Here is a 72,089-nt window from a genome sequence, read left to right as displayed (position 1 = left end):
ACTCACAGTTATTAACAACCATGCCTAGAATAAAAACAGAAACAAACCAAGCAAACAATGAGAACAGGAACAGAACCACAGAAATGGAGATCACATGGAGGGTTAGCAACAGGGGAGTGGGAGGAAGAGAAGTGGGGAAAAGGTACAGAGAATAAGTAGCATAGACATAGGTAGAAAATAGGGGGAGGGCAAGAACAGTATGGGAAATGTAGAAGCTAAAGAACTTATGACGCATGTACATGAACTAAAGGGGGGGAATGTGGGTGGGAGAGAGTGTGCAGGGTGAAGGGGAATGAAGGGGGGAAATGGGACAACTGTAATAGCATAATGAATAAAATATATATTTTTAAAAAATGATATTGAAAGAGAAGAAAAATCTTGCTATTATTCCAAGAGCAGTTGTTCTCAACATTAAAGGAAGAGATTGATTCAGCATCTTTATTCAGTATAGCAGATCTGAAAAATTTTAACTGCAGCAACAGAAGTTAACAGATGAACTGGGGGTATTTTAAATGACATTAAAATTTTCATTTTCAATTTTAGGTCCTTTACAGCCCTGCCCTACTTAAACAAGGAAGGAAAGAAGGAAGGATGGAAGGAAGGAAGGGAGGGAGGGAGGGAGGGAGGGAGGGAGGGAGGGAGGGAGGGAGGGAGGAAGGAAGAAAAAATCAACCCGAGATATCTCAGCAATTCTAAGTAAGCCTACTCCTCCCATTGTGGAAGGGAGAGAAAGAGAGAAGGTAGCTTTTATATTTTTAATAATTAATATGCACTTCCTTGTTGTAATAGAATTACTTTTTTTTTCAAAATAAAAGAGCAGAATTTCCCCTGCCATTTAATCCAAAACCACGGCCCATTGTAAAGGGTGCAATGAAAGATCAAGCCTGCAGCCTTGGCAGTAATTTGGAACAATTTTTATATCAGATACAGATGTCAACACTAGGGCAGAGATTCACCTACGATTCCTGTAATCCATTGTTTGCCTGCAAATATAAAGCAGTAACACAATAGGCATTCAATGCAATCAGTGACATAGCAGTTTTGTGGTCTAAATGCTTTCAAATTAAATTCTTATAATAAAGCAAGTCTGACCCCCCAAAAATACAAAGTTAAAATTGGATGGAGACTATTATTATTTATTTCATACACCTTTAACTGAAATTTTTCGAAGCAAAAAATGTGGTAAGATATTTAATATCATAAATAACATAAATATTTCATCATTGTAAATGTAAACAGAACTCAACAGCAGCATTAAAAACCATTATTCCTCCCAAATGGGGGGCGGGGTGCATCTTATAGTCTGAAAATAAGTTATTTACTTTAGGTTCTGTAGGTATATGTAATTCATAATTAAGTCCACATGTGATTAGATCACTGCTAGTCTAAATTCAGAAACGAATGACTTCCAAGGCGAATTCCACCACCCGAGCACTTCCTCATCTGGTATCATTCACACTGACATGCAGGGCTGGGGTCGTCTACATGGGAGCTCCACAGGTTCCTGGCGTAGACATAAGAACACCGTACTTCACATGTGAAAGAGACTTCGTAGAGATTTCTCCAGATCTGGGACCCACCTTAAAATGTTATGTGCCAATAAAGTAAGTTGTGAATCTGAAACCATTCTAAGGTGTCGATAATAATAAACACATTCTGACTAGCCATGTTAGTGGGGAAAGTAAATAATTTTTCTATTCTCTCCAGAGAAAACAGTAACCCTATTTTATAAATATTAACATAAGAAGTTGTCAGAAAGTATGCAGCCAAAAAATGTAAGTAAATAAGAATTAAAGATATTAGGCAGTTAACTAATAAAATTTTATTTTTCTATATTTTGTGATGTTATTTTTCTATATTTTGCTTTATTAAATTTGTAAATTATGACTTTTTTGCCCTGACTGGCATAGCTCGGTTGGTTGAGGGTCATCCCACACAGTGAAAGGTCGCCAGTTCAATTCCTAGTTAGGAGAAATGACTGGGTTTCGGAGTCAGTCCCTGTTGGGGTTGAGTGAGAGGCAACTGATCAATATTTCTCTCACACATGTTCCTTTCTCTCTCTTTCTCTCTCCCTCCCCCTCATTCTAAAAATAAATAAATACAATTTTTTTAATTGTGATTTTTTTCTAATATATTTATTTTGCTACCTAGTTTTGTATTCATAACTTTTTATTTATTTTACCAAGGAGGGTCCACAAATCTGGATTAGTTTCTACCCACTTGAAGGCTCATTAAAGATACTAAATATGGAAAATTAGAAGTTGTAGCCTGATATAACTGATTCTCTCAATCATTCCCACATAAACCTATTTAGGTACCATCTCAGAGAAACTGCTCTTGACCATCCCCTAAAGAATTAACCATGCCTTCTTCCAGATACTGTATTTAATCCTAATACAATCAACTGCAAAAGTGACATTTCACACTATCTGAGATTCAACAATGCCCCCCAATACCTGAAATGGGCTTTACCTGTGGCATTTCAAACTTAAAAAGAGCCCTGAGTGGTGTGGCTCAGTGGACTGAGTGCTTACCTGAGAACCATAGGGCCACTGGTTCAATTCTCAGCCAGGGCACATGCCTGGGTTGCAGACCAGGCCCCTGGTAGGGGGCACACAAGAGGCAACCACACACTGATGTTCTCTCTCTTCCTCACTCCCTTCCCTTCTCTCAAAAAATAAATAAATAAAATCCCTAAAAAAAATTAAACTAAGAGTAACACAAAGGAGTGAAAAACATGCATGTAACTGAACATGAAAATCTTTTCTCTCCAGTTTCTTTTTGAACTAAGTAAAATGTAAATATCAGAACTGCCATTTAAAAGAAGAAACAATTTTATTAAGGCTAACAGGACTTTTTACACATAAAATTATACAAAGTATTTATTGATAAAATGATAAAGAATGTTCTGAGTGATCATAACATAACTTACTCATGCTTAAATAATCTGACCTATAAATGCTCAAAAACAACAGCCATGTCATAAAGGCACATTCTTCAGATTCATTAGCAACTAGACACTACTATTTACTCTTTGGAAAAAACTCTCCCCTTGAAATAATCCAGAAAGAAAAACCCCTGGAATAGCTCTCAATCAGACTTCATGAAAAAAGCAATAAACTCACTAAGAGTAACAGCAAAAAGCAGCTTTAAAGCTGAGCTCCGGGCATTGTCCTGCAAACCTAAAGGTCAGGGCACACGCCTGGGATGCAGGCCACACGCCTCCCAAATGTGTTTATTATTTGCATTAATTTATCAGTTTAATACCCACATTAAAACATCAGGAAGATAACTAAGAAACAAGAAATTGAGTTACATATCTCATTTTATAAAATCCCCCTTTATAGACTAGTAATTCCTGCTCATCTTGGAGAAAAATAGTATTTTCCTGCTAAGTCATTAGTGTTTTTCAACTTAATACTGTCACTGTAACCATATTTATTGACAAATAATTGAAAATTATATTCTACCATTACTTTTCACATGACTTAATTTTTAAATTTCATTTATTAACAAAGAGTTCCATTCTAAATTTTAACATAAAAGATACTATTTTCCTCTTTTGAAATAAAACAAGGTTGATGGCAATGGAAGCAAGCACCTTAACTATGCCAAAGGACACAAATTATTTGGAAGAATCTTTAGTATCAACTGTTTACTTGGTATTAATATAAAAAGTCCAAGAACCTTTCATGCTTATTATTCTTAGTACTGCAACATTGCTGGGGACACAGGGAAATACCACTTTCATTCACTGCAGCTGGAATACAATTTACCTTGACAGGTAGAATACATGTGCCAGGATATGCCAATAATCCTTGAAAGGGTAAACAAAAAGGTATCTACAAAACTATGAAATACAGATCCAATAAATAGGTGTCCTAAAATATTCTGTGCAGAGAGTGCTATTCATATCTCCCCAGAAATCTTCGGAAGGGGAAAATTAGAGCAGAATAAAAAGAATCAATAATACCTCCACCTACTATAGTAAAAACACTTGAAAATGTCACGGATTTGTTTAAGGGGGAAAAAAAAAACCCCTGTGTGTAATATATACTAGGCACTATACTAGGTAGTAGAGGACATTTTTAAAAATAATGCTGCATCATCAAAGAGGTCACATACTCCAATGATGAAGAAAGGCCTTAAAAACTGACCAGTAAAGTATCTTTTGATAAGGACCACAGAGGACACTGAAATGGTATCTTAACAACCTGGGAAGAGGCCACAGGTTAGGGAAAGAGTTGGCTCCAGAACTAAAGAAATGAAGGTAGGGAAGAGAAGGGCAGTCCAACCAGAGTGACAGGAACAGCATTTACAAAGGCGGAGAGATGTGGGAGAAAAAGACATGCAAATAAAATGGCTGAGCTCTGTGAGGGAGGAAAAGGCAGGAGGGCAGGTGCAGATGAGGCTGGAGCGGTGAGCAAACACCTATGGTAGAGGCTCCCCATGCCCTGGGATTTTGCCAACCACTTCCAGCCCCATTCCAGTATCTACCTGAAAAGCCCAAGGGAACTGCAGGAAGAAAGGAGGCCCAAACCAAGCAAGGCAGGTCCCCAAATCCATCCAACAAACACAGCCCCTTCCAAGAAATACAGAGGCACACATCTGTAAAATTTCTGCTGTTCTGAATATATGAACATGCTAGATAAACCTTATAAACTTTTATAAATACCAAATGTGACTATTTCACATCTACATCTAAAGAAGTTTACATATAATGCAACATCAACAATCTTGAAAATATATATTAAAAATAAATAGTAATCTTGAACCTTCACCAGCTACTGTACTTAAAACTAATGAGTTAAAAAGCAATTATTGAGGAGCATATCCACGTCACATGCTAGTTTCCAATTTTTAGATTCTTGAAGGCACAAACCACGTCTTACTTTTCTCTAAAGTCCATCTTTCTCTTCCCACCACTAGCAGCTAATACTTCACTTCATACACAGGAGATGACCAGTAAGTATTTACTGTATTGTACATTAACACCATATACTTGTAAGACAGCTAAATACAATAAGGAATGTGGAAAGAGCTTATATACTAGGCTTGGGAATTTCGTGAGCAAGTGTTTGTACAGGACTCTCTGGTTTATGAAAATTTCCATAATCATCCTCTCATTCAGTTCTCACAGCGACCCAATGGAATATGCATTCCTTTCCCCAGCAGACAGAGGAAACAAAGGTTAAGAATTTCAGTGATATGCCTAAGATCACATGGTTGTAACAGACCAAAAACTCTGAAACCCAGGTCATCCCACTCATAGGCCACTATTCTTTCTAAGACAACCTTCAACAAAAAATATATCTATGTATTGAGGGCATATTTAGCAAACAACACACTAACATGCCGGGAAATAAAACAGTGAACAAACCTTGTGAAACTTACCATCAGGGAAGGGGGGGTGGAAACATCTTAAATAATAATTATAAATAATTACATGTATGCAAAGACAATCAGGTCACCTAACCTCCTTCAGGGTTGCTAATGAAAAAAATACGCATTGCCACGTGTTAAAGATGGTAAAGGCAGACCTTATTCAGGAACAATGAGATAGCTACCGGGACCACTGCAATGGCATTTTACAGTGAGGGGGAGAGAGATTGGGGCCAACTCCAAATACAGCATGAAAAAGTGGGAATTTATAGCCAAGGAGCAGGGTAAGGGGGTGAGTGATGAAAAATTACTAAGAGGAAACACTGAGGGTAAGAGAGGTTCTGGCTAAAGTGACCTGTGACCTAACAGAATTACGGCTGGAGACAGACCGGGGTAATCAGACATCAACCCCTGAGGGAATAATGGTGTAGGAAGAGGGAGTTGATCGGATATGGAGGGTGGGAGTAGTCAATACAACTATTGACTTAACAGGGTTCTTGCTAAAACTAGGCTTTACAAGGAAGTGCACAAACAGGCTTAAAAAAAAAAGGCCCAAGAGCCTGACTAAAGTTCGGTCAAGCAAAGAATTTTGTCAGGGCCTCACAAGTCTCAAAGACAGAAGTAGTGTTATATTGAAATCCAAGAATTTTTCTCTTTTATCTTATTTCAAATCATTTAACTCAATGTGCAGGCATTCATCCATTTACTAATGCCTAAAGTTCCTCAAACTTGGAGGTGCTTTTCATGTAGGGATTTTATTAAAATGCACTTTAATTCAAAGACCGAGGACTGAAATCTTGCCTTTCTAATATGCTTGGGTTGTGGTCCAGGACCTCGGCTAGGGGCATGCAAGAGGCAACCACTTGATGTTTCTCTCAGACATTGATGTTTCTCTCCTTCTCTTTCCCTCTCCCAATAAATAAATAAATAAATAAATAAACAAACAGATAGATAGATAGATAGATAGATAGATAGATAAAAAGGTTTTTTAAAGGGTATATATATCTAAACCAATAGTTATCACAAGACAATACAGTCCCAAAACCTTACAAATATGTTCCTACTTGGGCAAAAGCTAAAATCAATACAGTTCAATTTTGGCAATTTTGGTCCCCAAATGTCCAGCCACTTAGAATTACACCTGTTGATATAGTTTGGCTCTAACTATAATTTTTAAAAAAATGTATTTCAATTCTTAAGAACCTGCCACTTCCCAAATTAAAAACTGACAAGGATAACAAAGGATCATTAAACTGTTACGGAGTCTGGCTGATAAAACCCTTTTGGGAGTCCTTAACAAGAGGGTGGAGAGACCTGGCTGGTGTGGCTCAGTAGACTGAGTGCCAGCCTAGGAACCAGAATGTCACCAGTGTGATTCCCAGTTGGGGCACAGGCCTGGGTTGCAGGCCAGGTCCCCAGTGGGGGGCGTGCGAGAGGCAGCCAATGCTTCCCTCACATGTTGATGTTTCTTTCCCTTTCTTCCTCCCTTCCCCTCTCTAAAAAAAATAAATAAATAATTTTTTTTTAAAAAAAGAATGGAGACACAGCATCAGCCCTCAAAATGATGTTGCGCTCTGGTTAAGAGGCTTCAGTTTTGACAAATTAGTTTGTTGTTCACTGACTCAAAAGTGCAATATTTATGAATTAAAAATAAGAGTGCCAGCTGAGTATTTGTCTGGGTGTGGGGATAAATTAGGGACATTGAAATCAGGCATATGGGGGTGAAAAATCATACCCACACAGAGTTTTTAAACAAAGCTATTTCAGTGGTTAAATCTAAGGCTGTGCAGGGTGCTGGCGAACAAACAGATTCTCTTAAAGAGTGGGAAGGTCATGCAGGGACTCTCTGTGTGGAACGTGATCTGGGCACCAAGGTATCAGAAAAGTTACTATTGAAGACTTTTACCTATACTACCTCTACTTAATTATTCCATGTTTACACTGAATACTGAGGAAGTATTTAAGTTAAGCCATTATCTCTTTCTATAAAGAAAAACACAAAAAATACTCTTTCTAATACCCAATACAACTATTGAACTATTCTCATCAAATTTCATCTTGGGAACAACGAAAGGAATTAAGCAGAAAGATAAAACAATAGCAGCAATAAAAAATTCATCCTCTCATTACAAATAATAACAATAAGGCTACTTGGCTGTGTGTACTTAGACTATTACCCAAATAACATTTGCTTACCTTCCAAACCCTGCTTTTTTTTGTTTCAAAATCCTCAGAAACTCAAAGTAGCACTAATACACATGATAATAAACCCACAGAAATCGGCTATGATTTAAGTAATCAGAAATTATGAATGTTTATAAAAAATAGTAAGAACTACTAGCAATAATCACACTGTTGAGATACTGATAAAGAACTAGATATCACGGGTGCAAATAATTACAATTTACTGAGCTAGGCCTTTTACATTCAGCCTCTCTAATCCTCCCAGTATCTCTGAGGCACTGGTCCTAAATACAGGAATAAAAGGAAAAAATTAGATTACTGTCACGCTAATACCATACACACTGTAGTCACTGGCGCTTCATCCCTAACATGGCTGAAGCAAGGCCCACACATGCTCAGGAGAATAGCAGTGGTTGCTGTTCTAGGACCATAGGGAGGGTAGCCAGGTAGGGTTAGGAAAATGGCTGTACAGAGAAGTCTGAGCAAGTAAGGGCATTGAGGATTCTAACAGCCAGGTGTCTCACTGACAAAAGTAAAAACATGTAAAGGGAGAAGGCTACAATGATCCCTGTGCTACGGGCTCAGAATTGCAGTTATTGGTATAAACACATTCAATACACATGGACAGATTATATGTGGGTATATAATTTCTAGCACTAATAAGTCCAATAAATTCTTTCTAGTCCAGTAAGATAATCCTTGGTCAACAGCCATTCAAAATGATGTTGCAGAAGTGTATCTATTGCCATAAAAATTTTACAAGTGAAAAACCTAGTCTATATACAATAGGGATCCATTTGTTTATTTTTAAATATATACAAACAAAAATGGAACAGAACAGACAAGAAAGCTGTATCAAAAAACACTAATAATCATCTCTGAATGTGATTATGAGTGATTTTTTAATTTTCATTTTCTTATCAGTATTTTGTGATTTCTCCAATATGTGTATTATTTTTACACTTAAAAATGGAACTAAAGCCCTGGCTGGTGTAGCTCAGTGGATTGAGCACAGGCCTGCAAACCAAACAATTATGGTTCGATTCCCAGTCAGGGCACATGCCTGGGTTGCAGGCCAGGTCCCAGCAGGGGACGCACATGAGGCAACCATACACTGACGTTTCTCTCCCTCTTTCCTTCCCTTCCCCTCTAAAGATAAATAAAATCTTTTAAAAAATGGAACTAAAAATTAATTTTAGAGTATTATTTAAATTTAAAGGTTTCTATTTTCTCTTCTACCATTATATTCTTGGTCCCAGCAGTACGAGATATTAAAGACTTCTCTTACTGTAAAAACAAGATCTGAAAATGTTTTAATACAATTTTATCAATTATAAATAAGGTAGTATGAGGCAAGATCTCTGGATTTAGATTGGCAGGGTTCAAATCCCATTTACATTACTGACTGGCAACATAATTTTGGGCATATTATTTCACCTCTCTTTGCCAGTTTCTTCATCTGTAAAATGGGGCAGCTGTTATCCTAGGCACATAGTACTTAGCTAGCTATTATTATTACTGTTATTATCATGATCACCATCATCTTCTTCCTCTTCTTTTACAGGTAAAGATGCTAAAGCACTACAATCATATGCCAGAAAACCGAATGGTGGGAAGAGATGGTCAACAGCCATTCAAAATGATGTTGCAGAAGTGTATCTATTGCCATAAAAATTTTACAAGTGAAAAACCTAGTCTATATACAATAGGGATCCATTTGTTTATTTTTAAATATATACAAACAAATATATACAGGGTGCAGGTAGTGAAACAGAGACGGAGGAAGCAGAGCAGAGTGGTAGGAGAGAGAGACAGAAAGACGAGAGACAGTCAGACAGCGAAATGCTGGATCTCCTTTCCTAAATTGCTATTCTTTTGAAAAGACAGATGGAAGTTACTCACATGTAGCCTAATGCTCAATAAACATTTCCTTCCTTTCTTCCTCAATCCTCTGTTTTTTCCCATACAGAACAGAACTGCTTTATATTCACTCACATCCCTAAACCACCTTCCCTGCAGACTTGCATTTTAAAGTTAACTATTATTTGTTTTAACTCTGTTGTAAGTCAAATGTCTCTGTGGAATTCCATCAATCAGAAGAGCCTTACAATTTAAAAATGCTAGAAACACAGGGAACACTCAGCACCCTTTTTGAATCACTGTTAAGAACTCACTTTGGCCCTGGCTGGTTTGGCTCAGTAGATTAAGTGCCAGCCCGGGAACTGAGGGGTCGCTGGTTTGATCCCTGGTTGGGGTGCATGTCTGGGTTGCAGGCCAAATGCAACAAACAGATCAATGTATCTCCCACACATCATGTTTATTTCTCCCTCCCTTCCCAACTCTCTAGAATAAATAAATAAATAAATAAATAAATAAATAAATAAATAAATAATTTAAGAACCTCACTCTAATCAAAATTTCCCTATATTTCACATGCATAAAATATCAGGAAATAAAAAACACTAAGCCAAAAGACTTGTGTTCTGATTCTATCCAGGCCAATAATTAGACTAGTAACCTGAAATCGGTAATTTTGCCACTTTAGGGGAAAAAACAAACAAAAAAACAGGTGAGGAAGCGATGTGACTGACAGATCCCGTCTAGCTTCGTAATTCAATAGCCTCTTCAGCAACCTGAAAATGGAGAATTCACAGGCAATTTTTCATGCCTCCATGTTTCCCCCTGACTGCAAACTCCCTTTCGTCTTCCCCTTTTAGAGAACTCCTGATATACCTTCCATTAACGCCCATTACTTCTTTCTTGAAACCTTCTCCCCAGGGCAAATACAGCAAATCCCTCCATATTCTTTGGACCCATGACTACATCTATTACAGATGGCTGTTTATAAACTGTCTACTATCTCTGGAGTCCCACATTTTGCACAATGCCTAGAACACAGCAGGTGCTGAGGCTGTGTTTAAAAATTTGAGTCTTCAACCCTGACTGGTGTGGCTCAGTTGGTTGGGCGTTGTCCTGCAAATCACCAAGTTGCTCTTTCAATTCCCAGCCCATGTCTGGGCACATGTCTGGGTTGTGGGTTCAGTTCCCGGTGAGGCACAGACAAGAGGCAACTGATGGATGTTTCTCTCCTTGTCTTTCTCCCTCCCTTGCCCTCTCTCTAAAAATAAACAAAAATAGAAATAAAAGTTTGAGTCTACAAAGTTAAATTAGGTTCCTCTGAAGTTTCCCTATGCACCATCTGGAAGTTTACAGCTTAACTGGAAGATACAATGAAGCCAGTTTGCAGCACAACCAAAGCCTTGCCCCAGTTGGATCCACGTATGCGGTGCAAATTTATTCTGATCGTTTGTGCAAAAGCTACACAAAGGAATCACTGCAGCAGATTATCTGGACACCCTCTAGGGATTACCTATTACCTTACCTCCCTATCCAAACAAACCTCTTCACCCTGCTGTACATTATCCTAGGGCACTTAAGACCTCCTACCATACTATATAATTTACTGATGTTCAGTGTTTATGGTTGCTTAATGTAAGCTTAACCAATGCAGGAATTTTTATCCATTTTGTTCAAAAATGATAGCCAATGCCTATACCAGTGCCTGGCACAACAAATGATTTTTTTAACTAAAATTCTTTCCTCTGTCTCAAAGCTGTCACGAGTTATGAGTCATCACCTTTACAGCCTTATCTTGCATTGCCCTTATTTCCTTGGATCCACCCATTTACGTAGAAGCTTCCGAGAACTGGAGGAAAATATGTGTTATTTCATTCCTAAATTACAACTCTTATTTTCTCTGCTCACCTGTTGGTACAGAAATACTATCCTGGAAACTATACCAAGTAACAAACAGATGAAATAACTGCAACTTTTTTCTTTACATTTCTGATAATTATTTCTATCTACAAAGTTTTCACTACAGATTTTGAACTAATGGTGGACAAAAATCAAAATAAAAAATGTTGGATTACTTTTTTGGCACATAGGCTAAAGATGTTGAGAATACATTAGCTGTTACATGTGACCTGACTAAAAAATTATGCCCCAAACAGCTCAAACCTTCTAATGTGATATGTATATAATATATACACATAACATATATATGCTATATATAATATATATTAGTTATGGCAAAATCTTTGTTAGGTAGCTAACATGCTTAGAAGAAATGAATGTACCCATTGTTATTTCTGTAACTATTAAATATTGAGCCATGCAAAAACAAGATACTATTGTATTTGTATTCAGAAAAATACTACCAAAACCTTGTCTATCCCCTAGTTTCCTCCAAATATGGTCCTTCCCTGCTTCATCCAATTTAGCGATGCGTTCCAAGAAACACAAGTCCAGCAGTGACAGTCATGGACATCATCTGCTTTACTATTTTGAAGACAGCTTTTAAGTTCTTGAAGAAACCAAATATAAGCAATGTGATAGACTCAAGATGAGAAGCTTCAAGCTGGGATGCCTAGATATGTTGATTCAAACTAAAATAGAAAACAAAGATTTTCATGAAGTCACCCAGTCCTCTCATCTATCACCACCTAACAAACTCGACTTCTAGGATGAGCTTTAAAAAAAGGCTTCGCAACCTCAAATGACAAAAGCCAGACTCCCTATCATGTTAGAAATAATAGCAAGTCTGTCTGCAGGTTAGCCTCCTCAGGGATCTCTCAGTTTTGCTTAAACACCCTAAAAGGAATTAATATTCTAGCTATGAGCATTTGAAAGTAAGGGTTAAGTTCTCAGGATTCAGGTGCCAAGGTGATGACAAAAAAAAAAAAAAAGTGAGGTGGGAACGAAGAACATCAGAACAGAAAACAATCATTAAATACTATTTTCTCTACAATAGTAAAGGAGTGTGTATGGAGTGGGTTTCAATCTACAGAGTTTTTATTAGCTTTCTAACCACAGATTAAATATAATCACAACAAAGCCTTCAAAAGTCTTAACTCCGCAGGGTTCAAGGTCCTGTTTTCTGAGGATGTAAGGCTCCTCTGCTGTCTCCATACCCCCATCTTGCCATCCCATCTTTCTGCTCATATCCCAACCCCCAACACGTCTGTAACAAACGATAAGTAAGGGAAATGACAAACAGCACTAAACCTGACCTGACTTTCTCATTTACAAATGATTTGGAAAACAATTCCCCAGTGGACCTAATCAACCCAGCGCACACTACCAAGGCCCCCACTCGGGGGTTGTCTGAAAAGATAAAGCCCCCATTCTTCGGGGAAGCAAGGAGCGGCTCCAGACTCCAAGACCCCAGGCTGTCACCGGGGGATCTCTACGCATAAACAGCCTCGTTAAGTGGCTTACATTCACAGGACTTTTCACCCCAACTGCTCACTCCTAAAGCCCAAGGGGGTAGGGAATACAACGCTCCATCGTCTGTGCTTGGGACCCAGGGAAAAAAGCAATGGGCAGGAGACTGAGACAGGCAACCGGGTACACGTCGGATATGGGTCTTGCGGACAGTGGGAGGTTATTTATTCAGAGAGGGCAAATAAACCCAAAAGCAGCGCGGAGGGAGAGGTTGGGGTGATGGATAAACGCAAGCTCCGGTACCAGAGTGTCTCGGGGGCTTGGGGTCCAGGGAGACAGAACCTGGCTGGAGGGATCCACGCGTGCTGTGCTCGAAGAGGGACTGGGGAGGCGGCAGTAGGGCCAGTAAGGCAGTGCGAGCGCTCGGGGGAGGTTGCGGGAGGCCCGCTCTCGAGAACGCCCAGACCGGGCAGCACGGGGCCAGGTGGGCCGGGCCCTCGGCCCAGGTCGCCTGAACAAAGCCGGCGCTCGGGGAGCCTGGCTACTCACAACAAGAAGCTCATGTCGGCAGCGGCGTGGGCTGTGCGCTCCTGCGGTGGCGAGGCCTGCGGAGTTGGCGTTAGCCAGGGAAGAAGAGAAGGGAGAGAAAGACGAGGAGGTGGGGGAGTGCCGCAGAGGTGGCTCTGGGTCCGCAACTTGCTCGGCTTCGCTCGTTCCAATGGCAGAGGGGCGGAAGTGGGAAGCGCACGGCTCGAACCTCTCGAGGGGAGGGGAAGGAAAAGGAGGCGGGGAAAGCGCCGCCAGCCCGTCCCTGGAGAACTGCCACCGCGGTGCAACCCTCGGTCTCCTCCTCCCGAGCCCCCAACGTCCCCCCGCCCCGAGAACTCTCGCGAGAGCCACGAGCGCCCACTCTGGCCCACGGGCCGTGGCTCGGGGTTCTACAGTACCGGCCACCTTTGCAGCCTCGGGACACAGCCCGAGAGTACGCTAAAGCCGCCAGGCGGATCGAGGCCTGGCCACACTGGTCAGGAAGGAAGTGGACTTCAACTCCGGGATATGAGAGTACTGCAGTGAGGGATCGAACTGCGACCAGAATTTGCCCAGCAAACAATGATGGAAGGTTATGGAGTGTATCTGCTACTACATAAAACCAAAAGGAAATGTCCTCTCCTTAGAACGGCTAGAAGAAAGTAAAGGATCTAAATGGCTTTTCAAGATCCCTGTTGTTTTATAGGCATATTTTAAAACCCTGAACTAGGAGAGGATCAGAGTCTGAACTCCATCACTGTCTGAACAGGCAAGCTAGGCTGTCAACAGCTGCTAGGAAAATGGGAAAACTGCTGTGGTGACATATTCCATGTGTGCGGATGTGACATTTCTTAATAGATTATACAGACCTACCCTGGTCGCCTGAACTATGTGAAATGCAGGTTCCTGTATAACGGGAACTGAAACGTCTCTAGATTCCAAAAGGAGTGGTGCATCAGAGTGCCCAGTGGTTATGATGGACTTGGGACACGTAAATGCTTAATCAGCACTGCCACTAATGACCAGCCTTTCTGGGATGAGCACTTTGTGATAGAATAACAGATACAAGTGCTACAGGTTAAGAAAGAGCTTAAAGTGTCTGTAAAACCAACAGGTTATGGCCTCGGGTGGGTGTCATTTGATAAAGCTGGACACGTAGACAGAGGGAAGCCTAGAAAAGACATTTGAATTTTATTCTGAAAACACTGAAAAGATAGAGTTTTGATACTGTGCCAAGCCCACGGAGAGACCTGAATAGAGGTATGAATGTAGGAGACCTCAGTAAGTAAATAGCATTTGAAGCCATAAGATGGGCTTCCAAATTGGAACTTTTACGTCAGCTAAGAACAGACTTAGCGAAGTGTCACCTTTGTGCATCTGTGTTTCTTCTTTCTTTACTTCTCTTCCCAGATAGCTCGGGTTTCTGATCATCATTTACCACGACTCGGTTTTATTTATATTCTCCTTTTCCCTCAAGGTGAGGGATTCTACAACCTTAAACAAAATGATTCATTATACCTTTTTATCGGATGAGTTAATCATTTCCCATTTGTTAATATGTTCCCCTTCCAGAAACAGTAACACCAGTTAAAGCCAAATTTCCAAACTGTACATGAGGGAAAACTTTCTTCTCACAGAGTAGTTTCATTTCAAAATGAAGTAGAAATGATTGAATTTTAGAATATCACCATTTCTGCAACTCTTAATAGATTAATGGATCTGGGCATTCATCACCAATGGCTGCTAGTATCACAAGAAAGAGAAGCATACTTTTTGTGCATCCTGATAGAAGAATATATCACCTGTAAAAATATCTTGCCAACCAAATTGAACCTAAATTTGGACAAGCCTCCAGATGGAATTTACCAAATTACAGGAAGTAGGGAACAGAAGAATATGCTGAAGAACATGTGAAATGACTCCACCTGAATGCAATCAACAAAATCGAAACTGTGGCGAAACTATGCAGGACCTAATTACTTCAACAAATGAATTGCAGGGTAAAAATAGAGCTGAAGGAGAAATCTCTAGGTTGAAAGAAACATGGGAGACTTATCAACCAATTACAATGTGTGTGCTCATTTGCATCCTGGTTCAAAAAAGAAATCTGGGCAAGAACGATAACAAATGTTCATGTCACTTGTAGACAACTGAAAAATGTGGACACTGGATATTTGATGATTCTATACACTGATTGGTAGTTGTGGTAATGATGTTGAGGTTATGGGGTTTGTAAAGAGTTTTTTAGAAACACGAATTGAGCCCTGACTAGTATGACTCGGCTGGGCATCCTTCCGCGAAGTGAAGGATCAGCAGTGCGGTTCCCAATCAGGGCACATGCCCGGGATGCAAGTTTGGTTCCCTGTCGGGTGCATACAAGAGGCGCCCAATTGATGTTTCTCACATCAATGTTTCTCTTCCTCCCTCCATTCACCTCTAAGTAAGTAAATAAATAAATAGAAATATGAATTGAATTACTTACAGATGAAATAATATGCCTGGGATTTGCTTCAGAATAATTGGAAGGGAGAAGCAGGAATACAGATGACATAAGATTGGCCATAAGTTGAACATTGTTGAAGCCACATGATAAGTACATGAGAATCATTATACTGTGCTGTCCACTTTTGTTGAATTTTGAAATTTTCCACAATAAAAACAAAAGCAAACAAATAGCCAGTCTCCTCTTCAAAAGTCCTAGCAGAAGTGTTGCTAATGATGGGAATTGAAAATTTGCTGATACATAACATGATTTTTTTTCGTCTAGAGAGTTCTTCCCTTGCCCTCACAATTAGCCAGCTTTTTCTCCCTACATATAAAGATATCCTTGTACTTATAAAACTAAAAGCAAATGCTACTAATGCCAATGAGATAAATGTTGAATTCAAATCTGTAGCTAACTCAGCCTCAGTATTGAGCATCTGTTCTCTCCTGATTCAGAAACATGATCTGACTCTGAAAGAAAAAACACCTGAACAACAAATGCTAGAAAAAAGTATGCCAGAGCAACAAATCCTTAGTGACCGGATAAAATGCACTGTTGTTCATGAGTGTTTCAGTTATGTAATATGTAGATTGATGTACTTATCCCATCCAATTAATTTGTTACATAAGATTATTTTTATAGCTACCATTTACTGAATATTTCTGATGGGGCAATCACTCTGCTAAGCTTTTCATATATTTTATCTCTATTTTATTTATTCCTTACACTGTCCCATGAGTTATATTAAGTGTTATTTCTCCCTTTTTATAGTTGAGGAAACTAATGCTGAAAGGTTATATATTTAATTTGTTGAAGATCACATAGCTATAATACAACCTGAATTCGGTCAAGTCCATTTCTTTTTTCCCCCTTCCCAGGATGACCTAAGTTAGAATGAATATATTCTAAACGAATTTTGGCATGTTACACAATCCCACTTAACACAGCTACCAATTCAACCTGACCCTCATCAATGCTCTTTAGATTTTAATTCTGTATCTTACTTCATTAAGGACAAACCAACATATGGTTATAAATGTTTCTCAATGACGTTATTCTGACACAGTAAGAAAGAAGTATATAAAAAAAAGGTTGGTTCATGCGGCTTGTTTCTCAGTACATTCATTTATCACTAAGAGCCATAACACATCAACACAAAGCTTACTTAACATGTTACAAGGGAAGAAGGAATCTTCCAGTGGTCCCAAGTGGCACCCAATACCCGCCCCTTCAAACTGTTCATTCTTTTGAAAGCCATGTAATGGAATGCTACATTTAAGGGAATGACAAGGTGAAAATTGTTCATTTATTCATTCAGCAAGTATTATCTACCACGAGCCTCTGCGAGCAAAAACCAATGGTTTTTATCTCTGCCCCCATAAATCCTATAGGTCATTGGGAAATATAGGCAATTGAACAAAGGAAAGTCAAAGTAAAAACTGTATCAGTGTCAACATCCGTGAGTGTACCTTACAGGAACCTCACTGATTTTTGCGGTCAGAGAATTGGATCCTGTGGGTTCAGACGTGAACAGTATGTATTTACTCCTTGCATTGAAATTCCTGTCATATTTGTAAACATCATAATTTAATAAAATGTCTACTTCCCCAATCATCACTGCTAACCCACTCTTGATGTTCTGAAGCACAACACAGTGATCTTTGTTTGTGAGAAGCCAGTGTTTTAGAACTTCTCAGAAGGTGCTATTTACAGTATAATTTTGAGGCTCTTAGTCCACAGGACAAAAATCAAAATATTTCTCACATGGACTTTGCACTTGTTCAGTAAACATTAAATTTCTTGACTTATAAAGTTTACCATTGTCCATAATTATTTGTGTTTCCCCCAAAACTTAAACCGTGTAGCCACGTTTCCTGTCAGCTGCACAGGGAGGAGGAGGAGGCAGAGTTGCTTTTGAACCTATTCAAAGCTGCTTTTCTCAAATTGATAGGACATTGCCAAGGTCGGCAAGCCTAAAATTAACTCCACCAGCTGTGTTTTGGTTTGCTCCATATAGCACACGGGCTCAGGGGGCTTAATCTGCTGGGCTTGCTTGCTGCTTCAATCTGCTGTGCTCTTAAAAGTTTGTTTGCCTGGAGTGCATGTGTGCATAAAGACGTGGTAACTAAGCAGCTTGAAAGTATACGGGGACTAAATAAATAAGTCTCTCCATGAATCTCAAAAAAGCCTAGCAACAATGTGGGGGAGGGGACAGGGAGGAGTCACAGTCACTCAGTGTGTCGGATGAGCTGCTTAACTTTTAACCTTGCTGAAGCTTCCCACATGCTGCTGATGTGCTATCAAAGACCAAGAGAAGGGGATGTAGTTTCAAGGACTCTACGTTTTTAGCCTCACCCTCTCCTGGAGGTCCTTTAGCATGAAGGACCATATATAGACATGAAGAGTGTCCCAACTGGCTGCACCTTAAAAATATCCCAAGAATCAGCAGCTGCTACTTTCACCCATACAAATTTATAGTTGACTCAATTAAACAGTGCCTCTTCTCAAGAGCTGTAGCCCTTGAGCTGTGCCCTAAGTACTTAACACTGCTTCCCCAATTCCCTCCTCCCTTCCCTTCCTCAGAGTAACCTAACGCAGAACGGATGAAATGAAAGGGATCAGGTTTGAGCAGTTCAGGGTTTGCATCAATGTAAGTCATGAAATGTGGAAGTCAGATCTTCCAATATTGTCTTGAATCTCTGCCTATATGACTACTGGACTCCAGGGACCCCCAGCAGTCCCTGGTCTTGGCCATTTATTCTCTCTTGCTCCTGGCCATTACCACACCCCTTTCTTGGCATCTCTCTCATGTTTTCCACAGTTGTCATAGTCACAACCATAGCAACCTGGGCAGCCACAATCCTCTTATAGCTGGGGACAGGAGATACAGCATTACACAGTTTAATTCCCCTGCACTGCACCAACTGGAATCTGGTTCCAGACAGTCAAACCATTTGTTTTTCTTCCAGAGAACTATTCCAACCCTCCCAAAATATCACTGTCCTTAAGGTCTGCGTGGCATCAGGGCGACCAGGGGGCATTACAGAGAAGACCAAAGTAATCAATCTTACACCTTGAAATTTGACCAAGTATCTCCAAATCCCTTTTTTATAGGCTGTACTCTATGCAGTCATTCCACACCAGTCATTCCATTGGAGTACAGGATAAAGGGGTTTAGGAAGATAAAACCATTGTGTGCATGAAGATCTCCTACCCAAAATGGACCTTTCAAAGGGAGTGATCTTGTAATGCACTCCTTATAAGGGATCTGAGAACTTCCTGGAGCCCCCCAGGATAAAGGGCCCAAATTCGGTCAGTCATTAACATTTATTACAGACCTACCACAAACCAGTTATCGTGCTAAGAGTGAGGATACAAAAGAAATGTACAACATCATGACCCTCCAGGAGCTTGTTTCTAGTGGCAAAGACTGACATAGGAACAAGTAATTACAGTACAAAATGATCCGTCGTCTAATAGATTATATGCAAAGGGCTATAGGAGCTAAGCTGGAGAAAGAATGTCACTTAAATTGAGGAGGAATGTAAGGACAAAGAGAGTCTTAACAAAAAATGTGTCTTAAAGGGTTATTAGGCTTTCACCAAGTGAGGAAATGAGGATGGAGGAGTAAGAGACATAGAGAAGGCATTGCAGAAAGTTGGTAAAGGCATAAAAGGCCAGAGGCATAAAAAATAATACATATATACACAAAGGAAATGTTCATTGCTGACACCATTTATACCTTTGTATGAACTCTCATTCATTCACTCAACAAATATTTGTGAAGCACTAACTATATGCCAGTTATTTATGTAAGCACTGGGGATGTACAATAAGGTTCAAAACAGACAAAGTCACTGACCCCAAGCAGTTTACATTCTAGTAGGAAGAAGATATCCTGAGTTTAAGTCAGTGTTTAAATGCTCTAGTTGTACATTCATTTTAAGTATCCCTAATTACAGCATGAAATCTCAAGCCTGTTAAAGGAATATGTTAAAAAAAATAGAAGTATCAGGAACCAAGTAGGGAAGAAATTCTGGAATTCCGGCATAAAGACAAAAAGGTCTTCTGACCACCAGACAGAAAATAGTTCCAATGCTCATTTGAACTCTACTTCAGCTGACACCACAGACTCACAAATTCAATCCTATCAGAGGTTCTGTGAATATTTAAAGTACAGCCTTTAGCCATAAACTCAATAACTACATGGCCAAATGGCAGGTACAAAACTGGAGCAGGTATATGTGTAGGTGAAGAAATTAAGATGGACCCACACTCTGTTGCTAGGAAGAAAGCCTTCCTCTTCTCCCCTGCATTTTCCCTCCCTCTGGCAGCCCCCAGGGACCCGCATCATCTATCAGTGTCACTGTCACAGGGCTGTTAGCTTGCAATTTCCATAAATCTTGCCTGGATCATCAAAAAACTTCATGGGGAGTGCGGGTGGGGGAGGTGGCTACACAGCCTGGCTCCAAAGGCCTGTTCCTCCCAGGAGACCTCGGTGGTTTTTCTGGACAGGACTGAAAGCAGCTCTTTGTTCCCTGGGACACTCCAGGGCCAACTGTGGCTGCCTGTCCTGCCACGGCTCTTACAGTGCTTGTATTATCATGAAAGCATATGAGTATCTAAGCCAGTGCTGGAAACAGACCACAGAATCTTCAGGAAATGAGGGCAACTAATATTTATTTTCTAGTGTGTCATTTTCTGCCAGTAATCTTGCAAGACTCTTTGTATCTCATATAATTCTCACCACAACCCTACCGAGGCAGATGTTACTGTCCCAGTCCTGATGGGACAGTATTAAATCGCATCTAATGTAACACTGGTAAAGTCCTGATGGGACAGTCCTGATGAGACAGTATTAAATCGCATCTAATGTAACACTGGTAAAGTCAAAATTTGAACTCAGATCTAATTCATGTAGAATCACACACAACCCAGGGTTTTATAGTATGGAACAGTTGGGATTTTCAGTGATACACAAACCCAGCATTATATAATATTCAATCACATACCAGGAAAGCTACTTCCTTTTCCATTCACTTTCATTTCTTCTGATTGTATCAAGGAGAAAGTCTTAGCTTGATGCCAGTATGTCTTTAACACCTGTGTAGCACTTAGTTTCCCTTTTTAAGAGAGAGCACAGGCTTTGGACTCAGAGACTTCAGCAGGCAACAATATCTAGCTAGAACTTAATATCATTCTGTTCTTACTGACCTTATATGTTCTTCTACTACGTAAGGGATGTAATACTGGTTTTCTTTTATAATAGTGATATAAAGTAGAGCCTATTGGTTAAGCTCAAGATCGCTAGCATCATACTTTCCAGACTCAGCTACTCACTAGCTGTATGATCTTGGGTGAGTTAACCCTCAGTTACCTCGCTTGTAAAATAGGTTTAATGGCACATGTGAATTCAGGGAGAAACCGCATGTCAAGCACCTAGAACACTATTTAAAATATAATGTTGCCCAATGTATGTTACTTACTATGAAGTTTAAAAGAAAATGAGCAGATTAGATCACGGTTTCTTATCACGGGCACTGCCAACGCTATGGACCAGACATCTCATTGCTGCAGGAGTCTGTGCTGTGTGTTGGAGGACGTTTACCAGCATTCCTGCCCTTGGTCTGCCAGGTGCCAGGAGCACCCCGTCATGGCAAACAAAAATGTCTCCAGACACTGACAAGTGTCCTCCTGGGGGAAAATCACCCTGACTTGCAAATCACTGATTTAAAGGAAAATATTAGGGAAAAAATGTTTAGATAGATTATGGGGAAGTCATCTAAACATTTATGGGGCAAAACTAAAGTTTGGGAAACACTACTCTGAGAGAGCTAGTTGAAATTTAATTCTAAAAGTCTGACTATTTGTATGTGCAGGTTTATGACTCATGCTCTAAGTTTTCTATCAAAGCTAAAACTATTCAAACAACTTGGAAGGAGCTGAGCTACATGAAATTTATCTTTATTTTTCATTTACCTATTTTTTTTCTTCTCCTGCTTTCTCTTCCAATCAGTTAGCCACCCAACACCTTCCTCTGTGCAGACCCTTGAACCAACTAAGCAACATCCTTTGCCCAAACTTCTCAGACCCCTCCCTCCCCAATCAGGGGTGCACTTCTCTTCCCCCAAGGCCCTGTTCCCTGCTTTTGAATGCATATAAAATGTAACTGATGCTTTATCAGTTCACACGTCTTCAGTACAGACAATGGAAAACTACATTCTTCACAGATTAAAACAATGAGGAAATGTAATGGTTCACAGAAATGAAGCTCAGAGACTGGGAAGGTGTCAGGTTGGGGTTAATTCAGAGGCCCAGCTTCATTTCTCTAAGTTCCCGTGACTCTGCCCTTCTCTGTGTGCCAGTTTCCACCCTCCACATGCTGGTGAATTGGCTACAGCAGTTTGGGACGCGGCATTCACACCCAACCATGTTCAGAGGACATTGAAATAAATTTGTCTTTGTAAGTTATCCAATACTTTTAATGAAAGTTTAGCCTCAGATTTTTCAACCTTGTAAGTATTTTGCTTTTAATGATTAGGTGCCTAAAAAACTCATCTCTGAAATTCATTAGCTTACTCGGTGGTTGAATATTACATGGAAATACTAGTGACAGCACTTTGTAAATTGATTATGTAATTGTGAGATATCTTTTCTTTGGAGGCTCTTTTTTTTTAAAGAGGAATAAATCTACTCAATTAGATTATTCATAGTAGAGTTTATTGTACAAACACTTATAGAATGACAATGGGGAGTGAACTTCAGAGAAACCCCCCAAACTGATGCCTTAATGGGACCAAATAGGCCTCCAGGAGACCTAGTGAGTGATTCTAGACTCAGGACAGCTCTGCAGCACTCAGCAGAATTCATGGACCTTATTCTACTCTGCATTGATATGGCCTGACTATGATAAATGTTTCTACTTTCTTCTGTCCTGACCCCAACTGCAAATTTTTTCTGCATTTGTAATTCGAATTGCCAGGATGGAGACGCTGAATGACTGAGCCTATAACTCACCAATTTTTGAACTAAACCTTTTACCTGTGCCACTGTCCAGCTTGTGGGGGCTTGTGGGGAGAATGCTCTTAGTCCCCATGATTAATAATGTCTTTCAAAGCTTAAATGAATGCCATTTTAAACTAAACAATGTATTATTATTGCACAAATCCAGAACTTAATTTAAATAAATGGCAAGATACCACTACTGTATAAAAATATCAGTGCTCCTTAATCAAACTATAAATTTAATGTAATTCTCTATCCAGTAAAAATACCCATAGGATGGAAATTTCAAAAAAAAAAAAAAAAAAGGAGTCTGATGGGCTTTTTAGCCCTGATGGGCATGGGTCAATAGGTTGGGTGTTATCCCATGAAGCAAAAAGTTGCCAGTTGGATTCTGGGTCAGGGCACATGCCTCGGTTGTGGGCCAATCCCTGATACTCAGTGGGGGTGTGAAAGAGGCAACTGAAAGATGTTTCTCTCACACACTGAAGTTTCTCTTACACATCAATGTTTCTCTCCCTCTCTTTCACCTCCCTTACCTTCTCTCTAAAATAAATAAAAAATTAAAAAAATAAAGATAGGCTTTTCAGAAAAGCTGAAATGTAGTAAAGTGGGAATAGCCTACTAGATAGTAAAACATTATAAAGTCACAACGTTTAAAAGGTTGGAAAGAAAGTTATTTCAATGGAAGACAACAGAAACAACAGAGATAGACAAAAATATACACAGAAATTAAGGAAGACACAAACAAATGGAAGCATGTACCATGTTCATGGATTAGAAGAATTAACATCATTGAAATGTCCATACTCCCAAAGCAATTTATCAATTCAACACAATCCCTATAAATTTACCAATGACATATTTCACAGATATAGAACAAACATTTCAAAGATTTATATGGAACCATAAACAACCTGAAAGCTGCAGCAATTCTGACAAAGAACAAAGTAGGAAGGATCACAATACCAGGTATCAAACTATATTACAAAACCACAGTAATCAAAACAGTCTGGTATTAGCATAAAAACAGACACATAGATCAATGGAACAGAGTAGAGTCCAGAAATAAACCCAAGTCTCTATGATCAATTATTACTCAACAAAGGGGGCAAAAGCATAAAATGGAGTAAAAATAGCCTCTTCAACAAATAGTGTTGGGACATCTGGATAGCTATATGCAAAAAAAAACAAAAACGAAACTCAACCACCAACTTATACCATATACAAAAATTAGCTTAACATGGATAAAAGAGTTAAATATAAGTTGCAACACCATAAAAGCTCTAGAGGAGAACACAGGCAGGAAAATCTTAGATATTCTACGCAGCAATATTTTCACCAATGTGTTCCCTAGAGCAAGGGACATAAAGGAACGTATAATCAAATGGGACTTCATCAAAATAAAAAACCTTCTGCATGGCTAAAGAAAACATCAACAAAATGAAAAGGGAACCAACCATATGGGAAAATATATTTGCAAATGGTATCTCAGACAAGGGTTTGATGTACAAAATATATAAAAAACTCACGCAACTCTACTCCAGGAAGACAAATGATCAGATTAAAAAATGGGCAAAGGACCAGAACAGACAATTCTCCAAGGAGGACATACAGAGGGCCCAGATGCATATGAAAGGATGCTCAGCATCACCAGCCATCAGAGAGATGCAAATTAATACCACAATAAGATACCACTTCATACCAGTCAGAATGACCATCATACACAAATCAATAAACAACAAGTGCTGGTGAGGATGTGGAGAAAAGGGAACCCTAGTGCACTGTTGCTGGAAATGCAAACTGGTACAGCCACGGTGAAAAACAGTATGGAATTTCCTCAGATAACTAAAAATGGAACTGCCTTTTGGCCTGGCAATTCCACTGCTGGGATTATACCCTAAGAACTCTGAAACACCAATCCAAAAGAACCTATGCACCCCAACATTCACAGCAGTACGATTTACAATAGCCAAGTACTGGAAGCAACCTAGGTGCCCATCAGTAAATCAGTGGATCAAAAAACTATGGTTCATTTACCAATGGAATACTACACAACAGAAAGAAAAAAGGGGCTCCTATCCTTTGCGACAGCATGGATAGATCTGGAGAGCATTATGCTAAGAGAAATAAGCCAGGTGGTGACAGACAAATACCACATGATCTTACCTATAAGTGGAATCTAATGAACAAAACAAACAAGCAAGCAAAATATAACCAGAGACACTGAAATGAAGAACTGACAGTAACCAGAGGGGAGGAAGGAAGGGAGAGTGAGGGGAATTGTCAAGGAACATGTATAAAGGACACATGGACAAGGACAAAGGATCGAGGGTGGGAGGTGGGGATGGGTAGGGTGGGGGCAGTGGAGGGTAAAGAAATGGAGACAACTGTACTTGAACGCCAATAAAAAAAGAAAGAGAAAATAAAAAAAGAAAATCAGCCCTGGCTGGTGTAGCTCAGTGGATTGAGCACAGGCTGCGAACCAGAGGGTCACGGTTTGACTCCCAGTCAGGGCATATGCCTGGGCTGCGGGCCCGGTCCCCAGTGGGGGCGATGTGAGAGGCAACCACACATTGATATTTCTCTCCCTCTCTTTCTCCTTCCCTTCCCCTCTCTCTAAAAATAAAAAGAAAATTTTAAAAAAAGAAAATCAATGCAAGAAAAATACAGTATATAGGAGATGATAATGGGACAACTGAATAGCCATCTGAACAATCTTGAATCCTATCTTAATTTCTTATACCAAATTAAATGCCAAATGGATCAAAGATCTAAACATGAAAATTGAATCTAGAAAAAACATTGAAGACTTTTTTATAATCTCATCAGGGACAAAGCCTTTCCAAACTTGACATAACTCCAGAATCCAAATCCACATGGATATCTACAGCAGATTTTGATAAATTTGATAAATAAAAGATATTACCAGACTTCCGGCCAAGATGGTGGCACACACAGACACAGCTCACTTCTTGGCACAACCACAACAAAGTTACAACTAAAATATTGCTCACAACCAATAGAAATTGACTTGAATGGAAATCTGACGACAATGGAATTAAAGAAACCACATCCGTCCAGACTAGTAGTAGGGGCACAGACACAGAACAGGCTGGTCCCTCATCCACATTTGATAGATAAAAATTCAGAAGGGATATCTCAGGAGAGCAAGGAGCCTGAGCCCCACACCAGGCCCCCAGCCCAGGGTTCCAGTGCCAAGAAGATTAGTCCCCACAACTTCTGGCTGCAAAACCAGCAGGGACTGAGTCGGTGCAGTTCCTCTTAAAGAATTCACACATGGACTCACCTACTCAGACTCACTTCCCCCAGGGCCCCACTACCAGAGAGGCAGCTCACAGTGCTGTGCAGTGGGAGGCTGAGGTATCTGTGAATAGAGGCCATTATTGCTTTTATGGGCCTTCCCCCCCCAGAGCTGGCAGACTGGCCAAGATTCCATTAACCTGGCTAACACTGTTTGATCCACCTTGAAGAGGCCCAGAGATTCTACCACACCCAACTTATGGGCCAACCTAAGCTGCTTTTCCATATGAAGAAAGAAGCAGCAGCTGGCCTCAGTAGCAGCCTAGATTCACAGCTTGGTTCCACCTGAGTATCTCCAAGCCCAGCACAAGTAACACCCATCACTGATTGCTTTGTAACTCAGGCAGGTTGGCTCCAGGCATAACACAGGTTGGAGCTGATGTTGGCCTGCACCACCTAGGAAACCCCAGGGCCAGTGTACCTAGTGGATAGCTACAGACCATGTTGGAGCACCACCAGCCTTCCCCTGCACAGCTGATCCTCCACAGAGGGTGGGGGTTGGTGCTAAGTGGTCACAGCCAATCCTTTCAGCTGACTGGCCTAGGTAGATCCCTCCCATTGATCTGCCAGTAACAACCAAGTCTCAACTACAAGAAGAGGGTGTATGCACACAGCCCACACAAAGGGCGCACCTTGAGTACCCAGCTTGGGTGGTAGGGAGGCTACTAGACTGTACAGGACATCTACTACATTAGGCCACACCACCAAGACAGGGAGTCAAAGCATCCCTACCTAATACATAGAAACAAACATGAGGAGGTTGCCAAAATGAGGAGACAAAGAAATGTGGCCCAAACAAAAGGACAGCTCAAAATTCCGGGAACAAAACTAAATGAAATGGAAATAAGCAATCTATGAGATGAAGAGTTCAAAATACTAGTTATAAAAATGCTCAAAGAATTTAGTGAGGACTTTAACAACATAAAAAAAGATCTAGTCAAAAGTGAAGGACACACTAATTGAAATAAAGAATAATTTACAGGGAAACAACAATAGAGTGGATAAAACTGAGAATCAAATCGATGATTTTGAACACAAGGAAGCCAAAAACAACCAATCAGAACAAGAAGAAAATAATAATAATAATAATAACAATAAAACTGAGGAGAGTGTAAGCAGCCTGTGAGACAACTTTAAGCAACCCAACATTCACTTCATAGTAATGCCAGAAGGAGAAGAGAAAGAGCAAGAAATCAGACACCTATTTGAAAAAATAATGAAAGAAAATGTCCCTAATTTGGTGAAAGAAATAGACATGCAAATCCAGGAAACACAGAGTCCAAGGTGAACACAAAGAAACCCACTTCAAGACACATCATAATTAAAATGTCAAAGGTTAGGACTTCCACCAAGATGGAGGCATAGGTGGAAGCACTGCACCTTCTCACACAACCAAGTTTAAAAACAACAAAGTTTTAGCAACAAAAACGCAGCCAAACCACAGAAAATTGAACTACCTGGAAGTCTGACGACAATGAACCCTTCAGCCAAACCGGTAAGAGGGGCAGAGCCAGCAGCAGAGCGGGGGTCAGGCAGGAAAGATTTGCCGGACCAACCTGGGCATGTGACCTGGGTGCCCCAGCAGCCGTGGGCAGATCCCAGGTGTGGAGAAGCGGGCAGATCCACTGAGGGCGCAAGGTGGTGGACCCACTGAGGGTGGGCCATGGTCACACAATGGCACACAGATAAACAGGTGAAGGAACTAGCGGTGGTGAGACAAACCGCGCAGGCCCCAGAGGCGGGGAGCGGCAGAGGGAACTGCCATTGTTCCTCTCTGACCCCATCCCCACATACAGCATCACAAACCAGCGACCTGGGTGGCCCTGCCCTGGTGAACAACTAGGACTCCGCTCCTCATACCTAACGGGCACAAACAGATCAAAACATGGCTCAAGAACAACTCAGAGCCCCAGAGCCCATAACTCTAAGCGACCAAGAAATAGCCAAACTTTCAGATGCACAGTTCAAAACACTGGTGATCAGGATGCTCACAGAACTGGTGGATTTTAGTCACAAATTAGAGGAACATATGAAGGCTAAACTAATTGAAATGAAGGGAAATGCACAGGAAACCAATAATAATGGAAAGGAAACTGGGACTCAAATCAAAGGAGTGGACCAGAAGGAGGAAAAAAATGACCAAACAGAAAAATATGAAGAAACAAGTATTCAAAAAAATGAGGAGAGGCTTAGGAACCTCCAGGACATCTTTAAACGTTCCAACATCCGAATTATAGAGGTACCAGAAGGGGAAGAGGAACAGCAACAAGTGGAAAACTTATTTGAACAAATAATAAAAGGAGAATTTCCCCAATCTGGCAAAGGAAATAGACTTCCAGGAAATCCAGGAAGCTCAGAGAGTAGCAAAGAAGTTGGACCCAAGAAGGAACACACCAAGGCACATCATCATTACATTAGCCAAGATTAAAATGAAGGAGAGAATCCTAGAAGCAGCAAGAGATAAGGGGACAGTCACCTACAAAGCAGTTCCTATCAGACTGTCAGCGGATTTCTCAAGAGACCTTATAGGCAAGAAGGGGCTGGAAAGAAGTATTCCAAGTCATGAAATCCAAAGACCTACATACAAGATTGATCTGTCCAGCAAAACTTTCATTTAGAATGGAAAGGCAGATAAAATGCTTCTCAGATAAGATCAAATTCAAGAAGTTCATCATCACCAAGCCCTTATTATATGAAATGTTAAAGGGACTTACCTAAGAAAAAGAAGATAAAAAAGATGAACAGTGAAAGGACAGCAAACTCACAGTTATTAAGAACCACACCTAAAACAAAAGCAAACTAAGAGGACAGCTAAATCAGGAGCAGAACCATAGAAATGAAGATCAAATGGAGGGTTAGCAACAGGGAGTAGGAGGAGAAGGGGGGAGAAGATACAGAAAATAAGTAGCATAGACAGTAGGTAGAAAATAGATAGGGGAAGGGCAAGAATAGTAGGGGAAATACAGAATCTAAAGAACTTGAGACACGTGGTCATAAACTGAAGAGGGGGAATGGTGGGGGAGGGGTGTACAGGGTAGAGAGGAATGAAGGGGGAAATAGAACAACTGTAATGACATAATTAATAAAATATATTTAAAAATAAATAAAATGTCAAAGGTTAAAAATAAAGAGGTGGGAGAGGGTGTGTGGGAGAACGGGTGAGAGGTTCAAATTGGTAGTCGCAGAATGGCCATGGGGCTGTAAAGCAGAGGAAAGGGAGTAGCCAAGACCTTACACCATGACCTGTGAACATGAACAAGGGTGGAGGGGAGTTGCCTAAACGAGTGGGGGGTTCTGGGTGGAGGGAAGCAAAGGGGATAAAATCAGGACAACTGTAATAGCATAATCAATAAAATGTAATTTTAAAAAGATATTGCCAATAATAAAAATATTAATAACAAATTTAAAAATAGACAAACTGAAGGAAATATTTAGAACATTTTACATATAAGTACTTATTTTGTACTTTATAAACAGTTCTTATAATTCAATAAGACCACTGCATAATTTTTTTAAATAGAGAAAAATGACATAAACAGAATTTTCTACAGAAATAAAGTAGATCTCTATAAAATGATTTTAAGTGATTTTTTAGATATATCAGAGAAAAAGCAACAATACAGAAAAATAATGTATCGTTTTGTAACAGTGAAAAATTGTAGCAGTAGGAAATTACAACCCACCACCACCATGATTTTGACATTGTTTCTGTAAGTGCTCACTCTGACTAATATGAGAATTATAGATATATGAACAGCATGCTTGTATGAGTTCTAGGAACTAACTTCAAAAGATACAGACCCCACCTTCAGGCATCCCAGCTCCAAGAGATTTGCTGACCTTCAACAGTGGAGCCAGAATGACCTGAAGCTGAAATGACGCGGCGCCAGCATGACTAAACCAGGATGACGCACGCCGGACCATCACTCACTTGCCTTATCGGAATGGACTGTGCTCGTCTGCACGTAGAGAACATTTCAACCCCTTCCCTTGATCTCTTTGTCCTGTTCCCCTCTCCCTCCTTATAGAAAACCTCTGCCTCCTCTGAGGGGGTGAAGTGGGCTTTGTGACATGAGTCCCCCGTCTTTCAGGAGATGGGCTTTGAGGTGTGAGTCCCCCATCTTCCAGATGGCCTGCATCTGCAAATAAACTACTTTCCTTTATATCAGCACCTGCCTCTTGAGTATGGGCTTTCATAGTGGCAGGAAGCCGAACCTGCCTTCTGTTACAATTTGTTTTAAAAAAAATAAGAAGAGGGGAGGGAAAACTAGGTTAATAATTTTCTATTGTTTCTATTAAAATTACCACAAATTTGCCCTTCCTTGTGTAGCTCAGTGGCTTGAGCATGGGCTGGGAACCAAAGGGTCGCTGTTTCGTTTCCCAGTCAGGGCACACGCCTAGGTTGCAGGCCAGGTCCCCAGTGGGGGCCACATGAGAGGCAACCACACGTTGATGTTTCTCTCTCTCTCTTTCTCCCTCCCTTCCCCTCTTTCTAAAATAAACAAACAAACAAACAAACAAATAAATAAAGTCTTTTTAAAAATTGGCACAAATTTAGTGAATTAAAAACACAAACGTATTATCTTACAGTTCTGGAGGTCAGTAGTTCAAAATGGGTTTCACTGAGCTAAAACCAAGGTGTGGTTGCCAGGGCTGCCTTCCTTTTTGAGGCTGTAGGGGAGAATTCATTTCCTGGCCTTTTCTAGCTTCTAGAGGTTGCTCACAATCTTTGGCTCATGTCTTGTATCACTCCGACCTTTGCTTCTTTCATCATATCTCATTTTCTGACTCTTCTACCTCTCTCATCTACCTTCTTTTACATTATTGTTCAATTCCAGTTGTCCCCATTTACCCCGAATTACTCTCTCCTGCCCTACCCACCCCATCGCCCACATTCAATCCCTCTCCTCCATTGTCTTTGTCCATGGGTCCTTTATACATGTTCCTTGACAACCCTTCCCCTTCTTTCCCCCATTACTCCCCTCCGCACACCCCTGTTCACTCTCAGTTTGTTCTTTATTCCCATGTCTCTGGTTCTATTTTGCTCGCTTGTTTGTTTTGTTGATGAGATTCCACTTATAGGTGAGATTTCATCCATTTTTTAAGGACCCTTGTGATTACATTGGCCCACCCAGATAATCCAGGATAATCTCCCCATCTCAAGATCCTTAATTTAATAACATCTTTAAAATCTTTTTTGCCATATAAAGTAACAACATAATGTCAAACTAGAGCTGTGTTTAAGAAGTAAAATCAGATTTCATTCAGGATTACTGCAGTAGAGGAAAGGAGAACTCAAATTCCAAGAACTGGGCTCAAATCTGAATCCAACAGGATTTATAGCCAAGGAGCAGGTGGGAGCCAGTGGATGGAAATTTACTAAAGGAAAAAAGCCATCAAGTGTAAAAAAGAATAGCCAGCTAAACTAACATGACACGATTGTTGCTAAATGCACGACAGGGTGATCTGCTATCACCTGGGGAACAGTGGGGGCTGAAGAATTTGATCATATATTAACAGTAACTAGATATCAAGGGTGGGGTTTCTGGCTACACTGATTTAGCAGGATTCTTGCCAAAATGGAGCAATGCAAAGATAAACATGGAAGCCCAAAGGTCAAGGCCTAGTTGATAAGATGGCTCAGAGAAGTCTGACTAAAGTTTGGTCAAGGAGAAAATATTTAACAGTAGTCAGTTTCCATGGATTAGATAGGGACATGTGGGAAGCATTATTGTACCTACTATACCAGTCAATTGATCAGCCAAAGAAAAAAACGGAAAAATGTATAAGCAATAAAGGAATTTGTTATAGTGGTTGAGTATACAATTAATGTATGAAAAGCAGTATGTTATCCATCATGTAATCAAAAGAATAAAATACACAGAAATATATATGTTCTTGATGACGCAAAAAAAAAGCAAAAATGTCATTGGGTAGGGAAATAGCAACCTGGGGAACAGAGGAAGGAAGGAGAGTTATTTTTTGACGTGTCCCCTTTTTGTACCATGTAAGTCATGTCATAGCCACCTTCTGTTGGACATGTAAATCGGATCTGTCACTGCCTATGTAAAACCCTGTGTTGGTTTTTTCAGTTGTGTTGTCGCTGCTGCTGCTGCTTTTATGAAAATTGTGGGTTTTTTATCTTTTATGCTTTTTACAAAATGACAGGCACAGATCATAAATGTAAGTGTACACTCTGATGAAGTTGACAAATGAACATATTTATTTATGCATCCTGAACCTCAAACAAGATAGAAAATATGGACATCAACTTAGAGAGTTGCCTTGTGCCCCTTGTGCGTGATGTCCCCTTGTGCCCTTCTCAGACAATCCCACCCACCACTCCCTTAAGCAACTACACTTCTGATTTAAGTCATGACAGATTGGATTAGCCTATTCTAGTACATCGTATAAATGGAATCATACAGCATGTACTTGGTGTGTCTTTTGATCAGCATGATGCCTTTGAGATTTTTTCATGATATACGCATTAGTATTTTGTAACATATTAATGCATTATTTTATAATAGCTTTTATTGTATTTTTCCACTATCATGTATCCCTTATGCCCTCTTCCACCCCCCCCACTGCAGTCACCACACTGTTGTCCGTGTCCATGAATTCTTTTTCTTTTTATGCTCCATCTCTCCAGCCCCACCCCACCCCCAGAGCTGTCAGCCTTCTATCTATAAGTCTGTCTGTATAATTGTTTTTGTGGTGTGTTTTATTTGTTCTTTTTTTCTTCTATTATCCAAGTCCCTTTCTATTTTAGGAGAGCCTGCTATTGTGTTTGGTTTTGGTAGGACTCACTGCCCCATCTTTTACTATGGAAACTGAAGGAGGAAGAAATTGGATGTTCCTGCCCAGGGCACTGACTCCGAAGGTGGTTACACTAAAGCTGTGGGCACTTCAGTCTGTTTGTGGGGAACCTGCAGAAGCCTCCCACAGGGGTGCAGGTGGACTCCCAGCTAGTCTGTTCTAGTTAAAAAACAGCTATTGTGCTTTGTGTTTTTATGCCTGCAGGAGTTCCTTGGTTTTTTCCTGTTTTCCAAACCTTATGTTCAGCCTCCTGCTGATTTTGTGAGTCCTACAAACTGGGAATAATATGTTTTTTTTCCTATTTCGTGCAACAAAAAATCCTGATTCCAAATATCAGTCAAACCCTTAGCAAATCACACAGGGTCCCGTCGTTTTTTTTTAGGCTTCTCCCTTGTTCACTTAATTCCCCGTACATACTTATATTGTTTTCAGTTTCCCAGACATGACATGCCTATTTACCCCTCCCTGCACATCTAGAATCTTTCTTCCCCATAGAGGCAATGCCTCTGACCTCTTAATATCCATTTAATTCAACTATAATTTCTCTAATTCATTCCCTCAAGGTACTTGCTACCCTACTTCTGTGGTCTATTATACTATTTATGTTTGAAGTAGTTGAACTATTCTGTATCAGACTGAGAAGTCCTAGAGAGGGTCAGACTACCTCGATAAATATTAGTTGACTAAATTAATAAAATTACTTAAATGCATTTTTAATAATTCAAGATTATTATAACCATCATCACCTTTTTTTGTCCAGTTCACTCCAGCTCTTTGGGGTTACAAAAGGGAATAGGACAATTTGTTCCTATAAAAATAGAATTAATATTTGGCAGCTTCAAAACAGCTTCCACATATATTTCCTTAGTTGACTTGTAATAAGTGGTGAGCTAGGTAATGAGTTTCAGAGCAAGTGAGTAACTTTTCTAAGATTACATGACTTGTAAATTGTAATAATGATAATAAAATTAATAAAAGAAAAAACTAACACTTATGCCTGAGCACTGTTCCTTTACTTTTATTTACTTGCTGTGTCTGACTCAATCCTCCCACCATGTGGTAAGTGCCATTGTTCTCTCCCTTGTGTCAGTGGGAAAACGGAGGTCACCAGTGAGTAAGTGGCAAAGGTGGTATCTGAACCAGATATATTGAAATTGAATTTAGTTCTCACCGAAGGACTAATCCATTCAGAAAGGGCACTTATGAAGCTACACTGGTAGTTTTATTGTAACCTCCTGGGGGGTCCTAATGGCCATGCCTTGCGCCTTCTTACAGGGGTTTTTTGTGTGTGTTATTTTCTTGTTAGTGTGCAGTGCCATTTTTCTGCTGCTAATTCAAAAATTCTTATCTATGCTGCATATCAGGTAAATTAATTTATTGGTCTTATTTCTTTTTTTTAAGATTTTATTTATTTATCTTTAGAGGGGAAGGGAAGGAGAGAGGGAGAGAATATCAATGTATGGTTGACTCTCGTGGGTCCCCTGCTGAGAACTGGCCTGTAACCCAAGCAATGTGCTCTGACTGGGAATCAAACCATGATCCTCTGGTTTGCAGGCCCACGCTCAATCCACTGAGCTACACCAGCCAGGGCTTATTGGTCTTATTTCTAAAATTAGGAAGAAATGAATGAATATCCATGGACTCAATAACATCTTTTGTGGAAAAAATTTTCCCCCTTACTTCTTGAGTTCCCATCACATTCTCTTTAATAGGAGTCCAGAAAAGTGTCTCTTCTGCAATAGCTTTATGTGAGTTCATTCATATGATCAACCTGAAAACCAAGGCTCCCTAGGTAGTTAACGAGGCACTGGAGTGGCAATAACCTGAAAGCCGCACTGTTCCTCAGCGCTGGAGCTCATCCTCCTGGAGGAGAGCCACACTGGCCCACTCCGTGCGCCTTCCACAGCGCGGGGTCGGCACAACAAACCACTTCGCCAGCGCTGAGTAGCTGAAACAATAAATGGATGGCTCTATCCTGCCAAAGGAATAGAGCTCGAGGCCTCAGAAAAGCTGCCGAGCTCTTGAACACTTACTCGTAGCTGCCCTTTGGAAGGGTACATTCTTTTGTTAATGTACGTTTTTTTTTTCTTTACTATACCTTTTTTTTAATTTCATTTATTCTTGTTCATGTGTGTATCATAAAAAGAGCCAGAGAGCTTGAATTTGCCTACATCTTTGGCAGTAGAGAAAAGTCCACTTTTATCATGTGTTCTAATCCAAAGAATGCAGTAATTACCTGCGTGAGGGTATTCGAGTATTTTCTTTCAGGAGAATGTTTAGGAGGCTGATTTCAGTTATTTCAAGCATGTTTACTGAGCACTGACTGTGTGTCCAGTATTTTGTAGGTACTACATATACAGTACTGAACAAAATCAGCATGGTACCTCTCCTCACTGAGATCCCTCTTGGTGTGCAGCCTTATTATATAATGAGCTTTAATTTTTAATTTACAATCCAAGATTATCATAAAACACTGCCTAAAAAATGTGGATAGCAATGTGAGACTTCCCAAATATACCCCCACAAAAAAACCATGAGGCCAAATATAATCATTAGATTTTAGTGCTGACATAAAATTTAAAATAGGCATATATTATGCTTTTCTGCTGTGCCTTAAATGTCATAAGGCATTATATTAGTTTCCTATTGCTGCTGTAAAAACAAACCTGGTAGCTTAAAGGAACATACCACACTTTTCTTATTTGACACGCTGAAGGTCAGAGGTCCAAAATGGGCTCGCTGAACTCAAGTCAGGGCGTGACCTCGGCTGTGTTCCTTCTGGAGCCTCTAGGGGAAGATCTACCTCCTGGCATTTTCTAGCTTCTAGAGGCTGTCTCTCCTCTTGGGCCTGTGGCTCCATTTCTCTATTTCCACAGTAAAACACCACTCTGTTAACTGTGGTGAGATTATGAGAATGATCTCAATTTTTTTCTTTTCAGCATTTTCTGATGTGTTATGTTTAGAAAAGAGTTTAAAGCTCTGTGCAGCTGGAGCGTAAGTTTTTAGAATAGATCAGTAGGGACTGAAGCTATTCAGATCCATTTGGAACCAAACAAAAATCCATTTTGTAGCAGATAATCTGAACCTCACCTGATTAGCAATGGGGAAACGTGGGGAATTTTTAAGCAGATGATTACCAATCAGTTTTATAATGTAAAAAGCTCTAATGATAGATTTTATTAAAATAAGATAAACTTTACTATTATTTTGTAATTCACCAAGTATATTCACCATCTCTATTCACCAAGGACAATTTCTATTCACCAAGTATAATTTAGTTATCTCTGTTGATAATTTAGCCATTTCTTCATACCATCAAGGCTGAGAGTCAATTTTAAATCCACTTTCCTATGCTATAAAATAGAGCATTTTCTTTTATCTTTTATGGATAAATGGCTGGATTGTTGCTTTTTTGCTGAAAACATAAGTACAGGTAACAAAGGATGTCTGGTTGGCATTCAAACTAAATTTTCTCAACAGACGATGGAAGTGGGATAGGAAAATTTTCAGCAAACTGCTGTTATTCATTAGCCCCAGTACTCTATCATATTTTATATATATATATATATATATATATATATATATATATATATATAGTATCTTCTCAACCTGTGGCCGGGGAAAACAGCAGTGCTGACTCAGTGGGTTTGGTACTGACGGGTGGGAATCTGCGGAAGAGACTTTCAGAAACGCTGCTGTGGGGTCGGCAGAAGCTGTGGGCGGAGGAACCCACTGGTGGGGAGCTCTGCCTCCAACCCCGCCTCCGGCATATGGACCACAGAGCGATACTCCTTACTTATCCGTTTCACAGGATAACCGTTTATTCGGTTTTGAGATTAATTTAAAACAAAATCTTGCAATACACTATATTAGCCCATTTTTTAGGATTGCATTAGAAGCTATGGCTGTATAGTCAGCTTATTACGAAATAATGATAAATGGCTTCTCACCTTTAAAGATCATTTCAGTGGCACGACAGATATTTTAAATTTTGAGGAACTACAGGAAATTCATCAAAGATGCCTTACTAATTATTTCCCTGATTATCTAAAAAAGCATTGTATCTTAGATGTGGTTTAGTTCTGCTAAAACCATTTTACTGTCATGATCTAACCCAGAAAGGATGAGTTAGTATAATTGCTCTAAACAAAATACATGGTTTATAATTTCTAGCTTTAAAAAAAGGTTATCCAGCCCTGGATGGGTGGCTCATTTGGTTGGAGCGTCGTCCTGTACTCCAAAAGTTTGGGGGTTTGATTCTCAGCTGGGGCATGAGTGGGAGACAGCCAACTCTCTCTCTCTCTCTCTCTCTAATAAAAAACAAACAAACATATCCTCGGGTGAGGATGAAAAAAATTATCCAATACACTTTTTCGAATGTAGATATTAAATACAAGAAAAACAAAAACTGAATTGATTTCTGTTTTCTGACGAAAGTAAACAAGCCTTCTTAGCAAAGGGTACACCAAAAGGGGAAAACATATTATTTACTCTTAAATATGTTAAGAGATAATAATTTATAATATGTACTCACTGCCTGAGTTACACTTTTTAAAAAAATTGACCAGTAATTGTCAAGCAATAATTAACTAAGTTCTATCTACTTAGAAATAACCCTCCTAAAACTTGGTATCAATTTTACTTTCCTAAAACATCCCAGTAAGTCAATGAAAAATCAGGCCCACAACTAATATTAAATATAAAACTGTCTTTAAGTTCCTATTTAGCTGTACGAAAAAAATACCACTTTGCTTTTTTGTTTTAGATTTTATTTACTTATCTTTAGAGAGGAAAGGAAAGAGAGAAACATCAATGTGTGGTTGCCTCTCGTGAGTCCCCTGCCGGGAACTGGCCTGCAACCCAGGCATGTGCCCTGACTGGGAATCAAACCACGATTGTGTGGTTCGCAGGCCCACACTCAATCCACTGAGCTATGCCAGCCAGGGCCTCCAGTTTGCTTTTTATAAAATAGAATGACGTTACTGTTAGTTAATATCAAGACTACTTTCACAAAAATCACATATTGTATTGGTAGGTTACAGAACATTACTGCAACTCAAATGCTGCCTTTTATTTGGGTCTAAGCAAATGAAACCAAATTTCAAGTAGAAAATTTCACTTTCTAAATATGCCAGCTCATAGCAGTGAGTCGACACAGACCCAGGCGAGGTCAGGCAGTGGAACTGAGCAGACGTTCACATTTGTTTGTCAGGTGACGGTGATTTCTTCACTGCTTACATATCAGTGGCCAAGCAACAGCGGCAGAGCTGGGGCAGGCATTTTCCCTGGTTCAGTGCTGTTTTTGCCGCATGGTCTCAGGGAAGCTGTTGCTGCCATCTCTGACTGTACCCATGGGGTTTGTCCACATTATTACTGAGCAAGATGTTGGCAGGGAAATTTGAGGGAGGTCTGAAGCTCCTTGTATTTATTTATTAAGCTATTTTTTATATCTCTAGGGATACAAAATGATAAGGCACAATCTCTATTCTCAAACAGCTGAGAGATTATGATTCTTCTTATGTAAACAGAAGGTGCTAATAGGAAAAAAGCAAACAAAAAAACCCTAATTATTTGGTTTCAGTCTTACTATTTTATAGATATAGTAGTTAGTTGAGGGATAATCTAAACTTGCTGTAACAAAGAGAGCTAAAATACAGTGGCTAACGAAAAAAATCATTTATCTCTTCCACCTAGTAGCCCAGGGACAGGTGCTGCTGGACTGGTGAAGAGGCCTTACCATCTTTAACATGTGGTTTTTGCCTCTGGGTCCGAGCTGGCTGCTCTTGCTCACACTATCACTTTTGTATCCCAACCAGAAGGACAAGTTGAAAGCATGTCATTTCTTTAAGGAAAAGACCTGGTAATGGCAGAAATCACTTCCGTTCATACTCTGCTGGCCAGCAGTTAGACAAACGGTTACAATTAGCTGTGATAAGTCTAGCTGGTGGCCTAGCAAAAACTGCAGAGTATTATTATTAAAGAACCATCATCTGTTTCTATTCCAAAAATGTAGGTGTGGTCAAAACAGTTGATCAGGGTTATCTTGTTGTAGCTCTAGGAAAGACATCCTGTAGAAATTAAGCCACCAGACTTTGAGAAAATACACTTCAGGAGAGGACTCTGACCACCTTGGAGGTAAAACTTTGGGTGACTCTACCTCATAAAATGGGTTAATTGATCAATGATGTGCATCAGGATATTCTTACTAATTCTTTAAATTGGGAAACATATTCATTCTTATAAATAATGAAATTTTCTAGGAATTTGGGAAGAAGTGGGTATATGTAAAAAGTGAAACAAGATTGGTTGCAAGGTGTAACTGTTGAAGCTTTTGCATGTTTTAACTTTTTTATATTACAAAGTTTTAAAGGTTAATAAATGATCATTGCTAATCTCCATGCAGGGAGCTGCAGATTTTCAGACCATTTTCATAGGTATTACTCTCATTAAAATTAAGTTTCACAATAATTGTGATTACTATTCTCTTCGATTTACCCTGAAGAATGAAAAATATGGATGTGGTAAACACTACTAAAGTATTTATGAAATTCAAAATGCTTGTAAAAACAAAGTTTAAAACTGCTTGGAAATATTTTAATTTTTACTATTTATATTATCCTCTTCCTTAGATCCTTTTTAAAAATAATATTATGTCATGTAATACCAGGGCCATTTATGGGAAGAGAAGGAAAACCATGATTCCATGTGTTAAGATGTGTAACACATGGTGTAGTGTGAAGAGACTAAGCTTTGGAGGGAGAACTCTGCCTTAGTATTTGCTCTACTCCACTGGCTGTGGGACTTGGATCATGTCACTTAACTTCACTGCATCCCACTTTCCAACTTCAAAAATAAGATTCATATTTAATATGTACCCCTGGCTGGTGTGGATTGAGCACTGGCCTGTGAACCAAAAGGTCACTGGTTAGACTGCCTGGTCAGAGCACATGCCTGGGTCACGAGTCAGGTCCCTGGTTGGGGGAATGCAAGAGGCAACCAATGGATGTTTCTCTCCGTCTTTCTCTCTTCCTTCCCCTCAAAAATAAGTATTTGTAGAGTTTTATGAGGATAAGTGCACAATAAATAGTAGTTGCCATTATAATACATAGAAGTGCTCACTTTTTTCTTTATGGCTGAGGTTTAAGGTAGTGCTTTAAAAAATTTCTCCAATTTTTCTTCTAGTTTTGGTAGAATTCTAAAAGTTTCCAAGTCTAAAAAGATGCCTGTAGTAACATTAAGAGGAAAAAGAAACAGTTCCATCTCTGAAGTATTATCTGTTGGCCAGAGAGAGCAACCTAACTTCACTTCCAAGGCAAGCTACTGAAGTCTTAGAAAAATAGTCTTATTACTGAATCCAAGAGAGAGTGTTTGTGGTTATATTTTCATGTCTCTGTATATACAAAAGATAAACAACATGTTTATTTGGGGGAAAAATAAGGAAGTGAAAAACACAGTATAATAAGAAAAAATGCCCATTGTTCTATAAGCTCCAGGCAGACTGCTGAAGTCTTTGTTCCTGTGAACTCTGAACGGGTTATCGCTTTCATTCTCATAAAAATACAGATGAGGCAACTAGCCACTAATCAGGCATGGTTTGGACAACAATGAAACTTTATCCCAGCCTACTGGCTTACATTAGTTTCTCCAAAAAGGAACAAAACTAACGTGCTCTTCATTTTGTAATGTCTAAACTCACTTTCTGTTGAAATATCTATAAGGTACAAAATAATTTTATGTTGATAAAATTATAACCTTAACAACTGGCAGTAAAGCTGTATAACAATGAAAATTGAGAAGATAAGCAGTTGTTTAGATTAGTTGCATTCTCTTCCTAGGATTTGTTTGCGGTTTTGATATTGATAATGTTGGAAAGAAGGAATTGTGTGGTTCTATGAAAGTCTAAATAATTCTTACTTGATTACTACCTCCCCATTAATTTGTGATGTAACCTTGGATATAACTTTATCTGTGCTCCAGATGTTATATTTAAACAAATATAGATATAGATATGTATGTATATATATATGAAAATCATAAAGCTTTCTTGTATTTTTTAAATTTTCTTAAATTTGTGACTTATAATCCATGATTGAAAAGCTGTAAAATATGTAAAAATTCGCATGAATTTATCTTACTTTTTTGAAATCGGTTATTGGACCACCTTGTTTTTTTCCTTTTAATCCCCACCCAAGAACATGCCCATTAACTTTAGAGAGAGGGAAAGGGACAGAGAGAAGCACTGATTTGAGAAACATTGATTGGTTGCTTCTCACATGGACCCCAACCCAGGACTGAACCCACAACCTAGGCATGTGTCCTGACCAAAATCGACCCGGTGACCCTTTCAGTTTATGGGACAACACTCCAACCACTGAGCCACACCTGCCAGGGCGGGCCTCCTTTTTTTAAAATTAAAATTGGACTGTGATTAACATCACTGGCTTAGTTTTGCAAAGCCACACAAAAAGATCTTATAATTCTTTTTCCTCTTCACTCGCTCTTTTTCAATGCTGAGGTATTTAGAAATGAACTACAGTATATCATTCTACTGCTAAGTATTTCAGTATACATCTCTAATATTTCTTGTCAAAATAACAGGATCCCATCTAAAAACTCACAATTTAGTATCATCTAAAATCCAATCTACATAAAAAATTTTCCAGTTATCTCCCAAAATGTTCTTAAAGCTGGTATGTGTAAACCGGGGCCACATATTGCATCTGGTATAATGTTCCTTAAGTCTCTTTGTCCAAGTGAGGAAGCAGAACCTGAAGCAAAAGCCTATATGCTGCTAATTCATGAGAGCACGCAATCCTAGGGCAGCAGGAGTGAGGCAACGGGGAAGTGTGGCAGGGGAACTGGGAGGTGGAATTTGAGCGTGCCTCACCAAATGGCTACCAGTGTTATCAAGAATGAATAATTGTACCCTGGTCAGGTAGCTCAGTTGGTCAGAACAAGGTTAGAGCCAGGTTAGAGCAGTTGGTGATATGCCAAGGTCGCAGGTTCCATCCCCGGTCAGGGTACACACAGCAATCAACCAATGGATGCAGAAATAAGTGGGACAACAGATTGATGTTTCTCTTTCTCTCTCTTCCCCCCTTCCCCCTTCTCTCTAGGAAATCAATAAATTAAAAAAATTTTAAATGACTGATCATGAAAAAATGTCTGATTGCTTATTCCTGTGGGACCATCTTCTGGGAGGCTGGACAAACAAATGTGTTTCAGGAAAGTCCACAGGGGAACCAGGAAGATTTATCTGCCAGTTACTGTGTCCTTTGTCCAAAGATCTTGCCGCACAGTGTAATGGGGTGCAGAGCATGGGTCCCCTGATACACGGGAACTCCCACAGTCCTGTCTTCAGGCAGGATTGGGGGCTGGGGGCAGGGTTCCCAAAGAGCAGGGCAGTACAGCATTGATGACACACTGCAGAACAAAGGCAAAGGCCCTGTGTTTCTGAAGAGAAGACAGCTGCTGCCCTGGGCTAATTGTCTACGTGACTGTGAAAACCTGCAGTGACTTATAACATAGCCGGGGTGGGTGGAAGCCTTCCCTGATGCCTGGGTGTCACTGGGAACTCTTGCCCTGACTAAAGACAGCAGCCCAAAGACAGTCAAACACATTGGGGAGTTGACAAAAATTGCAGACACTAACGCACCATAGGAAGAGCAGGATATGAGGTCACATAGGAAGTTCTGAGCCAAGCATTTAAATTAGGGCAGGCCAAAGGTCAGTAGGGAAGACACAAGGCCAAGGCCCGGAGAGGTCAGAAGGTCTGCCTGTACCTCTGTCTGTGGGTCTACTTGTGAGGGGGTCTGACCCAAGTTACACAGAGAGGGAGCCACGAGGAGGGGCGGAGGGGGTCTGCCTGGGGAAGACAGCAACAGAGTGGATGAAGCCAGGGGACCGGCCAGGCCAGGCTACCCAGACTTGGGAGAGGTGTTTAGAGCTGGACTGGGCCTGGGAATGCTGAGTTGCAGACTTTTGCCTCTGAAGGACATATGGAGCAGTCACTTTCTTAGTATGGGGCCTCTTGGTGCAGGACTTTAGAACTTGGTACAAGCTCTCTTCCCTGTGTGTTTCTGGCATTTGGATGTTCTGGGCTTCTGCTCTGCTCCCCAAATGGACCAGGAGGTGCAGGGCCCACTAGAGGCTTAGGCCTGACGGAGGATGGGAGCCCACTCCTGGAGGCAGGGTCCCATGCAGGGACCTGTGCCTCCCTGGGCTCAACCCCCTGGGACAGTGTTAACACGGCACATGGTTTCCTGAAATAATGGGAGACTCAAATGTTAGAAAAACTTTAGTTTCAGATAATAGCTCATAAGCTTAGTAATCAAGGTGTGTAAAAAGCTCTTGTTTTAGGATCTGAAGGTATGACTCACTCGGACTCCAGGAGACCATAAGCAGTTCCACCTTTGTGCCTCAGGAGGACTGCAAACAATCAAGATGGTATCTGAGCCACTGTGCTCCAGGATGAGACACTCAGTGCCCAAGGCACAGGTGAAAGAACGCTGCAGCTGTTCTCTGATTAACTTTTTCCATGATTCCCAAGCCTCTTACCTGCACAGAGGAAAGAATGCTTTTACCTTTTATCTGATTACCATTTTCCCCGAATCCCAAGCCCCTTGTCTGTAAAGATGGAAGAATGACGCAGCTTTTATCTGATTAACTTTTTGCCCGAATTCCAAACCCCTTACCTACACTTTTCTTCTCCTTGTAAAAAGAGTTGGTTTAAAATGGGATTTAAGATGATGGTATGTTGGGGTACAAACCCGCCGTCTTCACAGATCACCAACCATCTGCATAAAGCACCCGTGAAAATTCATTCCCTGTCTCTGCCTATTGTGCCTCGAAGTGGCAGGCAGCACTAATGCCAGCTTTTCTGGCTTCAGAAAGCTACATGCAGGCTGAGAACAGCACTCCCCAAATCCTGAAGAAGAGAGCTGCTGTGAAAGAATGGCGACTCTGAAACCCACGAGTGCACATTCCAGAAGGAATGGAAGTCTGTATGACTGGTTAATGGACAAATGAGAATACGGAGAAGTTCTGGGCATGGTTTTAGCTTGTAGCCTTTTGGAAAACAAGGGAAGTTCTGAGGCTCATGGAAGAAAAGGGCTCTAAGTAAGAGTGCTCTCAGTCCTCCCAAGGTTGGAACCCTGTTAACAAAAACTGTTTCCTTCAACACTAATTGCTAAGTTATATAAAACCAACGTGCCAAGTGGCCAAGCACCAGTTTGCATGATTACAATGGGGCACATCTCCCCTTATTTCTGGGCACTCAGCAGGCCAAAGCCTGTCATGCCTCATCATCAGAGGAAAACTCTGGGTAGGAGGCAAGAGTTGAGAAATGCCAGCAAAGGCCAAGTGGTACAGGGTGCTGCCTACGTGAGGGGGTTCTGAAGCTGGGGTCATACAGAGCTGCTTTCTACAGTTGTTGTTCTGGGCCAGAACAGGTGGCCAAAGGCCATTTTGAAAGACAGCAGAAATGGTGTTTGACACACTCTTTGGATCTGGAACCGCCACACCCTTTTTTGTTTTCCATGACCCTGACCTGCTAAAGTGATCAACTGTCCCATAGAATGCCCCACATTCTGAATCTGTTCAATGGCTTCCTCGTGAAGTCATTTAGCTCATTGCTGTACCATTCTATTTCCTGTAAACTGGAAGTTCAATAAAAAGGGTAACAGATTCAAGTTAAACACTTTTTGCTAGAATACCAGTAATGTTGTATCACGTTAGCAAACATGTTATATCTCATCACCCCACTAATAGTGATACTAAAATCGATTTCTGGATTAAGATAATACTTTATAATCTTAATAATGAATGTACAATTTAATACCAATAAGAAAATAGAGTAAACATTTTAATTCCGATTCAGAGAACTGCAGCTAAAGAAATGTATAGTTTAGGTTGAAAAGCTAGACTGACTAACCTAACAGAATTTGAGTGATGCTTTGGAATCATTGGCTAGTTTGGATCTGGTAGAAATGAGATGACAATAATATGATTCATAATACTTTTCTGGGATTCACTATTATAGTAGAAAAGGCCGACTGGCAGCCACTAGAACTACCTTTATCTATGAATATAGTAAATTGTATTCCTGGAGAGCGTGCAGCAATTTGTGCACCATCCAGGACTTGAAAGATGCAGGGCTGCTGATACCTGCCACATCCCCGTTCAGATGCCTAACTTGGCCTGTAGAAGACAGATGGATCTTGGAGAATGACAGACTATTATAAATTCAATCAGATAACTGATTGCAATTAATTACAGCCACTGCTCCAACTGTGCTTTTGTTGCCAGGGCAAACCAAAATGGAGCCTCCTGTACAGAGTCATTCCCTGAGGCAGACCTACCCTGGGGACTCCTGTTGTGGTGAACCAGTTCCTTCATGGGAGCAGCAGCACTTTGTTCTCGCTGAAACAGACCCTTTCTCCATATGTTTTCTTTCCCTGCACATAAAGCTTATGCCAAAACCACCATCTATGGATTTACAGAAAGGCTCATGTACTGTCATGGTAATCCACATAGCACCACTTCTCCCAAAGGAAGTCTCTGTGTAGAAATGAAGTGAGGCAATGAAATGGAGCTCATCAAATCACCAGTCTTACCTTGTTCCTCCTCCTCCCAAAGCCACTGCACTGACCACGGTGGAATGGCTGTTTGAAGATTCATTTGTGGCACCAGCTAAGAGGCATATTACATACTCCGTGCGGCTGAAGCAACGTCCTCCAGGGTGCAGTACACACTCTAACCCAGAACGGAATGTATTAGTAGATGGTTCTCTTCCTCCTAGAGCAGGGATCATGGGGCTGGGAATTAAGGGAGTGAAATGGAAGTGGTTTTCATTATTATCCCTAATGATCCACTAGGAAACTTTTACTGCATGTGCCCAGGAGTAAGTAGATGAGTCTTTGCAAAAATTATTAAAATTTCTGAATTAATATGCTGAGTTTAGTAGAATTACTTAGAACACAGAAAACAATGTAAAAGGTTCTGCTTCACAGCTGCATTAAAAAAAATAAACTTAGACTACTCTTATAAACCTTGGGGAAATTCCTCAAACTTGTGTTCTATTAATAGTAATACTCATCTATAAATAAATAAATAAATAAATAAATAAATAAATAAATAAAATCTTTAAAAAAATAAATGTTAATTATTGGTTTTCTATCTTTGATCTGAGTGTTCCAACTACAATGTGAGAACACTTTTGTCACTGTGCTACTATAATAAGGCATTTTTACCTCCTTGTCCATTTTCTAAAGAAAAATCAGAGCCAAAACTTGCCACTTACTTCACAAACCTATTATGAAAACCAGTCTGAATGTTACAAATTCATTAAATTCTCATCCTAAGAGACACAAATATTGGAACTGCCAAAAGAAGTTTTAAAGGCAAAGTGTTGTTAGGTATCATTTTGTACTCATCAACGCAGCTCTACTCATCGAAGGCCTACTGTTGAGGTAATTTCAGAAAATTTTGGTAAGTCAGTGACACAGCCCTGACCAGTGTGGCCCCGTGGGTTTGGTGTCATCCTGTGAAGTAAAAGGTTGCCAGTTCGACTCTCTGTCAGGGCACGTGCCTGGGTTGCAGCCCAGTCCCCATTTGGTTGGGGCATGTGTGAGAGGCAACTATGTTTCTCTCACACGTCAATGTTACCTTCCCTCTATTTCTTCCTCCCTTCCCCTCTAAGAATAAATAAATAAATGAAATCTTTAAAAAGTCAGTGACACATTTCACCAGACACCTAATGTGCCACTGAGTCTCTCCATAGCCTCCACCTTAAGAGAATTTAGAGCAACAGCTTTGTATGAACAAATCAACACAGCCCTAGGGAGAATGGGGATGTTGACTTTGTGTATTCTCATGAGATGGGGGTCATTCTGTTTTTGCTTTTTTAAAATGTGGCTTCAGCCCTGACTGGTGTGGCTGAGAGGACTGAGCATGGGCCTGTGAACTGAAAGGTCATGGGTTACATTCCCAGTCAGCGCACAGGCCTGGGTTGCAGGCCAGGTCCCCAGTTGGGGGCGTGCGAGGGGCAACTGATTAATGTATCTCTCACACACATCCATGTTTCTCTCCCTCCCCTCCCCTCTCTCTAAAAATAAATAAATAAAATCTTTAAATATATATATATATATATATATATATAAAAATGTGGCTTCATACCTGTTTCTAAATTTAGCTGTATGTCAGAACTGCTCCAGAACCTATTTCAGATATATTGAAACAAACATAATACAAAGAGTTCTAAAAACAATATTTTGAAAAAACCTCTAGATCTTCTTTATGCAAACATTTCTGCCTTGGACCACTGGGTACCTCTGGCTCATCTTGCCTTAGTGTTGCTTTTCTCTTCTCCACCTTTAGTGCTCTTTTCTTTGCTAGTGGTTCTATACTTCCCAGGGTTGCAATGTCAGGATGAAATCTATCTGATAAGTCATTAACACCCTAGTGTGACTTAGCTTAATGTGCCATTTCTTCAGAAATGCTAATGGTAGTATTTGAGTCTCTATGACAGTTTGGGGTGGAGGTTGTTGAGGGAGGAGAAACTTTGCTTCTTGACCCCCAAAATGACATTCCTTAGAGAATAGTTCCTGTTATTACTTTCACATAAAGTCAGTTCCACATATAAATTATGCATCATAATACAGAGATGAATTTCAAGAAGAGAGTATGAGTGAAGTCAATGAAAATCTGGTGACATCTGGAATCTTGACTTGCAAGTCTCTACACAGCTTTCTGGTTTTTTTGTTTGGTTGGGTCCACCACCCCTTTTTTAATCTGGAGGAAATCTTTGAGATCTTTCTTAGAAAATAGTGGATTGTTCTCACTGGAATTATTTAACATGGGCTAAATCCCCACTTAGCAGGGATGTTGTAAAAGGAATTTAAACACTGGATTAGAACCCCTCAATAACTTTTAAGTTCTTTTTTATCCTGAAGACTTTATGATCAATTGACACAGCAAAAATAAACTGGGGGGGGGGGAGTCTGATTATTCCCAAGTTTTTGACAAGTAAGATCAAACGAGTAAAATCAAAAAGATTACTTTTTATTTTGCATGTACAATGTGGCTGGCTTATTTTTTTTTAACTTTTATTTTGTTCATTTAGAGAAAAAGAATACTTTTGATTTACGTCTGTTAGCTCCTTCAGTTTGACCTTTACCAGCTCCTGGTCGGGGCTGTCACAAGACTCACACAGAGGATTCTTCCGTGAGAGTAAGACTTCCATAGGCAGTCCAGATAGCTCTTGAAATTGCTCTCATGGTCTAGACACTCCTCTTTTCTCCTGTGAAATACTACATTAGCCCCCTTACTATCTCTGGATGACAGGTCTCTTGTCCTCCTATGATTCCTCCTCCAAACCATCAGTCCAATGGTGTCCTGATATACTTCCTTATAGCAGTAACTGCAATGTATTGCAATTGATTGTCTTAGCCATTTTCTTTACTAGACTGTGAGAGCCTTGGGGTGGGGACTACTTGCATTAACTATTTTTCAGTGTTTAGTACAAAGAATTCACTGATCAGTATTTCTGAAAGTAAAGGTTCTCAATAGATGACTCCTAACTCTATGATCTTACTAAAAGCATGAGGTCAGATTCATGGGCAACCTTCTAGAAAGTTGTTACAAACAGAAATTGTAATGAGTGTGTGTGGGGGGGGAGGAGCGGGGAACGCGGTGAAATACTGCAAAGGGCCAGACCACAGCGGAGAAGGGGACGCTACTGAGAAACAGTCAGCATCCAAGTTTCTGATGGAGAGGAGGCCCATAAGCTCACAGAGACGTCTGCAAAGTTGTCGGAAGCAGCATGGATGGGAGCAGAGTCAAGTACTTTCTTGACTTTTTCTAAAAAGGGACAGTTCTTGTGAAAGTTTAGACTCCGATTATGCCATGATCTTACTTGAAGAAAAAACTTAGAAAGCAGGCCCCAAGATTACTGTTAACGTTTTCCTCCTTGCAATATTGAGGATTAATTTGTGATAATAGTAAGTGGAACAATTAATCTTGTGTAAATGAAGTGCAAGTGATCAAAATGGAATTACATACTAAGCGAATCATTTCCCATGCCAACCTACAAATGATACTGTATTTCCTTAAGGGACCTCAATATAAATTAGGTACCAATGTGTACTCTTAGCAGCCACTAGTAAATGTTTGTTATAAATGAAGCCCACAAATGCAGTCAAATTAAAAACACATATAAAGATTATTAGAAAATATGTTTCTACATTCACTGGGAAAATATCCCACCCAATGTTCAATTTATCATTAGATTTTTCATTTTCGTTACTTCTTGGACAAATGGAAGTATTATTTACAAAACTAGCATGATATCCATAAACCTGCACATGTACGCACAAAATACTCTACTGGCCCTAGCCAGGTGGCTCGGTTGGTTGGAGCATTGTCCTGTACACCAAAAGGTTTCAATCCCTGGTCAGGGTGTGTACAGGAGACAACTGATTGATGCTTCTCTCTCCCATTAATGTTTATATCTCTTTCTCTCACTAAAACAAACACATCTTTGGGTGAGGATTAAAAAATAAGTCTAGTAATTTATGTTCAATAAATATTTATTAAATACTGATTACGAGTAAAAAACTGTGCAGGTCTGTATCTACATGTGTGAGGTACATGCAGCGGTGGGCAAAAGTAGGTTGACAGTTTTCAGTACACAAAGCATAGCATTTATTATTATCATTAATCATTGTATTATTTTCCATATATATAAACTGTACACCTACTTTTGCCCAGCCTTGTGTGTGTGTATGTCACATAGATAGATATAAATAATTCATTATGATACAGAGCATTGTTTTGAATGTAGTATGGAAAACAGACTAAATGTAGTATTTAATAGGTACTTCCAAAATTTTTTACAGTGATGATTCTCATTCCTCTGAGGCCTTCAGACCAGCAGGGTTTGCATCTGTCCTACCCTATAGGACATGCTTAAACAGGCCTCTTAGAACTTACACTTCAGTGTGGTATTTTCTAATTCTATGGAATTTGTTTTCAAGGAAATTTTATTTTTCTGGGAAGGATGCTGCCTTAAATCCTTAGATACATTATTAACAAAAGTAAGTATAATGGTGATTATATGTCAATTATATTTCCATTAAGAATAAATACTGGGGTGGAATCAGAGTCAATGGAATTAAAATACAATAAACATTTCCTTTAAACAACATTTTAGAAAATAATAATAGTCACCATTTACAAGATTCTTTCTAAATATATGCCAGATACCTCACAATTCTATGTGGTAGTTAACATTATCTGTTTTTAAAATTTAGGAAATAAAGCTCAGAGAAATTAAGTAATGACCAAAGTCACAAGACAGTGACATAGCCAATTATCAGTGTCTAACTTTGAAGTATTGTTTTTCCTAATTAAACTATATTTTTTAATTTTTTAAAAAGATTTATTTATTTTTAGACAGTGGGGAAGGAAGAGAAACATCAAAGTGTGGCTGCCTCTCGGGCGCCCTCTACTGGGGACCTGGCCCATAACCCAGGCATGTGTCCTGATCTGGGCATCCAACCTGCGACCCTTTGGTTTGCAGTGGGGGGCGCTCAATCCACTGAGCCACGCCAGCCAGAGCGCTATGTTGTTAAATAAGGAAAAATTATTCTTCCAAATACCATACAAGACTTACCTTTCCTTTCATACCTTTTTTCCTCAGTATCCTTTGTTTCTTGTGACCTAGGATCTCATTTGCCTATTGTGTCCATTTCCTCTTGCTCTCAATTTATGAACACACTGGCTTCATCCTTTGATAGCAGGTGGAAAATTTGTCAAAATCCCAAGAACAGTGGAATTACTAAATTTAAAAGTGACAAAACACTGCACAGATCATCTCTTAAGGGATACACAAGAAACTGGTAACCATCTATCTTTGAGAAATGTTTGACTAGAGAACAGCTGTTAGAGGCAAACCCTACTCTGTTTTTGCACATGTGTGTATATAATCTTGCATGGCTTTAAAAAATTATGTTAATGTATCTTAAAGAGATGATTATTAATAATGATGCCTATTAGCAAAGACTTCTTGGTATTCTGTAGCTTGTATGTGTCAGATGACGCTCAGCACCTTGGTCTCTGGTTGCACCTTAGTTTTGGCTTTCCTAGGAAAAGCTAGTTAGTGGGAGAATGTCCCAGTATGAGTAGTAAAACACACCAGCACCTTATTTTTGTAAATAGGGCCAGAGGATGCCAAGGCCAATCATTCCACTTTCTAAATATTCTCAGTGTGAGCTTGACACAGTAGTAAGTACTGACTCAACATCCACAGAGAGCTCAATTTTGTGACTGCCCCATCTATCTGGAGTAGATCAGTTTCCTGTAAAAATCATGTTGACATTGTATTCTGAGAACTTCCTCAGCAATGTAGGTCACATTTCCAGTGTTGTTCATTTAGAACTATTGGTGGGGTCAGAGGAGTGGGAAATGAGCTATTAATTTACGGCAATCCTTTTATTTTTATTTAAATTACTATTCTTGACAGTATATTTCATTTAAATAACTAATCAGCTACTCTCTTTCCCAGAGACCTATTTTCATTTTAAGAAGTGATGATACTGCAGTGTTTAGGTTTGGTGGTCTGCCATGTATCAATTGTAAACAGGTACATTTTATTCCTTCACAGAAGGGCTTTCCAAACACAACCTATGGAAGAGACATAAAAATTGCTTAGCATGGGCTTGTTAATAGTGAATACAGGCCAACTGATAAAGCTAACCTAGGAAACACATCATCGCAGCAAACAAACCTTAGAGCTTGTGGGCCCAGTGGATCAGTTTTTCTTGTCAGATAAAAGAATGAGGCCGTGATAGTGGTGATAAAATGCACCTTTTTGTCTCCCCTTGGAAGTAACTGGTAGCTCCAATTGTTGAAGTTGTCTTGAATCCATCTACTCAATGTAATAAACTTCTTCCTTTCATCTTGGATGATGAGTAGCACCTTGTGTAATCACAAGTTACACAAACGGGCACCATTTCTTTATGGTACTCGACTTCAATGGCTTTTCCTTTTGCCACCCTAGGCTTATTGACATCCATGGTTCATGATTTTTTTCTTTCAAATGCAAAGAAGGCTGTGCATGGGACCCTTTGAGAAGAACTCAGCCTCCTTGCATATCAGAAGAAAAGTACGTTCGCCTCTAAGACCTGAGGGGCAGAGACAATGAAGTGAGGTCCTTAATTTATTTATTAGATATCAGAACAATCACCCCCTTCCAGCTCCTCTCCCAGTTTATAAGAATGTGTTTTTTACAGCTAAGAGGGGTACATTTGAGCATTCTTTCCCAGTGGAGGGAGGTGATTGTTTTTCTCCTTCCTTCTTCTCCTCCCCCAAATCTAGTGTTTCTTTCCACCAGTTTTGACTGGCTCTACCTCAGAAATTCTTGTCAGAGAAGTAGGCTGACCCCTTGTCAGTGCTAGTCTGTATATAATACCGTAATGAGTGCTAAGTGGTCATATCAGAAGAACTATATGCTTTATGATTTATTATAGGGAAGGTGGAGAAGCTCTCTTCTATTTAAAGCGAACTTCTGCACCTGAGCTTTGATGCCTATATTTGTTCACCTTTCCAGAAACCCAAACATTAATTATGCCTATTTTCCCCTAGTTACTCAATTAAATTCTTAACATCTTTTCCCAACATCACTTCAACATGCTCTACTATCACCTGTTTAACCCAAATAAGGCAAAACACAACATGCTTTTGACCTATACTTCCTTTATTGCCTTATCTCTTTTTTCCATCTATATTTTCTTTGCACTTCTACCTCAAGTTCTTCACATCTGCTTTATTCCAGACTCTGCTATTAGTTCCCCAATTGTGGATAAGATTACTGAAGACTTCCCACATCACTAAATTTACCAAGCCATTTTTTCCTGTTCTCATTTCACTTGTTGAGAAACTACTAATCTTAGTAAGAACTTGAGGTTGCTAAGTACTCCCTATTTCCTTCCAGACACACTGTTGCCTTTCTTTAATTTGCTCTTGACTCTCTCGCTGCTCCTTCCTCTTTGCAAGTTCATTTTACTCTACAGGGCATTCAATGTTGTAGTACCTCAAGACTTCTTTCTATGCCTTTTTTTCCTTCTCACTCTAAACTTGGTCCAAGGAATCACATTCAAACCAGCAGCTTCCTTTATACTGACAACACCCAAATGAGTATTTCTCCACTTTAAAACTGAGTGGGGTTGATTTGCATCCTCTCTTCCTCTCTCTCTCTCTCTCTATCTATATATCTATAGATATATAAATCTAATACTAATCTATACATATATATATATAATTTCTAAGCTTTCTCAGGGATGAAGTCATCTCTATCCACTCCTCCCAACTCCAAGTAACAATAACAGAAAACACCATCGCTCTAACCTAGCCTCAAATTCTACTGATTCTAGTTCATATATATATATATATATATATATATATATCATATCTTCTTTTTCTCCATTGTCACCACCCTATTCAAAAGCCTCTCAATGTAAATTTTTTGTTCAAGATAGCCCTTTTATTTCCATAATAAAAATTTAGCTCTAAAGAGTACTTTAGAGCCAGTTAGTTATTTGGGTTTCAAATAGTATTAATTAACACAAATTTTAAAACCTGGTCATTCATTTTAATTTACAAACTTTGTAGTCTCCCTGCATATAATCTAGACATAAACAAATGTGAATATCACTTTGCTATTTACTCTGTAAGCCTATTAGTTTACATTCTTGAACGCACAGGGCACCAACACAGTGCCTGAAACACAAAAAGCACCTGATATGCTTTTTAGATGAATGAATAATGATTTGAAGTTAATTTTTAAAAGATTTTATTTATTTTTATAAGCCAGGCGGTGAAAGACAAATACCATATGATCTCACCTTTAACAGGAACCTAATTAACAAAACGAACAAGCAAGCAAAATATAACCATAGACACTGAAATTGAGAACAGGCTGACAGTGACCAGAAGGGAGAGGGAAGGGGATTGATCACAGGGGCAAAAGGAGAAGGGTTTGCAGGAACAATTATAAAGGACACAGGGACAATAACAAAAGGGGGGATCGGTAACAGGGGTGGGAAGGCTGGGGTGGTGGAAAAAGGCAGAAAACTGTACTTGAAAAAAATTTTAAATGTTTAAAAAATTTTTAAACCTTTTAAATAATAAAAGATTTATTTATTTTTAGAGCAAGGAGAAGGGAGGGAGAAAGAGAGGGAGAGAAACATGAACTGACTGCCTTTCACTTACCCCCAATGTACAGGTGGGGCAGCATGTGCCCTGACAGGGACTCCAACTAGCAACCCTTTGGTTTAAGGGAGGTTGCCCAACCCACCAAGCCACACCAGTCAGTACCAAAGCTAGTTTCTTTTCTCCCTTAAATGTTTACCAATTCCCTGTAAGTAAAAATCAAAGTTGTCCACTTTTTCTTTTTTGAACTTTTTATTTTTTAAACATTTCATTTACTTATTTCAGACAGAGGGGGAGGGAGGGAGAAAGAAGGGGAAACACCACTGTGTGGTTGCCTCTCGCACGCCCCCTACTGGGGAATCTGACCTGGCCAGCAATCCAGGCAAGTGCCCTGACTGGAAATTGAACCGGAGACCCTCTGGTTCGGTAGGCGCTCAATCCACTGAGCCACACCAGCCAGGGCTAAAGTTCTCCCCTTTTTCAACTTTGTATGGTGACAGATAGTTACTAGATTTTATCATTGTGATCACACTGTAGGTATATAAATGTTCAATCACCTGAAATGAATATAAAATTGTCAACTATACATTAATTTAAAAACAATGTTCAATTTAAATACTTACGTGTTACTTCTAAATATAATCTGTAAATTTTCATTCTATGCATTTAGATTTCCAACCTGGAGTTACATATTATGGACGATGACTTCAGCTATTAAAAAATGAAGGCAAGAGTAAATACGGGCAGAATCTCTAACATGTCCACAAATCGTGATTTATAGTGATGTTAGGAAGGGATAATCCATTTTCCTTCTTGAAAAGAGAGATTTAAGAAAAAAAATCTCTAGGATTTCAAATTTTGCAGATGAGAAGTCCCCTTCTCTCTGATACTCCAGGTCCACAGAGCCAAGCCAATCCGATTTTTTTACTGTTCTTTGCTCTTTTTTGGTGGGGAGTTTTGGGGGGAATTCCAACTTTTCTGTTCCCTAAAAGTAGGCCAGAGTAAACAACTTAAACACAATAATCTTGAATACTTCAAAACAACTGAGTATTGTGTTTTTGTTTCTTTTTAAGTCCTTACCAGCTTAAGACGAATACTGAAAGGGTGATTGCTGTGATCTTTGAGGTTTGCTTTAATAGAGTCCAGCTAAGAAACAAATGTTTGGGCGGTGGTGGTGGGGATAGATAAAACAAGATTTTTAAAGTGTTGATATTTTCTGAAATTTTATACCTTCATCATGCTTTTGAGACTTTACAAAAATAAAAAGCTCGAAATTTTAGCTTTTTCTATTTTTTACTCTCAGAACTCCCCTTTGCCTACTAATGTGAGACGGCTCCTGACCACAGGAAGAAAAATGCACAGTCAGCTTTTTCAAATCTCTGCCTGTCTACCTGAATACACTAACTTATTAAGGAAGGCTTTATCTTTGTTATATGAATGTATAATCATTATATAAATTTGTTACTTTAAAAGAAAGTTGGTCTTCCACATATAGCTCAACTTTAGGGACTCCTAAACCTACTCCACTTATTCACTCCAACCTTTGTTTACAAGCAGAGTATCACAATTCCTTCCGGAAGCTGCCCTTTTTGCCTCTCATGTGCCACGTTTCTCGGGGGTACAATACCGGTGTACCTAGACTGGCGTTCCACGTCTGGGCTGTCTTCAAAGGAGGAAGGCTTTCACCTTGCCAACTCGGGACATCATTTTCAACTAGTAGAAGAGCCATCTTGCCTGGGCCCCGCCGCCCGCCGCCCCCCCCCCCCCCCGCGGCGGCAGGCAGCTCCGCCTCAAAGGCGGAGACCGGGCGGAGCTGCGCTCTCTCCCCCGCCTCCTCGGGACTCCTTGCTGTCCCCAGTGCCCGCGGCGCATGTGCCTGGCGCCCCTCCCCGGCCCTGGATTCCACTTCCCCTCCACTCCCGCTGCAGCCGCAGCTGCCTACAGGCCCCGCGCCGCCTCCGGAGTCCATGGCCGGGACCCGCTGGGTGCTCGGGGCGCTGCTCCGGGGCTGCGGCTGCAACTGCAGCAGCTGCCGGCGCACAGGCGCCGCCTGCCTGCCCTTTTACTCTGCCGCCGGCACTTTTCCTTCGGAAGTCTCCGGCCGTCGCCGGTTGCTACTGTTGCTCGGGGCCGCCGCGGCCGCCGCCTCACAGACGCGGGGCCTCCATACCGGGCCTGCGCCCACCGGGAGACTGGCGGGGCCTCCCCCTGCGGCCGTGTCCGCCGCCGCCACGGCTGCCGCCTCTTACCCGGCCTTGCGCGCCCCTCTGCTGCCGCAGTCCTTGGCTGCGGCCGCGGGCCCGGCGCGGGGTTACAGCCAGGTACGTGGGCTCCCCGAAGGGCCGCGCGCACGCGTCCCCGCGCTCCTCCGCGTGCGCGGCCCGGGATCCGCGGCTCACGCCGCATACCCGCCCCCGGCTGCCCAGTCCTCCTATTGGGCCTCTGAGCAAGGGACGCTCTCCCGGCTTTGGGTTTTCTCCTTGTTTTGTTCTCCTGTGAGTCTGGTCGGTTGTGGAGTGTAAGTGTGGCTGGGGGTGAATGTTGAGGCCTTGTTTCCTGCGGCCCATGGTAGGTTTTATGAGACTCTTGACGCCCTCATCCTGCATCCCTGTCGCCCTCAGTCCGCAGGTTGTGAAGTTGGGAGGCTGAGTCTGCGGAGCTATGGGAATTTTCGTGCAGCCAGAGCATTAGGCCCGGGCAGCCCGCTTATTTGAAGGTTCACGCGCACAGTTGCGTGGGCTGGATTCGTGGGGAAGGAGGGTCATGCCCAATGCTGCTCTGTCTACTGTCGTTAGGGAAGGCGGGCTGCCCCAGATTACTGAAGGTCACCTCTGCACCTCCACTTTCCTTGACAGAAAGCCTTGTACCACCAAGGGTCGCCGCCGAAAGGACTGTGCGGAGACTGACTGGGGGAGGGGAGGCAAGGAGAGGGGGCGTCTAGGACACGATTTGGGGATCTAGGAGTGGATTTACAGTGTTGTCCTTTTAAAAATCAGTGTGTGCTTTAAGAACTCAGATTACAGCTATTTTGTGCCTTGCAGGAACCCTTCTGCTTGTTACATGACATCTGGGAAACGTCACTACACTTTTCGACTATTCAGCGCCTGATGCCTTGGGTTCATATTTATCTAAATTCACTTTGTGTTTCTCCTTGAACTTAGGCAAACTGGGAGGCTAATCAGCATGGCTGCTGTCTGCCAGTGGCTGAGCTAATTGACTTGAATCCTGGCCCAATACTTTCTGCTGCCCTTTTCTGTAAAAGCTTCTGATGTTTATGGAATTCTGGGACATTGGGGAATGTTGCCTTTATTAAAAAACAAACCATCTCTAGTAAGCCCTTATGAGCAGGCTACTCTCTTTACTTCTTTTTTCCTCTGAAATTGACTATGATAATATCTGTTGAGTCTCTACTAGTGTTATGCACTGTGCTGACATTTGTTACTGACATCTTAAAATCTTCCTGAAAATGATGCTAATATACATAGGAGTGAAGTATCTCTCTTTAGCCCAGTAGACTGCAAGTCATTTGTCTTAAAGCCTGAGTTGTCTTCCCATGTTAATTGTACTACTAGTTGCATTCTTATTAAAAATGTATTAGACCTCTGCTAGAGGTTTACGTTTATCATTATTTCCATAGAATTAGACATGAGTCTTCATGTGAACAGTGAGAGTACAAAGGAATCTCTTTCCTTAGGTCAGTAGAATGCAAATCCTGCTTCCCGAGTTGTCTGCCCACTCATGTTATGGTACTTACTGGAATCTGATTAAATTCCAATTTTTGCTTAGTTTTGTAAAATAGAGTTCTTTAGATATGTCTGAGGCTCCTGTTACCTCACATAACTGCTCTTGCCTTTTATGATTTTTTTTCTATCCAGTTGGTTCTCACATACTAGTTGACAGGTTAACCTTTCTAAGCACCCTGCTGTCTTGTTGATTTATCCACTTCTAAATGTCTTTTGTTAACCCCTTTTTGCCTACCAGGTTAAGGAGACACACCGAGCTTAACACTCAAGACCCTCTGCTAAATGGTACCAAGTTCCTTTTGCCAGCTCATCTTCCTTGGCTTCTGATTGGACCCTACAGTTTAGCCAAATGGGATTATTGCTGTATTGCAAATGGGCTTTTGTTCATATTACTTCCTCCTCTCACCTCTCAAACTGGAATGCCCTTCCCTTTATATGCCACTGTTGGAAGGCTGTTCTCCCTTCAAGGTCCATCTGATAACATGTCTTGATTCTACGCTTAGTGCTGTTTTGAATTCATACAATATCTTGTATCATCTAGCACTTAAAGCATCCCATCTTGTATGCTTGTCTTAGTGTAGATCACAGGTGGCAAACACAAGGCCCACGGGCCTAATCTGGCCCTCCACCTTGTTGTGTTGGGCAGCAGTGCTGAGCTCTCTTTCAACTCCTAAGGAGTAGTTACATTTATCCAGTCCTAAAATTACATTCAGCCCTTTGAAGGCAACGGCGAGGCTGATGTGGCCCCTGGTGAAAATGAGTTTGACACCCCAGGTGTAAATGGCACACATTAAGTAGGAGGCACTCACATAGTTGTCAAGTTGAAGGGACCCCTCTTGTTCTGTCTTAGCAAAAGCACTATTCTTAAGTGTAATTCGGGACTGAAGAATTTCAAAACAAGTCCTGAATAAAATTTGTGTCTTGCCAAACCATTGGAATATACCTGTGTGTTGCTTTAGAATGCACAATTTAAGCCAAAACAGGATGAGTTACATTTGTGAAGTGTATTTCTTGCCTGTCCTGAGAATAACATCCAGAGCATTAGTTTGCAGCAGTAAACATTTTCTAAGTAGGTTGTCAAAGAAATATTTTTGTGTTTCTTTATTTCTTTTGGAAGGAATCTAAAACAACCTACCTGGAAGACCTTCCACCTCTCCCCGAGTATGAGGTGGCCCCATCCAAGTTAGGAGACGAGGTGGATGATGTGTATCTCATTCGTGCTCAAGGATTACCGTGGTCGTGCACTGTAGAAGATGTGCTTAGCTTTTTTTCAGGTACCTTTTATGTATGTTTTAAATATGTGATTTTGTCTGAGTGGAAGATAGTGCCCCCAAATCCAAGCTAAACTGCCATAAGCATCTTATTTGATGGTTTAGAATTGTCTCATCTTGCTGGTGTGTACCGAGTGACACTGTGAGTACCATTGGTGATGCACACCAGTTTTAAGACCAAATGCAACAAAAAGTGTAATGTTAAGACAACAAAAAATTTAACACTAAGACTAAAATTTAATAAAACCAGTTTTCTCTCATGTTTTATTATGTAAAGATCAAAAGACAAACCCGTTAGTGGAACTATGTTAGTGGGAACATGGGTTAAGAGATCTTTAGGTAATACATTTAGCATACAAGATCACTTAGTGTTAAGTGACATAGTTCCCTTAGTAACATGTTTGGGAGGTTTGCAAATCTGTGGTTGGTTTTTCATTTCTGTATCTAACTGATTTTTAATTTTCCTTTTAAGAGAGTTTTAGAAGATTCTGTCACAGATGTTAAAAAACAGTGTGACATGTACTAAGTACCTCAATGTGCATCGCTTTGTGTGGTCAAGCATTTCATCAAGCCAATGTACATCTTTTACTTGTTCCCTTTCTAGTAAAAGAGGTATGAAGTATGAAGATGTGTTTTCTTAGTAATAAAAAGGGGAAAGGTTAAATGATGGTAGCAAAATTATTCTTCTAGGGCTTTTTAGAGTTTTTCTGGTTACGATTGTAACAAAAGAAGACACATTCATAAAACGTAACCATGGAAGCGTTGGAACATAATACATTTCTTTTGTTTAGCCTAGCTTAAATTGCCATTGAATGATCAGGAAATCATAAGCTTCTGTGCAGTAAAGTTTGCTTATTCTTTTCACGTGGAATGTTTGAGAGACGACCACCACACTGGCATTTGGATGGCTTCAGTGAGGGAGTTTGTGGAAGACATATGGCAGGTGTTTTGGTTCCTGCTCTGCTTTGTTGTTGGAGGATTGCATTCGAGTGACTTATATAATGGAGTTAAAAGTTTAATTTCTGGTTTTAATTGATTTTTTACTCACATACTTTTAGATTGCAGGATTCGCAATGGTGAGAATGGAATACACTTCCTCTTAAATAGAGATGGGAAGCGAAGGGGTGATGCCTTAATTGAGATGGAGTCGGAGCAGGATGTGCAGAAAGCCTTAGAAAAGCACCGCCTGTACATGGGTCAGCGGTATGTGGAAGGTACGTGATGTCACCTTGCGGGCTTTCAGGATCATTTCATTAGACTTCTACTTCCCAAGGCACTTTCATTTCATCCTTAGCAGTTAAATATTAGGAATACACCCCTTTTATAGGGTGCAAAAAGGATCCCAGAGATTGTCTGTGTTTTATCTATAAAATGGAGATGTTGGCCGAGTTTACCTCACAATTTGTGCTGTTTAAATGAGGGACTCCTGTCACATGGTAAATATTCAGTAAATGTCATTTGTTATTTTCTCCAAAGAAGTACATAAAGATGGAAAAACGCTGCTTTTTCAATTCTTGGATGTCCCACCAAGTGTGACTTTTTCAAGGCCTTGTTATGTAAATTTGACATACCTTTTATGCTTTTGCTTTGTAGTATATGAGATCAACAATGAAGATGTGGATGCCTTAATGAAGAGCCTGCAGGTCAAATCTTCGCCTGTGGTAAATGATGGTGTGGTTCGTTTGAGAGGACTGCCTTACAGTTGCAACGAGAAAGACATTGTAGACTTCTTTGCAGGTGCTTTTCAGTTTTACATTTCTGGGGCCTCGCACCTCCCCCCCCCATTGTCTCCTTCTTTATCTCACATGAACCTTTTCCTAGACAACTGCATGCAGTTATATTAGGTTTCTTGGGGGGAGAACTCTTCATTCGAATTTCCTATCTTCGTTGATTATATGAGTGTTTTACCTAGCATGGTGATCAAGACAGCAGATTGCAAAATAGTTCATGTGGGTTTATTTACTATTGAGGGAAAATACCCTCTCATAACAATGTCCATATTAAGACAGTAGCAATTTATATGATTTAGTAGCATTATTTAATTCTTAGCTGTAAAGCGTGCATCATTAGTAGTGATGTTAGTCAAGATCTTTATTTCCCCTACTATATAATGGCAAAAAAGAGAGACAGAATTGTGTTGTATGTGAATGCTGGGACCCTAACCATTCTGCAAATATAGTTGTGTGGGTGTTACTGGTTTTTGGCCACATAAAAATGTTCTTCCAGTGAAGCTTGTATCAGTCTTCGGGATTGGTAGAGCAGCTCCCAGATTTTACTAAGAAAGTAAAAAAATTAGTATATGGATGACTGTTAATTTTAAGGATAAAAAAAGCTCCTGTTAGCAGCACTCATTTGTGGTAATTTTTGGGTGTCCTAGGACTGAATATAGTAGACATTACTTTTGTGATGGACTACAGAGGGAGAAGAAAAACAGGAGAAGCCTACGTGCAGTTTGAAGAACCAGAAATGGCCAGTCAAGCCCTATTGAAACACAGGGAGGAGATTGGTAACCGGTGAGTGAAGCAGATACACTGATGCGGGCCTGTCATCGCTGGGTCATTTTGATGACTGCACTGTGACATGATGTCAGATGATCTAAATGCAGAAAAGTAGAATGGTAGGCTGAGCTTTCAAGAGCCTGTTAACAAATTGCTGATTTGTAATTTGCTGTACCTGTTATTTCAGTATGCATCTTTAAAATGCTTTTTCTTACATGAGGTCTGTATTATCACATCTAACAAAATTAGCAACAATTTATTATCTAATGCCATAAAATAATAGGTATATGTGTGTGCCGGGGAGGGGGGGAGAGTACTCTCGAAAGAACAGAGCACTGATTTAATCACCCTGGAGATAAGTTTTCTTCATACACATTTTAACAGCATTTTCTACCTTATTTGCTTCATGAGAACTATACCAAGGGTAATTGCGTGTATGCGAAGAATTAATCTGGTATGAAGGATTTTGTACTGAAGCCCTAAAATTGTGACTGAAGTCACATCTTTAAAATTATAACTAATATGTCATTACAGTTGGGGCTTTTTTTGCACCAGAATCCAGGCATAGTCCACACTGTATTTGATTGTTATGTTTGCAGTTCTTTTAAAGTAAAGCAAATCCCCTTCATTATTTTTTTATTCCCTCCCCATTTTTAAAAAAGTTTTTTTAGAAACAGGTGCATATGCATTCTTTTCAAAGATATTATTTATTTATTTATTTTTAGAGAGAGGGCAGGGGAGGGAGGAAGAATGGGAGAGAAACATCAATGTGTGGTTGCCCCTCGTGTGCCCCCTCCCGGGGACCTGGCCGACAACCCAGGTGCGTACCCTGACTGGGAATCGAACTGGTGACCCTTTGGTTCTCAGGCTGGTGTTTAGTCCACTGAGCCACACCAACCAGGGCCTCTCCACCTTTTTAAATGTTGTTGACTTTTGAAGAAATTGGGTCCATTGTCCTGTACACTGTCTCATGCACTATATTTATGTTATTGCTTCCTCATGGTGTCATTTAACATGTTCTTTGTATCCCGTATTACTCCCTAACAGCTGGAAGTTAGGGCTAAAGTCTTGAATTGGTTTCCAGCTAACATTTTTTTTTTAAGATTTTAAAAAAAGGAGAGAGGGAGAGAAACATCAATGTATGGCTGCCTTTTTGTGCGTCCCCTGTTGGGAACTGGCCTGCAACCCCGGTATGTGCCGTGACTGGGAATCGAGCCACGATTGTCTGGTTCACAGGCCCGCGCTCAGTCCACTGAGCTACACCAGCCAGGGCAGTCAAGCTAACATTTTGATGTGGACACTCTGTCAGGGGTGTCTAACCTGTGGGCCACATGCAGCCCAGGATGGCTATGAATATGGTCCAACACGAAATCACAAATTTACTTAAAGCCTTTTTTATTTTTTTGCTCATCAGTTTTCGTTAGTGTTCGTGTATTTAATGTGTGGCCCGAGATAAACTCTTCTTCCAGTGTGGCACAGAAACCAGAAACGTCAGAAGTTTGGACACCCTGTGAGATGATTCTGTGTGCTATATATTGTATCACCTTAGGATGCAAATAGTGATGGGTGGCTTCTGTTGTGTTTTGGCTTTAATTTTGGAGGAGTTTTCAAAAGTCAAAATTTAAGTCACCTTTTTGTTGCTTTCTGGCATTTCACTTGACTCCTTTGAAATTAAAAAAAAAAGCCATTCCACTTGGTAGAGCCATTGTCAGAATTACTTATAGAACTGGTTCGGAGGTCTGTATTCAATTTTAAGTGGAAAAGCGTGTGCAGAGTGTTCCCTCCCACCCCCTTTTCTTCACTGGTCTTCATATTGTGTGTATCTTGGAAAAACACATCAGAGTTATTGTAGGGGACAGTGTTAAGGCAGTGTAGCAATCTCTTCAATAAATTAAAAATGCAGCTCATCTAATCTTTATAGGCCTGTAAATAGAAATGCTTTTTACAATTCAAGCTTAATAACCTGATTTGGAAAAGCAGTGATGAGAAAAGAAAACTGGATCCAGAAGCTTGGATTTAACAGGCAGCCTCCCTGCCGGGCAGGTCAGAACTGACGTTTAGTTCCTGAGTCTCACTGGACTCTGAGCAACATTCTGGAGGAAGTTAGCTCCTCATACACTGTGACTTTTAATATCTTATACAGATACGATTGATTTTCACAGAATTGAATTTTAGGGCTTCAGTACAAAAATCCTTCATACCAGATTAATTCTTCGCATACACACAATTACTCTTGGTATAGTTCTCATGAAGCAAGTAAGGTAGAAAATGCTGTTAAAATGTGTATGAAGAAAACTGATCTTCAGGGTGACTAAATCAGTGGTCTGTTCTTTTGAGAGTACTCCCCGCCCCCAAGCACACACATACCTATTATCCTGTGGCTCTTGTGTTTCATTAAGTTGTTGGAAATAGTATATATACATGTTTTATTTTAAACAAGTCCAATGTAAGGTTATTCGGCACCATTTGTGCTTGTTCTCTTTTGCTTTGACATAGATATATAGAGATATTTCCAAGCAGAAGGAATGAAGTTCGAACATATGTCGGTGCTCATAAGGGAAGGAAAATGGCATCTCCGTCTGCTAAGTATATAACTGAGCCTGAAGTGGTCTTTGAAGAACATGAAATAAATGAGGATGTTCGACCTATGACAGCTTTTGAAAGTGAGAAGGAAATAGGTAAGGACCTGCCATTTGTTGAGACTTAATTGGGTCTGTATTGTATGTTTTGATATTTGTTAAAAATTTTTTTACCATGTTGTATGAAATTGTAAGACTATCAGACCAGGAAATTGAGTTGAGTGTAGTATGCACTTTGAATATATGTAGAAGGGCTTAATCATAAGATTTTTAAATGTAATAATTTTTGTAGGTTCTATATCGGGAAAGCCGGGTGGCACAGATAGAACAAAAGGAAGCAAAATGTCAATAGACTAAGGAGGGGGAAGCGCTGGGTAGAGAGCAGTAATGCTGACTGAAGTAAGGAGTTTTGTTTATCTCCTTATGTAAGTTATTCCTGGGGTTCCCAGCCCCAAAGCAACATTTAGAATCTTTGAAGTTTGATAAATCCTTTTTAAATCAGTGCCCTGGGATTATCCTGTTAACTTTTCTTTTTCCTTCCTTTCTTCTTTCTTTCACCCATAACCCAGAAAGTTACTCTTTCCTTTATTTTTTTCATTAATAACCATTTTTTCTCCTCCCTGTTGTTACAGAAAGGTGTTCTTTTATAATCTGGTAATGGGTTGAGGCACAAAATCTTACTGGTGTTCAGGTGACATTCGTAAAGTGGCAGGAATCTCTATCATTTTGGCTTTTAAAATTAAAGCCCTTCTTACTGGTTCAAGAGGAATTGAGGATTTTGACAGAAAGGTCATACCTAATTGTAATCTCTTAATTCTCGGAGTTTTTATGCTCCTGACTGTGCTGCTTGTTCCACCTCCCAGAGCTGCCTGAGGAGGTGTCAGAAAAGCTCCCGGAGGCTGCTGATTTTGGAACCGCGTCCTCGCTACATTGTGTGCACATGAGAGGACTGCCTTTCCAAGCCAACGCCCAGGACATTATAAACGTGCGTGGCCGTAAGATTCCAGTCTCAGTAGGTTTGAGTGAAAGTTCTAGAATTGAACTTCAGTTAGTTTCAGGAAGGTAGAGAAGAAAATGCAGTATTTCTGGAGTACCTGTGGACAGTACGATGGCTTCTCCATGGTTGCCGAGGCTTGTTTCATTTTCTTTACCTGAGAAGTATGGATGCTATTAGGTTTTGGGGTTTGTTTGTTTTTTTTTAAGATTTTTAATTTAGTTGTTTTTAGAGAGAGGGGAAGGAAAGGAGAGAGAAACATCCTTGTGTGGTCGCCTTTCACATGCCCCCCACTGTGGACCTGGACCACAACCCAGGCATGTGCCCTGACTGAGAATCAAACTGGCCACCGTTTGGTTCTCAGGCTGGCACTCAGTCCACTGAGCCGCACCAGCCAGGAGTGGACGTTATTGGGTTTTAAGGTGAAATGTAGAGTGGATAAAATTTTATAGATGCAAAATAGTATGATACAGGTTTTTAGTCAGAGAAAGTTTGGTTTCTCTAAAATGGTTCAACACAGCAGCTTTGAACTTAGGAAACTGAGCTCCAGGGGAACTTGCCACAGAGCAGTTACGTTCTAGACAGAATTTAGGACTCTTAAATGTTGGGAGTTTTCATTAGACCATGTGGCCGTCTTTTAATTTTATTTTATAATAGATACTGTATGCAATGAAAAGATAAAGCAACAAAGCCCTTATTGACTTGAACTTGAGAACATAAACTTAAGGTAGATCCAAACCTAGAGTTTTCAGTTAGCAGTGGGGCCTCAGTTATCTTTATTATTTCAAAAAGCCTAATAGGTACCAGATCTTTACCTAAATGAAGGTTGCACAGTCTGATAAAAGTATTACACTCTGTTGCTTTGGTTTGGAATGATAACCACTCAGGTGGTAGCCTCTGCTTCTGTAGTGCTGATAAGAAACTGGTTATCAGGTGTATGTCTGCTGAAAAAATGTTAAAAATGAATTATTAAGAAATAAAGTATATTTGTTGGACAGAGAAGAGAGTCTTTAGAAACAGGGAAGGATGTGTGTGGGAGGAATAATAAAAGTGGTCTTTGTTGGTATAAAAAATGTTGAGAAATATTTGTCTTGTGGTAGTGGATTTATAGTTTAAGTTCTCTGTAAATGGATGTTTGAAATGAATGTTGAGTTCTAAGGAAATCAGTAAAGCCAGAGAGGTGGTAGATGTCTACTTTGTTGCTTAAAGAGATTTCCTCAAAACAAATTAATCAAAGCATATGAATCACAGTCTGAAAGAAAAATGCAGAACCATTAGACGTACAGAAATTGGGCCTAGTACCATTGTGTTCTTTTTGGCTTCCTTTGTTTGCTTAGTTTTTTGCTCCACTGAAGCCTGTTAGAATCACCATGGAATACAGTTCCAGTGGGAAGGCCACCGGAGAAGCGGATGTGCACTTCGATACCCATGAGGATGCCGTGGCAGCGATGCTCAAGGATCGGTCCCACGTCCGTGAGTGCTGCCCGCGGTTATCGTCGTCGTTTCTGGCGCGTGTCTTCACTCACCAGCACCTTGTTCTGTTTTGGAATTTTGCCTAGAGTATTTCACTGGGAAAATTATGCTTTATTAATCCTCCTAAATTAAATGTAAAAAGGATGAAACATTGTATTATAATGAAAAGCATTTGATTATCCTGCATTATTTCTGTCTGTAGAGTTAGTTAGGATTTTTTAATTTTGTTTTTTATTTTACTTAAGAAAGAAATGGGGAAAGGATTTGAGTTTCTGTCTGAGCTATAAGAAAAATAGCTATAGTATTATGTTCGCCTTTTCAGCTTTTTGACATGAATCTTTTTCTTTGTCATTCTCAGAACATAGGTATATTGAATTGTTCCTGAATTCATGTCCAAAGGGGAAATAAGACTTCCAGGGACTCCAGAGCAGAAGGTAAATTTAAGAGGTAGAATTGTAGAAATTATTTTCTAGTGATGAATTAATTAGTATCTCACACATTTGTAACATGCTGGGGCCATTCTCTTTAATAAAGGTGAAACTAGTCATGATAATTGAAGCATCAGTATAGGGAATGGTACTCTCCTGGGAAATAATTCATTGTTATAGTACAGTGGCTTTGAGTATTTTCCCCATACACAGCCTTTTTGCATCTTTCTCAACATTTATCATTTTGCGTGCCTGAAAATTTTTCACCTTTAGTAACTATAAATCATAATATACTGGAAATGTGCTTGCATTCATTTTTCTTTCTAAATGTTAATTTCCTCAGTTCTGAGATATTGTTAAGATGTGTAAAATGGTTCATTCAAAACCAGGGCCTATCAGTGATACATATACTTGGTGTATCATGTTTCTGTACCTAAAATGGTGTTATAAAAAGGGTTGTACTAGGCAGTAGAATGTGATTTCATAGAGTTAACGTACTTGTGACAAATCTATGAAATACATCGTCCTGATGTCTTTTCCTTTGACCAGATGTTATGTGGTGCCTTTTTTTACCCTATAAAATCTTTTATTTTTTTATTTTTATTTTTTTATTTATTTTTAAGGTCAGCTGGTTTCCTACTTAATTTTTTGATGGATTTTCCTGTATTTTAATTTTTTAATATATTTTTTATTTTATTGATTATGCCATTACATTTGTTCTATTTACCCCCCTCCATTCCCCTCCACCCTGTACACCCCTCCCCCACCATCCCCCCTTTAGTTCATGAACATGTGTCTCACATTCTTTAGATTCTATATTTCCCCTACTATTCTTACCCTCCCCCCTATTTTCTACCTACCATCTATGCTACTTATTTTCTGTACCTTCTCCCCCCTTCTCCTTCTCCCACTCCCCTGTTGCTAACCCTCCATGTGATCTTCATTTCTATGGTTCCACTCCTGATCTAGCTGTCCTCTTAGTTTGCTTTTGTTTTAGGTGTGGTTCTTAATAACTGTGAGTTCACTGTCCTTTCTTTTTTATCTTCTTTCCATCTTTTTTATCTTCTTTTTCTTAGGTAAGTCCCTTTAACATTTCATATAATAAGGGCTTGGTGATGATGAACTCCTTGATTTTGCTCTTATCTGAGAAGCACTTTATCTGTCCTTCCATTCTAAATGAAAGCTTTGCTGGACAGATCAATCTTGGATATAGGTCTTTGGATTTCATGACTTGGAATACTTCTTTCCAGCCCCTTCTTGCCTGTAAGGTCTCTTTTGAGAAATCAGCTGACAGTCTGATGGGAACTCCTTTGTAGGTGACTATCCCCTTTTCTCTTGCTGCTTCTAGATTTCTCTCCTTCATTTTAATCTTGGCTAATGTAATGTTGATGTGCCTTGGTGTGTTCCTTCTTGGGTCCAACTTCTTTGGGACTCTCTGAGCTTCCTAGATTTCCTGGAGTCTATTTCCTTTGCCAGAATGGGGAAGTTCTCCTTTATTATTTGTTCAAATAAGGTTTCCACTTGTGACTGTTCCTCTTCCCCTTCTGGTACCCCTATAATTTGGATGTTGGAGCGTTTAAAGATGTCCTGGAGGTTCCTAGGCCTCTCCTCATTTTTTTGAATTCTTTCTTGTTTCTTCATATTTTTCTGTTTGGTCATTTTTTCCTTCCTTCTGGTCCACTCCCTTGATTTGAGTCCCAGTTTCCTTTCCATTACTATTGGTTTCCTGTGCATTACCATTCATTTCAATTAGTTAGGCTTCATATGTTCCTCTAATTTGTGACTAAAATCAACCAGTTCTGTGAGCATCCTGATCACCAGTGTTTTGAACTGTGCATCTGAAAGTTTGGCTATTTCTTCATCGCTTAGATTTATTGGCTCTGGGGCTTTGAGTTGTTCTTGAACCATGCTTTGATCTGTTTGTGCCTGTTAGGTATGAGGAGAGGCGCCTTAGGCATTCACCAGGGCGGGTCCACCCAGGTCGCTGGTTTGTGACACTGTATGTGGGGGCGGGGTCAGAGAAGGAGCAATGGTGGTCCTCTCCACTCGCCCCCGCCTGTTTATCAGAGGGCAAATGTGCGAGTCTGCCGCCCTGCACTGCAGGGGCCTGCATGGTCTGTCTCAAGGCACATCTCTTCACTGGTTTATCTTTGCGCAAATGCGCGACCACAGACAGCCAGCCGCGCCACACCTTCCCTGGGTCCCGCCCGTAGCTAGCCCGCACCTGGAACCTGAGCCTGGGACCCGCGCCCTCGGCTGTCTGTGCACCGCCTGGGTCAGGGGATCTTTTTTGCCCTACCCACTCCGCTGCTGGCTTTGCCCCTCTCACCGGTTTTGCTGAGCAGTTCATTGTTTTCTGACTCCGTATTGTTCAATTTTCTGTGTGGTTCGGTTGCGTTTATTGTTAAAACTTTGTTGTTTTTAGATTTGGTTGTGCGAGGAAGCAAAGTGTTTCCACTTAAGCCTCCATCTTGGCAGCCTGTAAAATCTTTTAATTTATTTCATTGTAACCATTTTCCTCTGTATAGTTCCTACACGGTTCCTTGCCTTCCTTTGAGACACTTAACTATAATGATTTCATAAAAACACGTGGGGAATTTCTTTGTAGTGGTTTTCATGGGCTGTTTCTGAATCTAAAGCCCCGCAATCTCATGATATTAAATATTTACATGTAGCTAAAATCTGTGTAAAATATATTCTGTGCTCAACTTAAATCTCCTATCTTCATACCAGGCTACAAATATTAATGCCTAACTGATTTTCTTTACCTCAGCTTAATGGATTTGTCAGATAAATTTCATGAAATTAGGGGGAAAAAATACTGAATTTATTTTAAATTGTATAGGAACATCTTTAACCCTTTTTCATTTTGAGTAAATTTTCAATACTCTCTTTTATTTTCAGGATGAAGCAAGAAGCATTTCATCTGCACGTCTGTCTTGGATGTGGGATATAAAGTTCCACATTTTTAGCAGCAACTGCTTGAGAAGGGATTTTAGGGTTTGGGGTTAATTGCTTATAAGAAAAATTCCATAGTGGACTGTTTAGAAAGAAAAAGGGAAGATTCAGTTTGGGATTAAATAAACCGCAAATTTAAATATTGTTTAAACTGTCCAGGATAGGATCTGATTTAAAAATCTGGTCTTTATTTCATGATTAAATAATTTGTTTTCATAGAGTATACAGTATCCAATGGGAAGACTGCATATTTTTATTCAGCACTGTCCTTCAAAACCCCCTGTTTTAAAAATGATTTATTTGAGGGCTGTGATATAAAACTTCCTGTGGAATAAAATGCTGATTTATTTTAACTAAATACTCACCAAAGCAAGGAAAGGCTTCAGACCTTTGGACCTTTATGGTTTGGCAGAGTAGCTATAATTTTAGGTGTATTTGATGACTTAGGGGTAGGAATTTAAAAACAAAACTATCCAAAACAAAGAAAATGAACACACAGATCAGTGTGTGTACTGACAGTGTTTTGCCTTTCTAAGCCTGTGCCACTGGCATTTGACATTAGTGCCTGTGTACTTCAGGAGGGAATTCTAGTCTCAACCTAAAAGTTGTCTGAGCACATCCCCCCACACCCCCACCCTGGTTTTTTGGCTTGGGGTAAACATTAGGGATGTTAGTCTTAAAGCTGTGAAGTGACGTGTCAAAACAGTCCCTACTGGTAAGAACACTGATGGCTTCACTTGAATTTAAACCAGCGCTAGATAGGAAACCATCCAAGTCCCCTCCTTTGCTTTTCAGTGGGGTCGCACATCCCATATTGTAGAACAAGTAGGGGTGCCTTGCTTAAATAAAAATAGCTTTTAATGTAAAATTGTGTGGAGGGTTTATGGATAAAGCTGTACTTCTGTCACAGTGTGGCAATATTTTCTGCTTTAATATTAAACAGCTTGTTATTTAAATATTGGATCACAATGGCTGGCTTCAAAATGTAGTCTTTAATAAACTAATTTTCTGTGCACCTGTGTAGGAGAATCAAAGTCCTGTATACTTTCTTTGCCTTGTTCCTGTTCTCAGGGTGACGACTGCTACATAGTTACCAGGAGATGCAATTCTAGTTTTCAACGTGAAACTTGCCCACATTTCTGAGAGGAGATACCTGGAAGAGAGATTATGTCTTCTCTCAATACATAACCATCTTTGATTACCAGCTAAGACACAAAACCACTGTACTGTAAATAGTCAATAAATGAAGGCTTGGTTCAGGCTGCAGATTACCTAAGAGTATTTATTTTGGAATGTGTGGATAAACCAAATATATTTTTATTACATCAAGTCCTGGCATGTTGTAAGGAGAAATGGTTGATTTGCATTTGCCATCCTATAAGAACATGACTTAAGCAGCTTAAGAGCTTCAGTGTTACTACTAAAGGTGGAAGTGTGTTTTTGTATGTGTGTCCTAAGCTGTGAGAACTGGTGTCTGTAGCTGTGTTTATTGGAATGTGATCTTTTTTCTTTCCCTTTAGCAGTAGGTATCTAATTTTGCTATCTTCTGTTTGCTGTGGAAAAAAATGTGTAGGTTCTTTCAGGATTGGGGTTAGTAAGCAATCATTTGCAATTACTTTATGTTAAAGCTAATGAGTTTCATTTTCATATCAGAAAAGATAAGAGCAAAAGCCTTAAAGTGTTGTGTGGTGAGTCAGCTTGGAAGGTGGTACCTCCTTGCCATACTAGTGGCTGAGTTCTCACTAAAAAAGGTCCTTGGGACATCATCTTATCCATATACTTTTCTGGCCTCCCTATGAATAAGTGACTGCTTATAATTAAGGCTACTGAATGAGTGATTGCTGACAAGGCAAGTGTAAAAAGCATGTAATAGAATTAAAGTGATCTTTTATTTTTCCCCTAACAAAAGACATTTCTCCTTCCCAAAGTGTGACAAAACTGGGTTGTATATCATCATTTGCTACTGAAATAAGTAATGACAGTGATTT

The 72,089-nt window shown here is 40.1% G+C and overlaps 2 protein-coding genes and 1 long non-coding RNA gene across 8 annotated transcripts in view; 1 reads left to right on the top strand and 2 right to left on the bottom strand.

Moving 5' to 3' along the window:
• The window catches only part of MOB1B (MOB kinase activator 1B), a 45,016-nt gene extending 31,370 nt beyond the window's left edge, over positions 1 to 13,646 (bottom strand). The window contains exon 1 of the mRNA XM_037148626.2: positions 13,342 to 13,646. Within this exon, the coding sequence (XP_037004521.1) occupies positions 13,342 to 13,355 (14 nt within the window). The 5' untranslated portion in view covers positions 13,356 to 13,646. The remainder of the gene's footprint in view (positions 1 to 13,341) is intronic.
• Positions 13,647 to 40,775: 27,129 nt separating this feature from the next.
• Positions 40,776 to 55,886, bottom strand: LOC119051707 (uncharacterized). 5 transcript variants are annotated; one of them, XR_008389754.1, is made up of 7 exons: positions 55,793 to 55,886; positions 54,781 to 54,868; positions 51,735 to 52,131; positions 50,622 to 51,631; positions 45,600 to 45,765; positions 45,310 to 45,508; positions 40,776 to 43,507 (listed from the first exon to the last, which is right to left on the bottom strand). It is a non-coding gene; the product is annotated as an uncharacterized LOC119051707 (long non-coding RNA). The 5 variants fall into 5 exon arrangements; XR_005082974.2 differs by lacking the exon at positions 45,310 to 45,508 and having other exon boundaries at positions 45,565 to 45,765; XR_005082975.2 differs by lacking the exon at positions 45,310 to 45,508 and having other exon boundaries at positions 45,565 to 45,745.
• A 143-nt stretch (positions 55,887 to 56,029) lies between these two features.
• On the top strand, positions 56,030 to 71,372 carry GRSF1 (G-rich RNA sequence binding factor 1). 2 transcript variants are annotated; one of them, XM_037148627.2, is made up of 10 exons: positions 56,030 to 56,478; positions 59,018 to 59,174; positions 60,230 to 60,385; positions 60,765 to 60,908; positions 61,549 to 61,684; positions 64,166 to 64,347; positions 65,112 to 65,233; positions 66,580 to 66,715; positions 67,074 to 67,149; positions 70,048 to 71,372. In XM_037148627.2, the coding sequence occupies exons 1-9, from the start codon at positions 56,125 to 56,127 to the stop codon at positions 67,121 to 67,123; spliced, it is 1,437 nt and encodes a 478-aa protein (XP_037004522.2). In that variant the 5' UTR covers positions 56,030 to 56,124; the 3' UTR covers positions 67,124 to 67,149; positions 70,048 to 71,372. The 2 variants fall into 2 exon arrangements, with proteins under 2 accessions (XP_037004522.2, XP_037004523.2); XM_037148628.2 differs by lacking the exon at positions 56,030 to 56,478 and adding an exon at positions 56,636 to 56,725.
• The last annotated feature ends 717 nt before the right edge of the window (positions 71,373 to 72,089 follow it).

The sequence above is a fragment of the Artibeus jamaicensis genome, unplaced genomic scaffold (genome assembly GCF_021234435.1).
Source record: "Artibeus jamaicensis isolate MK-2021 breed Jamaican fruit bat unplaced genomic scaffold, CSHL_Jam_final scaffold_1031, whole genome shotgun sequence".
In the NCBI taxonomy this organism is placed as follows: Eukaryota; Metazoa; Chordata; class Mammalia; order Chiroptera; family Phyllostomidae; genus Artibeus; species Artibeus jamaicensis.
The sequence above is the reverse complement of the archived record's forward strand: the minus strand, read 5'-3'. Positions and strand labels throughout refer to the sequence as shown.

Coding starts and splice junctions, on each gene's coding strand:
- GRSF1 (XM_037148627.2), top strand. CDS start 56,125: ATGGCCGGGACCCGCTGGGTGCTCGGGGCGCTGCTCCGGGGCTGCGGC. Junction 59,175..60,229: donor TGTGCTTAGCTTTTTTTCAG/GTACCTTTTATG, acceptor ACATACTTTTAG/ATTGCAGGATTCGCAATGGT. Junction 65,234..66,579: donor ACGCCCAGGACATTATAAAC/GTGCGTGGCCGT, acceptor TTGTTTGCTTAG/TTTTTTGCTCCACTGAAGCC.